We start from the raw sequence: 54772 nt of genomic DNA on the forward strand, positions 1-54772 counted from the left end.
AAAAAAAGGGAAAGGACTTCCCTGTAATCCTGGATGCTTGTTCACAGTGCTCAAGAAGCACTTTGTCATCTTAATTCCCCACACTTCAGGCATTTGGCAGCTTCCTGTTGGCCATGCCGAGTGTTTTGGATGACTTGCTGAAGAGCTGAAGTCCTCCTGTGCATTTTTCTTTCTGGAGATTGGGCACATGGAATGAAGTTCAGCAATCGGCCAGTTGTTTTTTTTTTCTGCACAGCTTTGCCTATTCTAGACGTAGGTTTAGCTGCAAGGAGGTTAAGATTATACACAGACATGAAGAGCAGAGGGACAAAAAAGAAGTGAACAAACAAACAAAAATGTTTGCTGGAAGTGTAACTAAAATCAAAATGGCATAATAAAGAAATTAGGAGAAATTACATAAAAATTAGGAGAAAAGACAAAATCAGTCTACAAAATCAGACTGTCCTAAAGATATGCAAAAAAGACATCTAAATAAGAAGTAGGTCTGTAATGTTGGATACCTTCTCATTTCATAATATGAAAGAGAATATTTAAAACAGACTGGGATGCAATTAGGAAGCATCAATGAGCATCAGTGTGAATGATGTGCCTCTCTTTTTATTTCATTGCCTATTAAATCAAGCTTAGTGTCGTAAGCTGAGAAATGAGAATAGCAGCATAAAAAGGGCAAACTGGGAATGCACGACTCATCAACCAGAAGTAGGCTTTACCACACTGTTGGCAAATATAGCAGGCTTTTGTTAAATTAAGATGAATGCTGGTTTCCTTTCTGTGCTTTTTCTTCACTCTTGTATTCTGTCTGTAGGGCATGGTTTGTTTTTCCTGACAGTTTGAGATTTCTGAGCTACTGCAATGTAGTGCCAACACACACTGTGCACAGTGAGTGAAGAAGAAACAATCTGGCTGTTGTTTCTCTGCTTTACAAATAGCAATTTGCTTCTCATGACTGTATTTTAGATCCTGATACCAGGGGTCTGATTTTAGAAAGTTGAATGTTTTTGTTCCACGTAATGCGTCCATTCTAATTTTGCACCTATTCTGATGCAAAATTTAAACTGGCACTCAGTTTATATAACAAACTAAGTAAGAGTCAAGAATACATCACAATACAAATTCAGTAGTCACATAAGCAAAGCAGAGTTAAAATAAGAGTTGTTTCTGCTTACTACTGACCTTGGTCTTTGGAGAAATCAGGCTTTTAATGTTGAACTGGTTCATAAAAGTGGACAGAAAATCAGCACTTTATTCAACTAAACAAATCAAGATGAAATTTAGATTTTTTTATTAAAATAATAAATTACACTTCACTGTTTTCTGACAATAAAACAAAAATGCAATAAATATTTTATATTCAATACAGATTAAGCAAGAACACTAACAGATTTGTTGCTATTACTTTATATAGACATCTATGGGCTACAGTTAAAATGGAACCAAATTTCCAACAAAAACTTTCAGATCTTTTGCCAAATAGTAATGGTATCTTGTCAAGAAATTCCTAGAACAAATAGCACCATAAATCATATGCCACGTGCAATTAACTATACATTTCATTTAGATTTAATTGGCTATTTACTGCATGATCTTCTCATGTCATAAATTATCATCGCTTTGTGGAAGTCAACGAAGCCTGTTTATACCAGCTGTAGCTTTTCTCCTTACTGCTGAATGATTAATGTTGCTTTTTAATATTCAGTAGAAAAATGTATTCCGCTATTGAGAGGCATCAAGAGGAGAAAAGGCAAATAAACATTAGAACTACTTTGGGACTTTCCAAGAGGTGCTGAAAGTCAACATTTCAGGGAGGGCAGGGAGAAAGGCACAAATCTAATCATAATTGTTTTACAAACTATTCTGATTACTTTCTTTGAATAGCTTTAAATTAACTCCAAGGGAGAAAAAAAAGGGGGAGAAGGGGAAAGAACAAGTACAGAAAACATGTTTGTTAAAAGCAGCCATCAGTCACATATGTGAGGTAAGAAGACTAATTGCCTAGTCTAGAGATTATTGAAGATCAGAGTGTTTTTTCAGTAACAACCATTCTGAAACACTGGATTATATAAAGTAATCCAGGATCATCCAGTTTAATTACTTGTACTTTCGTCTCTTCAAGAATGTGACAACTTAGTTTGTAAATTGTCTATCTAGTGAAGAACCTCAGCTGTTCATATACGTCAACAAGCATAGCTCCATGTAGTTTTACCCACTTCAGTGGCATGCTCTTTCTGTTTTGTGCTAATAGCCTGCTTCACAGTGGGTGTCTTTTGACAAAGACTGAATACTTAATGACCTTTACAAAATAATTAAATGTGGTAATTCTGGATTACCTCTTAATTAAACCAGAGATTTGAAACACTCTTTGTGATTCTATCAACAAGTAATTGAAGATAATCTTGAGATAAAACAATCTTCTTTCCTCTTAATTTCTTTCCTTGATCTCTTATATGCAAGCAGTTATTAATGGTATTTACCTTCATTTGTCTATTTAGACCTAGTTTTATTTGTGATTGTATGTTCATGTTTTCAACTGATTTTACCACCGAAATCCACAGCAAGGACTTAGGTACCCATTCATACCGTTCCTGCCATTTCCCAAGGGTTTTCGTATAAGTAGTAGCTCCATGTCAGATGTGTCAGATTTTTCTTATGTGAGACTTTTAGGTAGGTTTTTGATGACAGTTCTATTTCGATTTCTCAGTTTCAAAGGTTTGCTACATAGATGTAGCAGTCTCAGTATTTATTATGACAATATCCATATAGCTACTGTCAAGTAGCCAAAAGAGACGTAGTGATTTTTGAACAGGGCAGAGCATGTTAAGGAAATTGACACAGAAGTGAAATTTCACTTCTTAGGATTATTTTAATTGCCTATTTAACTAATGGAAAACTATACAGAATGACTTAAAGCCCCCATAGATCACTATTATTCCTATTACAGTCTATATGACCTCATTTGGGGAAATGGCATCTGCCACTGAATTAGCCTTTTTGGACATAGAGATTTTCTTAATAGTTTAGAAAAACAAGACCTACTTATGGCATTTTCTGAAGAAGCTTACACATTTAGTAGCACTTTATTTCTCTTTCATCCCTATTAATCTCAGTGAAGGGTGTTCATAAAGGCCAACATTATCTTAATAAGGCTGATCTTTCCCTCTGTACTGTATTCAAAAGGACAAAGGGTTGTTTAGAAGAGCTAAGCCGGGTCTATCTTTCTCTATTAAACTGTAGAAAAAGCCTTGGGAGCTTTATATCATACTTTGTGAATATCCTTTTCCAAAATTTTCCCATGTAAAAATAACTGTAACAAGTTCAGGCTGTTTCCCATAAACTTCATAACAATTGCAATTGCCTTTTGTTGTTTGGTTCTTTTTTGTACATTTCATGTTGTTCAGAAACATAGTAACAGAAAAACAGCAGTTGATTACTAACAGACATGTCACAGAGCCAAATAAATAAATAGTTTCATAATGACTTGGAGCATACCAAGTTATAACAAATCAAGGTCAAGATCAGTGAAAAAGAATAAATAGATATTAAAGCTCAATCAGCAGCTGTAGGTGGAAAGTGGTTGCATTATAATTTTTTGTTAAAGCACAATATGAAATTGGTGTGTACGTTTTCATGGTGGCAAAGGAAACAAAAAACGTTATTTACATTTATACAGAAATGATAACTCCTACAGATCAAAGGCTCCCATTTTTGAGAGATCCCTGAACTTTATCATTAGAATCTGTATTAATTAATTCATTAATCTCAGAGCAGTATTTGGCTTAACATCTAAAAATCTCCATGAAGTATGTCTGCATTCAGTTACTTTTGTGATTAGGGAATAAAAACAGAGAAATCACTCTGTTTCTAGATGAATTTTAGTATTTGAAATACCTTAGAAAATTGTGGCCTGCTGAGAAAAACCGAAAGGCTTAACAGCGTTGTTAAATAGATTTATTGTGCATTAAAATTGTTATGTCACCACTGAAAATCAACCTGTGATTTTAATAGTATACTAAATTCCTGAAAATATTAAATGCATTATTTCATACCTACTCTTTATGAGCCGTGCATGAATGATACATAAGAAGGTTCCCAAGTTTGAAGAAAAAAGGTTTGGAAACTTTTTTCTAAAACCAGACCCAATTCTGCCATAAGATTTTCACTATTGTATTTTCTATGCACACGCAACACACTTAAAATCACAGTAAAATCACTACAAGATCTGAAGTTTCCAACTCCATAAATTGACAGCTGATGCCAGAAAAAAAAAGCCTTAGGTTGTTATACATTCAGTAGGTATTTTGAGTAACAAACAATCCTACCTTTAAACGTACATTTGGAATGTTCTGGGTCTTCCAGGTGGGGCATGCCACAAATCAGACTGCCATACAGAAACTGCCTGTCAAACAAATAAGCAAAGTCATAAAAATGATATTAATTCAGATAACAATTCTCATTAATTTAACACATCTTTTTTTTAATAAGCTAGAAGTCCAGGCTAAATCACAACATATTCAGAGGAAAAGAGACCTCGTGTATCTTGGACATAAAAGGTATTATCCCTCTCTCTCAACAACTATATTTTCATGTTCTCTATGATCAGAAATAACATTATTTATGATCAGCTATATAAATTTTCAATGAAAACGTCAATAGTATGTGGCCCTTCAAGAAAACATAAAACAAAGGCTTATTAAATTACTGAGGTTTATGTTTGTGCTTCTCTAGGAATTATTTATACATATAACGTCAAGTCTTCTAATAAATACCAAATGAACACAGAAGATTATCTGTAAGTTTCTGGAAAGACGTAACTTAAGCTACTGCATACTAATCAAAAACTCTCACAATCTAAAAATTTATTTTTAACACAGAGGACTGGATACCACTGAGTAAGACCATAAATTCATAAGCTTCACCAAAGAAAACTGTGCAGCAGGATATTTTTGCTATCCAATGTGACCATTGAATACTCCACTCATCCACTCGAGAAGGTGAGATGTTTTTTCCTACTTTTTCCTACATTTACAGAACAGGGAATACTCTATGGACTTGAATTTAGTACTGGATCCACTTTTCCATACTAAGGCTTCTCTAATCACATTTAAGACAAGGAATTCTTCTGAATGATCAAGAGGATTTTGAACACTGCTGTTTCTTCTAGTCCACCTGTAAACTCCTAAGGGAAGAGGCCGCATCTTATTAGTTAACGAAAAGCACTATACACTGAACTAATATTACTAGAGAATAAGTAATGGCACTTCTCCTTGCCTATCACTTTGTATAGGGAAATCCTGTTGTTCACTGTTCATTTCTCGAGTCAGAGGAAGAAAGCCAGTGTAATTGGGAAACTGAAATAGGACTGTCTATAAGGTGGTTAATGTGAGAACCCATTTACATCCAAATTGTTATTCCATTCAATATGTCCCAAGCCAATGGCTGAAGATTTTTATTTTTCCTAAGAGATCTGTTGGTTTATAAGAGCAAAGTCTAACACCACTAAAGTCAGTGGGTCTTACTTCAGACAGACACAGATTGAACATTATGAGGGAGAAAATATTTGTCATGCTGTTTATACCATTCTTTTCCTAGCTCCCAAAGAAAATGTCATTTTTTTTTTCTATATTTGATAATGAATGAAGATGCTGTAAGTCAAATGTATTATCTATATATTGTGAAGATTTAAAAGGAAAAATATCCTATGAGTCACAGGTGGTTCACAGCTCAAAACAGATATCTGGAGATAAAATATGCTCAAAGAATACACTTACTGCAGCTCAGGCACAGCTATATCCAGCCTTGCTGCCATCTCCTCTCAACGTGTATGTAAGTATAGACACACGATTAGAGTTACGCTTGAAATACTCCATATTATAGTCACACCATGAAATTCCTCTCGTCTCAACAGCCACAACAAAGGAAGGAAGCTGCTGAGCAGTACCCTGACTAGTATTTGGAATGAATGCAAAAAATGGCATTTGTTCTATTTTCTAACTTCAAATGGTGACTAAAGTAGTCCATGCCATCTGCTGAACAATTTGCCTCCACACTGTCTCGTCTGCCACTTGTTTAACATGTAATGTTATATGTCACCCTGACAGGAGTGCAGCATTAACAGGTCCTAACAAGGGATGTCTCCCAATGGGATGACAGTTGATGTCGACTCTGCCTCTGAAATACTGCCAGTTTCATTGCTATCATACAGACTCATTTCTCTAGATTATTAATGATAATTTAACACTGGGTTTGTAGCACACGGAGTTTGGCAGTTACTCCCCATCCTTTCCAGAAGGGAGGCCTGTGGCTGTTATGACAATATCACTTTATTCTTTCAGTTCACATCTTTTTTCCTCTCTGTTTTTATCACACATACTCTGTCATCCTCCCTGCCTTTTATATCCCTTATACCCTCACTGTGGGGAGTGAACAGGAATTGCTGTAGCAGGGCAAGGAGTTTTGGAGCACGGAGCAGCTACTCTAAGTTATGCCAGTTGTTAACTCAGATCACTAAATGGGAGCCCACACCCATGTCATACAAGGTTATGGACCCTTCATATACATTTAACAGAAAATTATTATTATTATTATTATTATTATTATTTTTGCTAGTACTGCCACGGTTGCTAATTTAATCTCACTTTTGTTCACTTTTACCAGAGCAGGGTCTTGCATTAAATAGAATCTGGTGGTTCTTTCACCAATAGAATCAGGATCTGATAAAACTTTCCAGATAACAGTAACTACTGATCACTTTGCAGGTCTAGCAGCATGTAAGATATTTCAAGCTTTCCCTTCTTGAGAATCAGTGATCTGTGGTCATGGATCACTTCATGGAAGCAACTTCATTGGAAGAAAAAAGGTTATGCAAAGGTTATTGAAACAAAAGTAGCCCTTGAGCTGGTAAGGCCTGTGAGCTCTAGCACAGCAATATATTCATGAGTCTTTACGGCTTCCAGGCCAGAGCTGGCTTCTGTTCAGGCAGCTCAGCGTGTAAGAAGATCAAACGCATGACTGTCTGCACCCATCTGTACAGACAAAGCCTTTCTGCCTTCTCTGACTCACTCTGCTTGAACTGGTTTTGATGCACCCCATAGGAAACACACTGAAACCATTAGAAGTATTTATGGAGTCTCTCCTAAGGCCCCAGAAGCTAAGTACGCAGTGGTTCCATCTTTTCTCATTACACGTTCTTTGCAGTTATCAGGCCATTAGCTGAATGCTCATTTGAGTACCTAGCACACACAACTAAAAACTGCTGGTTATTGATAGAGATTCTATATTAGGGTTATCAGTGACCATCTTGTATTTCTGAATTTACCTTACAAATCAAACTGATTTCAGATTTTAATTCACTGTGCACATGGCCCATCATAGTTCATGTTTGGTTCAGAAGCAGCAGTCAGAACCGAACACATCACAAACCAGATCCACAATTTAGACATGCTCCTTAATGAAAGAAGTGCAACTACTGCAGTTTCTAAACTGCAAGGAAAGTCGGTGATCTTTGTTCCACCAGAAAAGCTTGTTGCCACGTGCCACATCTGAACAGCAACATAATGTTCCTTTGTTCACTTGATGTGGAATCACCATCATTTTTTGAAATGTTTGCTGACACTAAACATGCATCTTCTTCTTCAAACCATAGGTCAGTAAAAGCATAAGTAAAGCAGAAAACTGTTCTTAACTTTCTTCATTATCTTTTTTGTGGATAAGGATCCAGGTGAAAGCAGACAGTATTTGCAGGTTTTCAGATGTCTATGGCTAACATATGAAATGTTTACATAAATCTCTTGATAAAAATCGTGGCGTACACAGCTTTGCTCTTCTGGCATAACAGAGCACTTCAAAGGAAGGATAAATCCTGTCCAGCTGATGAGTACCATTTTTCCACAGGTTGGGTTTAAGTTCTTTAACAGACTTCCTTATAAACTAAGGTTTGGAGCCTTCACTGCCTTCCACTCCAAATACAAGATGCTTTTTCACATCTTTCTGTACTGAAGACATCCAGTATAAACACAAAACAGGGTATCTTTGCTAATAAAAAATATATATTAGAGCTATAACCATAAAGTAGACTTTAACTATAAATTTAAGCCATTCACATCCATTAGTATACTCTTTTCCCCTGGGAAGAAAATAATAAATAAAAAAAAGAACTACAGGTCAGATTTTCAGCCTGTAGTTTATGAACTACTGGAACATACTCAGATGCTATTGTGAACAAAGCCATATAAAAATTCACAGATAACAGAGTAGAATTGCCAATCCACAAAGCCAGATGTAATAAACATGATATTAAATAGCAAGGGTGCATGCTTCCCTGGGTCTATAATTTTGCACCTCCCAGGCAGCTGCAGAAAATAAGGAGATCTCCATTTGTTAGCATTTTTATGATTGTTTGGGATACATTAAGATGAAAGATACTGCATTACTGGGTGGCCATTTCCCAGTTCGCTGCTTTTGACATTCTCTTCCTTGATGCCAGCTTCAAAATACTGTTTCATTTGTTGAAAGAATATTGTTGTAGCCCTTTACATTGATCTCATGACCTCCCTTGATCTCCCGGAATCCCATACTACAATAGGAAGTGGGTAGCACAGAGTGAGCAAATACCACACAGCACTTGGAACACAGCACCATCAATCAGTGAACTTCACAGGGACTCTCTCTTTCCAAGAAGAAATAAGGCAGAGGGTCTTCTCAGTTGTGGTTTCTAAAATCTCTGTTGGTCTGTAGTGCAGGAAGTAGGATGCTAACCTCACTATCCTTTAAAATTTCTAGCTAGATAATTGCATCTTTCTGACCTACATTCCACTGGCAGTCGTGATTGGTTTTCAGTGACTGCTTTTGAGAGTTGCTCTGAAATGTTAAATACTGCTTTGTTTTGCTTCAAAAGCATTCTTGTCACGGGGAAATTACTGCTCTATGACCCTTCTGTATGCTGCAGGAGTGACGGGACATTAAAATACCCTGATAGCCTCAGGAAAAGGTATTAAGGAATATACTAGTATTCATAAAATAGTGAGTGGTGTTTTAAATCTCTCTTTACATCAGAGCTTCTAATGTGACATTGAAATCTATAAAGACACGCTGCATGAGAGGACTGCCAGAATTACCCAGCTTGTCATACAAAGAGTGAAAGTTTTAGAAATATCAAGTGCACGACAATTTAACAGTGGAATTTTCCTTCACTGCAGGAAGTCAGGTCCAAAATACCTGATGTCATATACTCCCAAACTGAGCACTCAGACTGAAAGCCTCAGAAAAAAATTGCTTGCACAGCTGAGCCTCCTTACATTGGAAAAACAGTTCTGTGAGCTGCAGAATTAATGAGGCCTGATTTCCTATGGATTGTGTCTAATGGTTGGATTCCCTGATGTCTAAAAAGGTGCGAGCTCCTATTTTCCCACATTGTTCTCACTCTCCAGTATGGATTTGTTTTCAATATTTCCCTGAAAGCACCAGGGGAGGGCTGGGATCTGGGGAAAGAACAATAATAGAGCCCTCTTCCTGCACTCAGCTACCTAGTTTCAGACTAATGATAGGGCAGTGAAATGCATGCCACTCTTGGTAGAATTCAGCCAAAAATAGCACAGTTTGATAGGATTGAGACAGACACACAGAGAGATATCATATAAGTCTCAGTACATGTGAGTAAGGTGCGTGCAAGAAAACAGCCACTTAAATATTTAAATATGTTTGATTATGCAAAACTATTTTTTAGACAATAAGAAATTTTCTAAACTGCAATGCATGACACTTGACAGAGCTCTTTCTTTACCCTTCTTGAGGTAACCTGATTTATTCTCTATAATTTTTTTTCTTTTTACTTGTTTGTGTTATAAGTTTGTATATCAGGTATTTTCTTTCTTCTGTCCACTTTGAGTATCTATCAACCTTTAATAGTGTTTGTTTAGAACAAATTTACTTGTTCTGTGGAAATCAAATTCTTTCAAGTTTGCCTACCACTTTAGAAATAAGGTAACGATAATAAAAGATGCACTGCTAAGTGGGGAAGTTCAAAGACAAATTAACCGGAAAGATAAAATCATCTCCCTCAAAATCATGATTCAGTCTCTGCTGAAGTACTTATAGGAGAAAAGCATTTTCTCAAATGTTTGAAATCAATTAACTTTAATGAAATGGAACAGCATAATGATTAGAAATGTTGGTACTTTAAAGTAATACGAATAGCATAAGTTTCAAAAGAAATGTACTTATTGAGCAATTTTAAATTGATTATCTTTTCAAAACATAATATCATTATAAATGTATTGCCTCTCAACCAATTTAATAATTCAAAGTCAAGAGCACTTGCAAAAAATATACTGAGTGAGTTTAAGAATACACTGAACGGAAAGTATGATAAAATTTCTAAGTAACCTCATATATGAAAAAAACACAAACCCTGGGCAATCTTGGACAACCAGAATTAGGATTTTTTATCTAGAATGTTCAACTCTTCTGAAAATAAGGCCACAGTCTGAGTAAGAAAACAGTGAGATGTTGCATGCTTTGTCACAGAGGCAGCAATGGCTCACCTCTCAGCTGTCCTACTATCAAAAATAGTTTGCTTGATGCCTCCAAGTGAGCTCACTAAGGACCAGTGACAGAGCTATCACTGAGACACACCAACTCTGGAAAAAGTTCCATTCTCTGTTGATGAAATACTTAGAGCTTAAATGTCATAATGAGACTCAATGTGAAATGATTATGAGGGACGTCCTGAGTACAAACAATTTCAGAAATGAATAAGCTCAAAGCACTTCTCCTGTAAACTGTATGTTCCTATGCTTGCTTACAGAGAGTTGCAATTGGGTGCTGTAAGCAGACCTGCTCTTACTGTGAAATATACATTTTCCTGTAAGGTCAGTTTGGACATACATACCTTTTATAAAGTTCCAGTTCCAGAATGCATTTACCTAGCATCAGAGATGGTGAGCAATCAAAGTCTATAGTCAGAATGTCCAGCTGCGTCTAAAACCACCTTAAGTCCAACTGTAAGAAAAGTAGAAGCCCTGAATTGCAACCTATGAGCGTAGCAGGATGCAGTGACTAGTAAAATTAGTATCTCCAGCCCACTGTAAGAAGATAATTAAAGCTATTATTTTCCTTTTACATCTCTATTAAGGAATAATGAACAAAGGAAATAAAATATCCCACTAGCAGTTGCGGAATCAAACACAGAGCTGGTGGCTATTCAAAGAAATTGACATCTGTTTGTCATTGCTGTCTGTAGTGAACAACAGATGCTGTTAACTTTGCATCCTGCGTGTGAAGGTCCTATTTGGAAATAAGATCTTAGCCTGCTTACAAATACTTACTCTTCATCATGCTTTCCTTTCAAGCTTCCTGTAAGAAAAAAAATATAATAATCATTAATGCTCTTCAAAACTCTCTTTTGATTAAAAATAAAAAAATAAAAAGCAAACAAAAACAAACAAATAAAAAAAACAATGAAAGACTCAGGGTTCTCTAGGTCTGTATTCTGATTTTACGTATGCTTACACAACTACATTTGCTTTGGTGAAATTTCTTTGGAATTATAGCAATGTGTCTGAGATTATAGCGAGGCACTATGATATTTCCAGTTACAAAAGCTTAATGTGTGGTTATTTAAATTGTAGGCAATTGGTGTAGATGTTATTCTTTGCTGTAGTAGATAGCTAGGTGTCAAAAATCTTGCAGATCTAATTCTTAGTGCAGTGCTGGGCTGAAAAAGAGATATGGCAAAGGGGTTATATTTCTTATGTTCTTTAATATATTCTCATGTGACATTGTCTCTCCTTGATGTTTCTTATTTCTCCTACTAAGCATGAATTACATTAGGCTCTACTAGCACTTTTCCCACCGGTTTCAAATTATCTTTGTATTTCAGTTAATATCTTGCTACCTCTTACTTTTCCCAATCTGCTTTTAATGGATTTCATTAAATTCAAACAAAATAGGAAGCTCGTATTCAGTCCTCTGCTCTATCTAAGAATATTTTTCAGTGAGACCCTCCTAAACACTGTGTTTTCAAAGGGATAGAGATTAGACATTCTGGAATGAGTGCTGTTACATTAACTGCAGCGACATCTGTTAGGTTAAGGACCATGAAAGGCCTGTCAATAGATCCAATCATTCCAGCTTCTCAAATGGAATAATTGTAATTATTTGTGCAGTGCAAGCATGAAACACACCTTCTGGTACAATTTCAGAAGTGGCTTAGAGAAAATGTACTTTCCAATTTGTTTTGTTAAGCCTTTCAAATATAATTCTAAGTCTGTATTGATTGGGCTGTTTTGCCTCTACTTGCTTTAACTTGTACTTGATCAAAAAGTAGATCCTTGCTCTCAATGTTCATAGAGAGCATCTCACACATAGTGAAGGTCCACGAACAAACATTTAGTCACACCAAATGCAAGATGATTTAATTCAGCTTCTTGCATTTTGCTTTGATTACATCAGATCACACCATGTTTGCCATGGCTACTGATGGTAACTGAACCTCAGACAATATCCAGCAATCATCAGAGTATTATGAAGGCACAGTTTGGACTTGGAAATTAACTGTGAAGTTTGTGTTATGTTGTTGCTTTTTAAAAGGAGAAACTCAAAAAATGCAGACATGATTTTTCGTGTGAGGTATTCCTGAAAGGTAAGACCTTCTGCGAACATTAGGCACCAGAATGTCTATTCTAATTCTAGCAAACAAACTTGTAATCAAAAGTGCTGCATTTGACACTTCGGGGTGGGTAGCTTTCAGATTTTAGGTCTATGTGTCTAATCTTCTAGACCACCACAGGAACATTAAGTTCTGATGCCTTACTTACCCTGCACCACTGCAGCCAGAGCACAGAGCAGACAACTGGGAAGGACAAATGATGTGACTGCAAGAGATGGGTGCACACACAGCCGCTGAGAAAGCAGTAATTAACACTTCCAACATTTTATATTAAAACAAAACACAACAAAAACAACAACAACAACTAACAAACCCTACCTAACGAGCAGCTTGAATTGTGAATCTAAAAGTACCTGAGATTTGAGCTTCATTTATTCCCCAGCTGAATCTCTCAACTGAACTGACAAGCTGTTTGATTTTCCTCAGCCTGTAAACGAGGGATCTGCCAGTCAAAAGGTTACTACAGGGGCAAAAGGGCTTGGAAAACAACCCTGAGTCCAGAGAAGGGCAATGAGGTTGTTAGAAAAATCAAGCAAACATGAGAGAAGTTTTAGCTGTGGCATAGATTAGGAAAGAAAAAGAACGTCAATTAGATTTCTTTTGGGATTTCTTTCAATAAATAATTATAGGTGATTTATTCATATGTTTATTTATTTTTGCTTAAGAGTTAACATGTAAGCCACAAAAGGATGAACATTTCAGAGGAAAATGTTGTTCATCAAGTCTGTGACAGAGAAAATTAATTACTAACAGATGAGCTGTTGTAAGTGGGCTTAAAAAAAGAAAAGAATAACAAAGAAGAAGCTAAATGTCCATTATACCCTCATTCTCAAGAGAGCACAATTCTTTCATGAACATTAACTAGTATCTGTCAAAAACCCATATAATTTCAAGTAGCTTGGGTTTTATTTGGGATGCAGGTCATATTTTTATTCTTTTTTTGTGTATTTAAAAGTCATGATACGCTCAGAAGTTTCAAAAGTTATCTTTTCAGAAAATAGTTTCTGATATTTTGTTTTATATATATTTTGCTAAAGCAAAAAAAAATTAGGTCGAGATTCCTTCCCTCCCTTCTCACCCACCCTGATTACTTGGCTTTGTCCTATTAATCATGATTATGTTCCTCCTACAGTAATTACAGTTTTAAATCAATTTTCTAACAACATTGCTCAGTGGACTGTGAAATGCAGTTGAAGTCAGTCATCAGAGAGGTCACACTGAAAATTGCCAGAAATAGTGCTTTTTTTGTAGATTGGGAGGAGAGATTACACACAAGAAAGACAGAGACATCACCTCCTCATCAGGCTTTAACATTCATTCAGTACACAGCAAATAATTACCACTGTGCATTTGAAAACTGAAAGATTGTTTAGATCTCAGCTGGATGCTGCCATAATAACAACGGCCCTCCAGGCATTTGGTGCGGATGTATTTTCCTGAAAACATGCATACACACAGAAATATCCTTTTGCAAATCATCCCTGTTATCCCTGTTATGGCAATGTCACCTTGCACTGTAAAACAACAGCTCACTGTGTTAGCAACCAGCACTCACTCTGCTCCAGCACTGATGCTCCAAAGCAGCCTCTCTGTCTTCATGCTTTTGATAACACAGCTTTACATTGCCTGAATGAGGCAGTAGACTCTAACAGAAAAATCGTTTCCTCTAGGGGTTTCTGAGCACAGCATTTCTAAGAACAACTGATGCTTTGCTAAGAAATCAGAAAAATGATCCAAGAAAACAGCGTATAAAGAAGTCCTCATCCCAAAAAGCAACAGTGCAGTTGTATTCACTCAGGTCAGTGACAAAACTTTTCACCTTCAAGTGGGACAGCAGTTCAAGCAGAAAGGCCCTTTAGAAGCCTCCTGTTTGAAATAGTACAATTATGTATGCTTTCCAGGTTTATTACATAGAATGCTATGTCTTGTTCTGTTTGGGTTTTTTAGTAATCAAAACTTCTCTCTTTAAGAGAGTCTGATTTATTGTCTCCTGATTTTCAAAGTACCACCAAGACAGAAGCAGCCACAAAGGAAGTGACTGCCAGAAAAGTATCAACGTATTAAAGCATTTAAATAAAAGACATAGCTATCTGGATTTTTTTCTAGCATTTCACTGTTTCAAACACAGAATTAATATATATGATATGGAAGAACTTGGAGCCAATTATTCTGGCCACTGAACTTTGCAGTGAGGGAGACTGTGCTACAAAAAAAATATCCTTCAGTTCTTCTAATTGGGAATCCAACTTAGCGAATCTAGTAGGCTCATAGGGCTTTGTTATACGCACAGTTATATCCCTCTTGTCTGCTCTACATGTTCATAATAATCACTTATGCTTAATTTAACAGACGGCTGGAACCTGCACAACTCCCCTTAAGAGGTACAGGGAATGGTTATACCATTCCCACCCTTGAATTAAAAGTAGAAATCCAACACCAAGTAATGCTGCCTATCCACTATATGTCCATCTATCATTTCTACAGCTTTCCGATTCTCTCTAATCTGAAATGCATGAGGCAATTCTACATTTTAAGTATTACTGCCTTTTCTTGTCAGTTAAGAGGCAAAAAGGGAGGCGCACGCTAAAAATCTTTTAATCCTGTAAGTAATTTATTGAAAAGTTAGATTGGTATATCCTGTTTATTCTTACTAATACTTCCCTGAATGAGGCAGAAAAACTAATTACTTTTATTTGCACAGTTTCATTAAAGAACAGAGTACTTCACAGCCAAGTCGAAGAAACAAATCACTGTTCCTGGGACAGTGCTGTCTGCAATGAATACAGCAGGGCAAGGAAGGACAATAGTCAATGGCAGAAGTGAGGTTATGGGAAGATGAAGGTTAGGGAAGTTTGGGAGATGATCTCTTTATATTGTCACTTTCTGGAGATGCTGAGTGGGAAACTGCCAAGATGGATGTGACCGTTTGGGATTTGCCAAAACAAGACATACAGTCCCAACCAACATTTCTGAGAGCAGAATTATCACTCAGTATTTTTGCAATAAAGGAATAAAATAAATGGTTACAGAGCAGCTTCCCACATTTTCTGTCCAGCTTTTTTTCCCTCTTGAAGTAGTAAAACTCATTCCTATGAGCAGTGTTAAAAACTTAATATTTTTAATCTCGGATATTGTATTAAAAGGCTGTTCTTCCCCTCATTTTGCCATTGAATACATTTTTTTTTCTGCAGTTTATGCTAATTTTCAGCTTTCTTTTTTTTGGTTGATTGTTTTTCAGGAATGAGGGTGGAATAGAAACAGGATAATACTTCAGGTTCACATTTGATCTACTGCATACCCTTACAAGATAGTAATATATGAATCAAAGAGGCCCTCTAAATTCACACTTTTTTTTTTTTTAATTTTCAGACAGTGCTAAAAAAAATTAACTAAATAAAAGCCTTCTCTTTCCCTGTCCTTATTCCTAAATTTTCCTCAGAATAAAATAATTATTATGAAAAAAATAAGTTAACTAAACAACAAAAATATAGAATATTAATATTAAACTATTATTACACTGGTCAGTATAAAAACCCTTTGCTAATCAGTCTTGAAATCTGAACACTAACAATTCTATTTGCAGAGGACACAATTCCTTCTTTTTCAAAATTACCAACTTCATCGGGTTAAAGAAAATCCACTTTTATAAGGCTACGTCTAATTGACATTGATGTATCACTACTGAGAGTTGAGCAGCACATGTCTGATTTCACGTGGCTTGACCTCTTTTTCTTCTTCCCATGCCAAATGGAGCAAGGTTTTCACAGCAAGAACAAACCTTAGAGAAAATGGCCTGTTCAGATCGGTTGGGTAAATATGGCAGGGAAGATTACTAGAACAGCTCACAGTGGGACATATATGTATGTGTACATATGTGCATAAAGTGAAAAGCGTGTGTGGTGAGCACGAGAAGTGGAGTTAGCACTGCACTCCTCCACAGAGTTCCATTGTCACCTACGCAGTCTGCACTCAAACTGCATGCAACCAACTGATGAAAAATATCACTGAAAATCACATAAGAGTGTGAAAAGTTTACTATCTTGTGGAGCTGCATTTCGAGCCACGCAGGGGCACATGCAGCCCATAGGTGCGACATGCCTTGTCTAAACCTAAATGATCCATAGTTTACAGCATTTCCTAAAAAGTAAAATAAGTTTTAAATCCTTTTAACATCTTTGACTATGAGGTACAAAACTGATGTAGAAGTTCAGTTCTCAACCAAAACTGTCTCTAGTTTCAGGGAAAGCAGTTCTTCTTCTGGTCTCTATATCATCCATATGACTAATAAAGAGAGGAGAGAAAATTATTCTGCGCAAAAATGTCCTAAAGACTTTTGCAACCAATGAAAACAATAACCAGGAGACTTATCCCATAAAGCAAACAAACAAACAAACAAAACCATCAGATAAACAGATATTCAGTTATATAGCTAAAAAATGAATCGATACACAAACTTCACAGAGAAACTGCACTTTGGAGGAAGAAATATCAATTAAAAGACTTCCTTATGACAGTGACTGGCTTTGCTCTTTCAGTGAATTTTAAGACACGAGTGCCACATGCAGAGTTCTCTGTTGCTATTAATAGTTCATTTATTTGAAAAAAATCTTAAAGACTTTCATTATGAAGCAACAAAGGGGAACAACAACAACAAAAAAAAGGCTATGAAACAGTGGTTGAAAAGAAAGAAGAGATTCAATTGTAATAAATAGAAAAATAAGACATTTTTCTAGCATCCTACATGTTTATGGTGTTATATAAAAATATCCACTGCCACAAGAAGAACAATACTGGATTCCAGAATCTGCGGGTGTGTAAAAGTGATTCTTTGTTGTAATGATTGGCTTTGTATATTGGACAGAAACCAGAAGGGGGAATTTATTTAATTTAAGGAACAATATGCTGTATTATATACTCATGTACTGTAGAGAAAGTTATGTTTGTGGTTGCAACAAACATGTCAAAATAATACATAAATCTGCTCTACGTAAAAGTAATTTCCCATTGTAATAAAGAAAAATATATATACAAGGGTATACAAGAACATCTGTTTCCAAGAAAATTAGAGACAAGATAAAATAGATTTCTCCAGAAAAGGATAAAAAATGCTTTGCTTAGAGGAAAAATCTAGAGAAGAAATAAAAACCTCTGAAATACTCTCTGCTCTCAGCGATTTCTTACACAGCAAGCCAATGCATTATTTGTTGAAAATCAGCTGGCTTAAATCATTCCTGAAATCAAACCTGAACACAAGATCAGCCATCAAAGCCAAGTTCAATTTCTGCTTATCACAAAACTGTCGCACCTGTGGCTTAAATGACTCACAACCCTGCGGGAGCGTGTTTCATACAGTCAGATTCAGGTTCCATAGGAAATCTTAAGTTTTCTTCAATGCGAATGCTGAAATGCACACAAACTGACACAGATTTATAAGCAAACAAAATCCATCTTCAAAACTTACACAGAAATACCTGCAAACTCAATAAGTCAATGTAATGGCTCTGTTACCGAATCTATATTCAAATAAATGAGTAGTTAGCAAGCATGAGATATTTAACCTGCTTTATTTTATACCTTTCTAAAAGGTCCTCTCTGATGTTTCTGCCCTTCTGAAATGCTTCCTCATTTGTAATCTTCAAAGCTGTCTGAATCTACCTACAGCACAATACTATCCAAGAGCCAGCACACCATGACAGAGGAAATACAATGACAAAAGAAAGAACAGAAGGTGAAGGGAGAAACATCAACTTGAATTTTGAACACACATGCATACTTAACAGTTTTCTAATCGAGTGAAATAACTTCTGTATTGCTTTTTTTCTCCCCTTTTAGTTTATCTTGGTATATCTTGATCTTGGGGTTCCTTGGTTGTTGTTGGAATAGTCTGTCTGTCCTCCAAAATTCTTACTTATTTCCACAGAAATTAATATAATTTCTGCATAACCTTCCTGACACTTCCTTTCCTACTCCCTAGATAAAAAGGAATACATTCTGTTCCTTAAAAAACTCATTCTTCCAGTGCTGCACTGGTGAACCTCAGAGAGATGGAGATTAAGCACACACCATCCACAAGAAGCAAGGCAGGGAGCCTGCATAACATCTGAATTTTCAAAGAACTAGAAATACAAGTTTCAAAAAGAGAAATGATTTATGGGATTCTCTTTAGATTTTCCACAATTTCTTTCTAAATCACTTCAGATTTTCTCACTGAAATCCTTGCCTTGCAAACATTATGGATGCTGCAAAATAACAGTAATTCAGCCATCAGTAACCATTCTCACACCTGAACTGGAGACAGATTTTCCCACGTTACCTCCATTCACCTCTGGTTGTCAAAGCTGTTGTGGGAAAGCGAACGCCACACAGCTATGGTAGAGTGTCCCAAGCCAGATCCATATGAGCTGGTGTATTTACATGGAATTATTTACTGACTTAACGTTATTCTAGTTCAAACCCCAGAAGTAATACAGCCATCTGTGCCAGCTGTAGAGACCAAGTCCAGATGGGCCTGTACAACACATCAGGTTTAAAAAGCCACCTCATTTTTCCAGTTTAATTATCCCTGTGTGGAACTGCTGTGTGCCTCCATCAGAAATGGAGATGCTATTATGTATCTGCTACCTGAAAGGTGTAATGTTTGGAAGAATAGAAACATTGGAAGCAAAACAGAAGGCAGACAGAACAAGATCTCAATGAGGATTTAGGGAAAAGATTGCAAAACAGGAGCTTAAGCACTGTTTCCATGAGAAAGCAGTGATACAGATCAGATTCTTTGCATGCATCAAACTTTGTATGTGTCATCTTCCATTAAAACCTACTTAGTAAGGAATGATTATGACTGAAAGCAAGGTTTAACTTTTGATAAAAATCAGGAATGATAATTAAGTTTGGAAGTCAGTGACTCAAAGCTTCTCTTGTGCTCTACTTGTGTCCACAGATGTTTTTTAACTGTACAGCAAATCCATCAATGCACAGCACCTGAACACAGCAGGACTAGGTAGGCAGCAGAAAACTGCTGTTAAGTTCACTGAACTAAAAGGGCTCTGTCCATGAAAGATGAAGGAAAAAATCCACGAAAGATCAAAGAAGCATTTATCTTCATGACATCTCCTGTGTAGGAATAAGGTGGATTTTAAAATTGATCATGTAACACCATAGCATCAGAGAAAGGTGACCTCAAACACTAAAAAGGCAGTGTATGTAAAGCCAAGACTTATTCCCAGCTTGTGTAGACAATTACACATTTTAGAAACAATTTCTTTGAGGTCATATTCATATATCAATATAAAAATAAATTATAACTTATTTGTAAGCTCTTATTCCCATGCAGTTTAGAAAAAATAAAATAAAATAAAAATTAATAGTTACCATAACACTTTTGGTGAGAATTAGTGATTAGAGATATCAAAATGCTTTCAGAGAACCTTTTTGAAAATATCAAATGAATATTAAAGGTAAAAGAGTATAGAAAAAGCCAGCTACAAGACATTTGTACTTAAGCTATCCAGTTCTTTCATATCTAGAACAGCCAGTGTAACTCACTAAATAAGAATAATAATTAAAAAATAGAGTTGTTACAGTAACAGATAAAGGAAAGCACACTGTGTTAGTTATCAATGCTTTATTATTGAAAAAAAAATTGAAATTCTCTTATCTGGCACATAAACAATTATTTCTACAAAAAGGAAAGCCTACAAATCTGATAATTTATACAAATAACAGTTTTTCAAAAAATAAAATTTTAATTTAGTAAACTTGTTTTGTGCTCTTTAATTTTTTAGCACTGTCTGCAATAATCCACCATAAATCCCTGAGCAGAGAGACATATTTTAAACATGTTTTAAATTCATCCCAAAAGAAGAAAGTTATCAAGCCCAGACCTATATTAAAAAACATATTCAGGGACATTCTTGTTAAATTTACGCTAGTCCTTTTTTCTCTTTTTTTTTCTTTTTTTTTTTCTTAAGGAAACAAATAAGAGTTATCAATGCAAGCATGACACTGCATCATACGAGTGCTCCCCCCTTCCCTATTTTGTGCAATGAAAAAAAGTTAATAAACAGGAATGAGTACAAGTTGAAGGAAACATATAACATAGTGAATGGTTAAGACCAAGAAGCCATCAGAGTTTGATGGATGTTGAGTACAGTTTTATACTGAGTTCTATACATTTTCCAGAAAGTCAGTAAAGCAGGAAAATAAGTTCAAGCTACTATTGTGTTCTACCACTGGTTTCAACGATAAAGTACAAATTCAACTTTTGACCCTTCCATTTTGCTTTTCCAGCCATAACATTATTTGAGAAAAACTTGATACATTCGACAAAACTAAACAACCTTGCCCCTCTGGCCCTTATGGTAGGCCACTTGTGAGCATAGCAATATGATACTTTAGTGAGCAAGTGAAAAGAAAAGAAAACACATACTACTGCATTTTTACTATAGTGACTGAAACAGCTATTCCTCAATCTGTTTCAGTACATATTTAAAATCCAAATATAATGGGAGAATGATTGAGATGGTAGAGAAAAGTGTCCTCTTTCCCAATAAGGTAAATACACTAACCACACAAAAAATGCCAGGAAAGCCAAATTAAAAACAAAACAAAAAACAAACAAAAAAAACCCACAAAAACTAAAAGACTATTGTGTTAATAGCAGGTAACATTGCTGTAGTCGAGTAATAAATAAATAAATACAGCAAAGTATTCTTCTCTATTGTTTTGTTGGAATGGTGCTTAACAGTTAGGAAGAAAAAACCGAACAAAGAACAACAAAATTTCCTCAGTAATAATGAGGTTTTAACAGAAGATCCTGAAAAAGCTTCAGTTCAAGGTGCTCTACCACTTTAACATTACGTCTACCATTATGAAATGAACATTGAAGCAGATATCAACAGGTCATTAAATGAAATAGTACATTTCCATAAAAGCAATAATACTTATTCCAAAGAAAGAGAGAAGTTAACAAACGGCCTGGAAAAAAAGGACTGAATCTTCAATACACTGCAATTTTAAGTTATTCGTACATTTATAAACTGAAGAATAAAACAGTAATTAGGTCAAATCGTTCTGAATCAGGAATAAGCAGAACCTCATCAGACGCATACTTAGATATTTGACAGCTCTGCTGCTAGTACATGTCAGAATACAAACAGAATTCTAATATTTGGTTAGAATCTGAATAGGTAATATGTTTTTAAAACATTGTCACTACGAAAAGTAACTGGCAACCAGTTACACATTTATCTTTATCTATGATGTTTTGGATATAATCTAATCCATTCCCTTGAGCTATTTTCTAGCCCCACCAATGTGTAACATTCCCTTCTCACTGAGTTGCTCATGAAGCCTGTGTAGAATATGCACAAACTAATATTTTCAAATCTCACTTGGATGAGTTATTGCAAAAATACTGGATGCAGAATCCAGTCAGTCTTTTTTTTCTTAAGATGACATTCTGACCACATTCACTTGATACCAGGGCAAACATCAGTCTCACTTGTACTGCGACATCACGTCTTTTTCTTTTTTTTAGATTCTGCATACATGTGTGATGTAGGATTTGGCAATTTCTTGCTCATTCTGTCAAGCCCACAGCCATTTCACCATGTATTTTGCAACAAAACTTAAAATAAGTTGAAATAATATGCATATTTGCAGTAAAAAAAAATTTGAATGCTACCATCTAAACACAAACAATAGGTTTTAGAAAAATAAAAATTGGCCTTATAAGCTGTGAATTGGTAAACAAGTGGTCTTTAAAGTGAGATACAGCAGCATTAAGACAAACTGCAAACACGCCAGATTTAGTATACATTTTAATGAGTTACAGTATTTTAATGAGTTATTATTACCCACTTTTACTCCCATATGATTTAGTGTATACTGCACAAATTTCCATTAGTGTTTCTAGGACAGTATACGTTTCACAGAAGTGAGCAATACGGAGTTTGCAATGATTTTTCAAATATGCCAGGACACCCTCTTTCAAGTTCTGTGATTCTAAATCTTTTTGTAGGCTAACATTGAAGTCCTTCATGAATATTTCCATCTCCCTTTCTGTTTTTTTGTTTGTTTGTTTTGTTTTTCTTTTTTTTAATCTAATAGTAACAACAAAAAAGGCAAAAAGCAGAATAGCTTCTCCTAGCAGCAATCAAGACTTCCGATCCTTGCAGCCAAGTCTGATGAGTTCGCTGTTCAGACAACCATATGAAAATTCTAGTTATAAACCAATTTAAGAAAAAAGCTTAGAGTTTTCCACATCATGTCTTGGATGTCTTTAAACCTTGTTTCTCCATGATGTTCCACAATTTGCGAAGATTGGACTGAGTGATGACATCATCAGGTTTAAGTTGAAGAGCAAGGAGGTAGTTTTCTTCAGCCTCTTTCAGTTTACCATTCAGATGGAGAATGGCTCCGAGATTCATTAAGGCAGCTGGATACTGGTACAAAAAAGAAAATAGGAAGAAGAAATATTAAGAATATTTTCAGTTTTTCTTTTCAGACAATCTTCTTCCACTGAAACAAACCATTACCTTATGTTTGCAGACTTTTCATGGAAGTAGTTTAGCAATTTAAGCAAATAGAGATAACAAGAAAAGGTTTCTGAACAGCTGTTGCATACTTTGTGCTTAAAACAGAGCAAGTTCTGGTGTCTACAGACATAGACTTCTCCCTTTAATGAGAAAACACAGACCTCATCAAGCTTTTCATGTGGTAATGTCGGCATAGCACAGTTTCCAAGAGAAAATTAAAATAGTCCAAGAATGGATTAAATACAGGAATTTAATTTTGATTCAACCCATTGCCAATAAAGAATTTATAATTAGTGGGAATAGTTAACACATTGGAACTCATTCCTTTTTTCTCTGTCTTAATTATAACTAGTAGAAAAGACAATCTGTTCTCAGATTATAAGGATGTTCAGGAGTTCTAAAATATCCATTTAGATTAAGGCTGTGGCATTTATTTCTTAATGAATGACTGAACAAAATTTATATTGGTGGAAACATTATTTTAATAACAAACGTGAAAAGCTTACAACAAATCCATGAAACTACACTGTTACAAATTCCATCTTCAGCTAAAAGAAAATATTTCTTGTTTTCATTTTTTAATCCCAAGATTACTCCACTATGAAATAAAAAGCCCTTCATGATAATTAAATATGTTTAGATATCACTCACCAGGACTCAAGATTTGATGGCACATGGAAACTCAGCTAGAGAGTATTATGGGTGGGGATGCAAAATGCTCTAAAAGTCCTTCAGAGACAATGACTTCAGGAAAATATGGTAGGCAGAAGGTCAGTAAAATACGCACTAGGGATGATCTCCCAGACCAGGAAGTCAACTGGATGAAGATGACTTACCTACATTCCAAACCTATTCACTACCAAATTAAACTCATTAATCTTATCCTTGTGATTCAGGCTTCATAAATAAATAAATCTTATGTCCAAAACTTAAATTTTGCAGTGGAAATCCTGCTCAGAAAATACTTGATTTTTATATCCAACAAATATGTCATATTTTCTCACCTTTCTTCCTACTTCTTTTTTTCTATTAAGATACACATCATAAAAACTGACAAGGACAACAATGCATCAAGTTTTCAGAACAACTGGCTTCCAGAGTTCCAAAATTGAGCAAAACAAAATAAGTTTAACTCTCCCTGTATAAACATCTGAAGATATTATTTTTAGATTTAATTTTTCTTGGTTAACTCTGATAGATTAATTCCCCTCACTCCAACTCAGATGTTTGTTTCCACTTTAAACAAACAAACAAACAAAACAACAAACAAACAAAAAACCCCACATACACACACACACAAAATCCAACAACAACAACAAAAGAAACCAAAACAACCCCCTCAAATCCCCAGCTGAATTTTACAAAGTACTTATTACTCTCCAGATCTTTTTCTTCAGTCACATGCCATACAGAGAAGGAAAACTAAGACCTTGAAATGTTAGCCTTTGCTAGAGAAAACATATATTAGAAGCCACATTATCAGTTTCCCCTTCACAGTGTCAGCATTATATACTATTTTACAAAGAAGTAACATACTTCTTAATTATAGAAGTTCTAAGTGCTGACTGAAGTGAAGAATCATATGCAAATACCTTCACTGCAAATGGATGGCTGTCTAAATATCCATTTATTTTATTTATTCATTTAATTTTAGACTGGAGATAATGTTTGAGATAATTTTCTGTATTTATTGTAAGTAGGATGGTCCATACTCTCTAACTGTGCTACTTGTTTTTCTGATTAGAGCTTGTGAATCAAATAGCTTCTTTCAAGACCTCCATTACTGACATAGAACTGTCTTTATTCTCAAAGTATAATTTGGTGCAGATGTAGATGATAGACAAAGCTTACAACAGATAAGAATTAACAGAACATATACCTAGAATAACTCATATTAAATAAGACATACTTTTAAAGTGTCCATTTCTAATTCTGTAACATTCACAAAGTTACTCAGAAGTAAAACAGTTTTCTCATATGGTTTCCAGAATTTGTCTCAATTTCCTTTACACAACACTGAAGACATGGTATGTGTATGGTACTAATCAAGTATTCTAAATATAGTCATATATATGATTGTACACCTACATAAGAAAATTCTCTTGCCACGTACTTATCATCTTACCAGGGCAAGCAACAAAAATATCTAGAAGAATGAACTACATGCCTTTTAATTGAATACAAAGTTTTTTAGCTTCTATGTATCACCTCTGAATTCCCAGAGGCCCAGCAAATTTCAGGCCATTAATATTCTGTGAAAATGTATCCATGCAAGTAGATAGTGATAAAAGCTCACATGATCTCCTTCATGCTTCAGGTGAGGATGTGCACAGGATAGCTGAAAGACTGTTCTCTGATCTTTTAGAGCATCTGTCAATCCAATATCTACAGTTTATTGTCAGAGTCACAAGAATCACGTTCTTTTACAAGAACATGAAAGATCAGTGTCATCACTCCCTGACAGCTATATATGATGGTCTGAGGAAAGAGAAAAAGATACATTTGCTATAGTTTTTCTTCACATATATTTTTTTTTTATTAGACACAGCTGATAAAACTTTCCAGTATGTTAACAAAGACAGTCGGCAGCTACCAGTGCAATAACAAGAGACTTGTAGCACTGTATAGCAAATGACACCACCTACTACTTCAGAGACTTGAAAGGAGAAACAGTCCTTCCTTCATTTCCTTTTGGAGACAGATGCTTTACATCAAAAAGCTGACTGGCATTTCTATCGTGGTTATAAATGCTGACTTTTATGTTCTATTGGGAATGATTTCCTTTATTAGCATTTTTATTGTGGTATGCTGCTTTGCTTAGTGGGTTTTTGGGGGGGGTAGAGTCAGGGGCTGAAGGGAAAGAAATAATAGAGCAATTAATGAATAACAAAATAACAAAAGGCATGCACTTAGTTGCCTGAGGTGGTTTTGGTTCACATTGATGACAATTCTTTCAAACTTTCTCCACACCACCAAAATAAAAGGAGAGCCTAGGGGCATGAAATTTTTTTTAACATGAATTAAACTGTTCTATAAAATGCACTGTGGAATCCCTAACTAAATCAAAATAATTCTATGTAGTACTTCAGGATTATCTTAATGTAACCAAGTACAGTAATGGAACCACCAACATAATGAATATTAGCAACACAGTAGGTATAGTGATATCTTGTTCATCTCAGGCTCCATGTATAAAAAATATTAGAAGAAAAGTCCCAAATGGAAGAAGATAATTTTATTGTTACATAAACCTAAGGAGTTATATAGAGAGAAACAAAGAAATACAAACAACCTATTTAAAAGGCAAATAGCTATATCCAAAAACAGCCCAAAAGTAACCAATGAAATTGGAATATCTTTTCCCCAAAGTTGATCTTACAGATGATATTAATTGCTTGACACTACGAGGTCAGAGTGACAGACTCTGAGATGGAAATACATTTGGTTGCTGCTGGAGTACTTCTAATGAAAGTCATGCCAGTTTATACTCCACTAGAATTGCAACTGCAAGCTAGTTCACACTTAGCAATTTTCAAAGGTCATTGAAAAGATGTTGCCAACATTTCTCTCGCTCTTAATGAATTACTGCAGTGCATAATCATGTAGATGTTTCAAAACAAACCCAGGACTGTTTAATGAATTCTGTAATCAGCATGGCAAACTTATCAAAAACACAAAGGTTAACTGTTTTGTTTTAACAGTGCAATTAAGGATCCTTGTTCTTTTAAGTACTTAGAAAAAGACAGTAAATGTCACATTTGAGTAGTTCATCACATCGCTTCGGTGTAAAAAATGATGAAATAAAATATTTCTCTTTAATAATTGAAGAGACATGGGCGATACAAAAAGTAATGAAGTAGTATGCTTCATAAAGGATGAAAGCAAAGCATGGTGGACTGCCTCATCAATAATCATAATGCTTTATTTATCTTCCTACTGTCATAGCAAGAATTTTTACTTGAATTTTTATTATTGGTGTTAATGCTGTAGCACAGTATAGTATTTTCTGAAGCGAATCTGAATGCAATCAAAATGTCATCACCTCCTTTTTTATTGCTAAAGATAACTGTGAACTATAGAATAATTTCAGGGCATGGCACTTACTTTTGACAGACCTCAAAACATCTGACTGAAACCATGACCTAGGGGTTGTCCGCGATGTAAGCATACAACCTTAAAGTATGTGAGGGAAAGAAGGACAAGAAAGAGATATCCACAGAGATGGTGGCTGCCAAGTGGATTTTAATCTCCAGTGTTGTTCTGCTAATACTAGTTTAGCAAAGAGACTGATACACGGAAGCAGACCTTTTCACAGGTAATCAATGTGTTGCCAGATAAGCCAAGTAACAATTACTGCTTCCAGATACTCATGTTTTTTACCTGGTTCTCTATGCTGTAAGGCTGCTGAATCTCTTAAGAAGTGGAGTTTGCATATACTGCAACTGGTATTTTCTTCCAATCAGCACATGAATCCTCACTAAAGCAACTATCACCAGACAATCGTTTAAGATGGCAACAGTAAATTGTCTAGGAACTGATAACTTAGTGGAATAGGCATTCTGGAAAAGATGATAGGATGTATGTCAAAACATTATGGATCAGAGAGAATAAAAAAGCATAAAATTCACAGCTGAGAGGGATTTCCTGTGTCATCAGCCAGACTGCAAAGTATTCAGTTCTTCTGCAAAATAAAACATCAGCATCTTTGCAAACTCCTTAAAATGGAAGAATGCTTTGCAACTCCTTTATGGTAGTTAAGTACGTATTTAATCGCAAGTCTGCCTGTGAATGACTACTGCAAGTAAGTTTTTGTGTTGACAACTGCCTTCAGCTTAAACAGTGAAGATAGGAAATGGAGAGGAAAAACATTCTCCTCGCAACTACTATTTTGAGCAAATGTTCTGAAGAGCACAGTTTCCACGGTGTCATTAGTCAGGTAAGTACCTAAACACCTCTGCTGTAAAGGGAACCCATGTCCCAATCTAATTATGTGAGGCTGATAACATTGCTATATAAATCTAAGCAACAACAAACCTGGGCTTTAGAGAAGAGTGGATCCTTGGATTTAGTTAGAATGTTTGAGAGTACTACAGTGTTAATTCCGATAGAAAATAGCTTCAGTTACTTATGCTCCATTAAAGAAATAGTCTTTATTTAGTGTTCTAGTCATATTTAAATCACCAGCCTTACAAACTGTTAATCTGCAGAGCAAAAGATGAACATCTCTTCTCTCTCTCTCTATATATATATATCAAAACAGACAAAAAATGAAAGTAGGAAAGTAGGTAAGAAAAATACCACTTCTGTGGAATGCTGCTTATGTACTAGTCTCAGGTTAGGATAAAGGCAGAAGTAAAGACAAACATCTGGTCATATTACCAACTATTACCACCTACATAAATGTTAGGTCACGTGGCTTTGGTTGTTGTTTTTGTTTGTTTGTTTGTTTGTTTGTTGGCTGGTTGTTGGTTTGTTGTGTAATTATTTACTTACTTTTACATTTAGACATTTTTATCATGACATTCAAAGCAGATGGCACTTTCACCTCTCTCGTGCAAAGAGAGCATGTTTTTATGGATCTAACCTTGTGTGCTTTTGAATACTGGAAACTTTCCTGTCTAAAATCAAAAGCTACAAGATACTTACAGCTGAAACCAGAAACTGAAAAAATGAAGGAAGGGACACCTTCCCCCCATACCCTAACCCAGGATCAGTATCATTATGGGTTGAGAAATGAGAATGAGCACTGGACTTGGCATGAGAAGCAGTCTGTTTTGTTTCTCAAATTATCACATCAATATGGAGTGTTTTAGAATCAGTGTTGTCCAGCAAATGGGGAATTTATTATTATTTTTTTTTTCCACGTTAACATTTAGAGAAAGAGTTTTTAAAACACAGTTATCCAAAACCAAACAACCATATATTGATATGCTGTATCTTGCTGCTGAAAAGCTACCTACTACTGTCCTTTATGTAAATTCAGAGGATTTATGTATCGGTAAGTTAACAAAAGCATATGTTACAGACAGTAAAGGCTGCAGATAATCACAGCAGCTTTAAAAGTCCTACAAAAATGTACTTAGATTTGTAATTTCTGTATATCTAGATTTTTTCATCAATGGCCATGCATCAGTTGTTTTGATTTATTTGATTAAAAAAAAACACAAAACTCATTGTAATCATTCTTGGTTTATATAGAAACCTTGATGGAAATTTTTAGATAACATACTTGTATTACCATAATAAAAGCTAAATAGGAACATATGTGATAAGCATTTAGTATTATGACTGTATTAAAAAAATAAACAAACATTTTCCAGGCCTCAAAGTGTTTTTAATTAAACTTTGTAGCTCTCTAGCTCAGAAGTTTTCATCAGTATAGGGTATGATAATCTTACTCAATTTTCCCAGCAATTCAGGATTTTATTAAAAAGAACCTTCAAATGACTTAATTTTTGTTTATCAAAATTCAAATGCTCTCTGATGCCTGCAATTTGATAACTTTAATGCATAGCTATGATTATAGCACAAAACATTCGACAACTCCCTTACCTTATTTAACGAGAACCCTATGTGCTAATAAGAAATTCTGCATTTTCAGCGAGAAACTTGCTGAACAGAAATGTCATCTGTACTACCATACTGACAAACAAAGAGCTCAAAAACTTTCAGTAACAGAAATATATCATATTTAAACAATAAAAAAGGTGTTCTTGAATAAAATTGAATGTTAGTTTTCATGTACTTTCCCTCTAAGCCTTGAAAACAAGAAAAAAAGATGGCTTTACGTTCCTGCCTGAAGACAGATAATTGAATCACAGAATCATTAAGTTTAGAAAACATCTCCAAGATCATTCAGACCAGCTGTCCATCTACAACCAGTACTTCCCACTAAACCATGTCCCTTATTAAAACATCTTAACGTTTCTTCAACACTTTGAAGGACAGTGACTCATCCACCTCCCAAGGCAGTATGTTCCAGAGCCTGATCAGTCCTTTGGAGAAGAATTTTTTCCTAATATCCAACCCAAATCTCTCCTGGAGCAATTTGAGTCCATTCCTTCTAGTCCTATTGCTAGTCATGCAAGAGAAGAGACTGACCTCTACTCACCACAAGCTTCTTTCAGTTAATTGTAGAGAGCTATAAAGGCTCCCCTGAGCCTCCTCCAGACTGAACAATTTCAGTTTCCTTAGTGGCTTCACATGAGACTTATTCTCCAGACTCCTCATCAGCTTTGTTGCCCTTCTCTGAAATGCTCCCAAGCCTTGATTACTTTCTTATGGTGACGGGCCCAAAGCAGAACACAGTACTCGAGGTGTGCCTCGAGTTACTCATCACTGCGAGTGAAGTGAGACGATCACCTCCCTGCTCCTGCTGGCTACACTATTTCTTACACAAGCCAGGATGCCATTGGCCAACTGGGCATACGGCTGGCTCCTGTTCAGCTGAGCATCAACTAACCCCCAGGTTCATTTCTTCCACGCAGTCTTCCAGCCACTCTGTCCCAAGCCTGTAGCATTGTCTGGTGCTGTTGTAGCCAAAGTGCAGGACCCAGCACTTGGTCTTGTTGAACATTATCCCATTGCATTCAGCTCAGTTATCCAGCCTGTCCAGCTCTGTACCTTCAGGATAGAGTGACACTTCCTCCCAGCTTGGTGTCATCTGCAAACTTACTGAGGGTGCACTCAAAACTCTCATCCAGGTCATCAATGAAGATATTAAACAAGACAGTCCCCAGTACCGATCCCTGGGGAACATCACTCATGAATGGACACCAACTGGGTTTAATTCCTTCCATGACCACTCTCAGGGCCCAGCCCTTCAGCCATTTCTTTACCCAGCAAAGAATTTACCTGTCCAAGCCACAGACTACCGGCTTTTCCAGGAGAATACTGTGGGATACAGTGTAAAGGCTTTGCTGAAGTCTAGGTAGACTACGTCAACAGCCTTTCCATCACCCACCAAGCAGGTCATCATTAGATCATAGAAGGAGATCAGGTTTGTCAAGCAGGACCTGCCTTTTGTGAACCCAAGCTGGCTGGGCCTCATTCACTAGTTGTCCTGTAAATGTCATGTGATCTCACTCAAGATGATCTGTTAAGCAACCTTCCCTGGAATTGAGGTAAATTCCCCTTAACTTAATTAAGGTCTAGTTTGGTTCTAATTAAAGTAATCTCAATCTCACAAGATTTTCAGTATTTTGACTCAAAGTCAAATGTTAAGTGTCAAACAAGGCTTTGCATCTTTAGCTGACAAATGCAGTCTGGTGAATTAAACACTAAAGAACTTGATTAACATTGATATTGCTGTATGTTTTCCAAAACTATTTAGGTATTTGCAGTCGTAAGGTAAAGCATTCAGATTTTCACAGTTTACACAGTGTAAACCATTATCCAACTTGATAAACTTGCTCTAAGCATGAAAAATGAGAAGTCTTACATCATGCACATTCACTATTAAGAAGTCCACAGGAAAAAAAAAAAAAAAAGAAGTATGATATTAGAGCATTAAGAAGCAGGAAAAAAAGGAACAGAAAAACAACATAGGTCAGGCATTGCAACACATTTTAGGATGAAGTTAAACCTTCATTCTACTCCTTCACAGTTAGTTTCTTTTAACTAACTTTCCCTAGACAACAGAGTAAAACATTTTTCCTCAACTGGTAGTAATTTAATTGCTGGAAAAGTACAATTGAAGTCTATTGAAGTAAGTGAGACAATTTCCATAACAACAATTTATCAGTAGTGTTCGAAAGGTATTTTCAAATTGGTCAAATAATGTAACGTCAGCAAATAGAAATGTTACCAAGGCAATTTTACGAATGAACTCCCAAACTTTCAAAATAAACAACAAAACTCTTCAACGATGTCTTCATTAGACAGTTGACAGAACTGCAAAGGCTGAAAAAATCTTATTCATGAAGAACAAGACTGCAAATCATTTTTTTTTCCCTTTGTCCTTCATCTGGCTCCTATCAGTTTCATATCAGTTTCATGCCTATTGCACAGAGCAAACAGGTTTGGCCCACCCTCTGTCTTGACTTCAGTTTTACCCACAGGAATATGAGAGCTGTTGAAAAAAGAGATACACACTATTGGCTTCTTTCAAAATCCTGAATTACAGTACTCCATACATAGTACGTTCATATGAATTCAAGCCTTACTTTTTGGCAGCCAGTAATCTGCAGGTGTTCCCTATATAGTGTTTAGCAACTGAATCCACAGTACATATTAAAATTATTAATTTACAGGGTAAGTGCAAGGATTTAATTTTGATTCTTACAGCTTAAAGATTTTAATGCTGTAGTTCCTAAAATACAGTCTTTTCATTGCTAATAGTGAGGCCACTGGACACTAATCACTTGCTATGCTTTTACAAGATCTTGACTTGTAAAAAATAAAGCTACTTACTGCTAAAGCAGCCTTATTTACTACAACTGATCGATGACATGTACATTTACAGTGCTTTCTAAGTAATTAATATCAATTACAGCAAGTGTTCAGTGTTAGACTTACATACGCTACTCTGGAAGTCTGCACTTAATAATGTATATGCCAATAACTGCTGTTTAGTGAACAACAGGTTTCTGCATTTTACCAACTGTATTTTTAAGAAATGGACACAATAATTAATATTTGCCTTAAAAACAAAAAAAAGTTTAATTATTATTTCTTAAGGCATGGGAGGACAACTTACACTTGTTAAGGAAAATCATAGTTCAGTTCCAGCCTCTGAAATTTAGTGTCAAAAATTATTCATTGAAACTACATGCTTGCTTGCCCCAGAGAGCTCTCTGCTGACTGAAGTGGACAATAAAGTAAAGACATCAGAAAGTATCTACTTCTTCTGTTATGGTAAAAATATCAAATTTGGGAATTAATTAACAAGAAAATCAATGTAACTTTAGAATATAAGTTTTCAAACAGAATTAATGAAGAAACACTGATCTTTCATATACCATAAAAATAAGTTTGATAATTTTAAGTATGTAAATGGAATCAGAATGAAAAGAAATACAGTACAGAACCGCTGAGTTACAGAAATCGTCCACCAATTAACTACCATGAATACATCAGTCATTCATCCAGAGTATGTAAGAGGCAGACAGCAAAATTTCATCTGGAATTTAAATTTTTATTGTATATTTTCTTTTTTTCCTGTTGTTATTACATTGGACAAGATTTCCAGTCTGCAATTTTTTTCATTGAGTTTAAAGCAGCTTGGGCAACTGGCACAGTTACAAGCCATAATGTCAGATTAAAGCTATGTACTGTTAGAGGAAGACAATTATTACTGGAACACCTTAGAAATCAAGTAAGACTTCCTCAGCTTCATAACATAGCAGTTTGTTATGTGAAAGACACACTTCAAAATGAAAGGTACACCTGAATGTGTATTTGCTCTCCAGTAAAATTAACTATGGTGAACAGAAGCATATAAATACAGCATTGATCAATATACACTGGTACAGAATGTCGCAAAAAAAAAAAGGCTGTTCTTTGGAGGAAATGAAAAGCTACCCATTCTCTCCCCACTGCTTCTTCTCATTAGCATGCTTCTGACCTCTACACTCTAACTTTCCCAGGCAGAAATAAATTAAGGCTGGTACTGAATTTACTTCTAAAAACAAATTACAAGAAAATGACTTCAGCCACCCACAATCCCCTGTCCACTGCCTTCTTCCTGACAGTCTGTAAACACACAAAACTGGGAAATCTCAGACCTAAAACAGTTGCATTGAAGAGCATTTTTTTCTCCAGACAATCTCTTGTGTATACAATAGGAGGAATGGGGGAACAAAAACAGTTGCATCAATACCATCTCATGAAACAGAAACATGAATTCTCCAAAACTTACATCAAATAAAACATTCCAACAACTCACTCCTAAAGTAAAATAAATTAGAACTACAGACAAGGACAATTATGAATTTACTGATTGTAAAACATCCTACTGAGAAAGTAGTACTGCTGATTTTATTGAATGAGCTTAAAAAAAACTTCCTTGTTCTAATTGCATAATAAATTGTTTCCAGAATCAGCACATCTAGAATACTCTATTAGGAAAAACCTTGCTGGATTCTCTTTTAATTGAGTTCAAGCAGATGGTTTAATTTCTGAAATGCAAATCTACTGCTGCAAATTCTATATTTCATAGCATTTTCCTTTTGATTGACACTGACAGCTACATTTACACCGCAAAGCCAATCTTGCTTTCTCCAGGAATTCATTCAGTGGCACAGTACCCCCTGCTATATTACTATGAGCCAGTGAATCATAGTGAAGTGTACAGGTCTATCCATAATGTATTAACTTAGAAAATTTGAGCAAAGAGACTATATCTTCACAAACTACTGCCTCCCACCACCTCAAAGTACAATGGTTCCTTTTTTTAATATCATGGGTGCCCAACTTTTGGCTTGCCTGAGCTGCACTAAGTGAAGAGGAATTTTCCTGGGCCAAATAGAGATTTTTTATGAAATTTTCTGTACTTCTTCTTTGAAAATAGTTGTTCACAAACGTACATACTGCCCGGAAGCAATGACATGAATAAGGCATGACTGTGAAGCAAAGAATAGGTCCTATAAAAGTCTAGACACATGATCATTTTTTTCTTTGAGTTGAATACCTGATCAGAACTCTATACATTCAACTGAGAATTTGCAGGCAATGTATTTATGTTGACTGAAAATGGGAGTCACATATATCCTAAAGTATCTAGGTAGGTGCCTGGAAACTAAAAAGAGTCTATACCTTAACATTTCAATGATATTTGGAAAACGATACTGAACTAATAATGAACAAGCATTTTTTTTGTGTGAAAACATCATCTACTTTTTTTCAGGTTTAGTGACATTAAGATTTTGACTACATCAGGCAACAAAACCTAAAGTGGAAAACAAATGCAGAAAGAAAAATATTCTGGGTTTGGGTGATCTTTTGTTTATTTATTTTCATACAGAAAAGACTTCCAGCAAGTCTAATCAGCAAAAGACTCTGCCCCTAGACAAAGTGAAAACTTTATATAACTTGTATTCTAAGTGGACAGTGCCTGAATCACAGTTTGTCTCTCAAATGTTAAGCATGGAATTAGTGAATTAACAGTTCTTGGTAAGAAGAACATTGGTTCATTGGTTATTTAATGAAGATCTAAAGATTAATGAAATTAGAAAAGAGGAGTCAATATATAGTTGCTTATTTCTAATGCTTCTTTCTCCTGTTAAAGAAAAATATGTACATGAATTTTACAGTTCATGAAAATAACTTATTCAGAAAATATAATAATAATTAGACTGTGGAGGGACTAATATTTATAGGAAATCTGTAAACATTTTCATAGTCAAAACTGAAAAGAAAAGCACTCCAAATTACCATGGGAATGAGATTCTGATTTACTTTGTGGGATGTTTCTGAGTATGTAAGCTAACTGTTTGAAAATCTATGCATTAAGATGAATTCATAGCTATAGCTAAGTTATGTAAACACATAACTTTACTTGAAGAAACCAGGAACAACAGAGCCCCATTTACCTTTCACATGGGAGAAACAGAGAAGTAATAAGTCTACATTGCTACACAAGGTAAGCAGAAAAAACAAATGCATTTTCCTTTCAGTCATTTAGAGGCTTATGCAGACAAAATACTTATGTATTGATTATATAGACATAGAACAAGTTATTCTTGATGAGAAATAAGAAGCAAGTTAAAGGCATTTTCATTCTAATTCCCAGTCTCATACATTACATGGAATGCACGAATTGATCTCAGATATTTGCAAATTTAACTGCTTGCATAATCATAAAACTACAAAAGAGCTTCCTATAACCAAATACTCATGATACTGAAGAAGACAACTATAATAACATTATTTTCACTTTCCTTCCACGTATATTAAAATGAGATGGATCATAATATTCAGAACCAGTCTGAAGTACTGCATAATCACCGAAAAGCACATTCAATCTTTGTTTTCACAGAGCTGCTAGCATGCATGAGAAAACACATATAGACTGCTCTGGGATAAGGCTATAAAATACACTTTTGTATTTCCCAAAGGAAATTCAGTGTTTTCCACAGATGAGTAAGTTGGTTTTCAAATTATACAACTCATCCTGATATTGCGCTCAAGTATTACAGGTAAATATCCCCACTCCAGTAGCCTGTGTTCTTTCTTTGTCCCCCGACAGACATCAGAGGGATGGGAAATGCTGTGTGTGTTTTTTTAATGCATATCTATTCTTTTTTTTCTTTTTAAATGTGGGAAAGTAAAGTAGAAATACTTAAAGATTTAGAAAAACAACCTATAGGCAGGGCTTGTCCTGAAGCTGAAAACTGTGCACAAGGAAAAAAATAAAAGTGTCTTTAAAACACTTAAGAGGTCAATAAGCAAATGTAATTGTCATTACAGACAGAACTATTTAGTTCATAAGAAATACAATTTTCTCCCAGTAGGTAGACATAGGCAACACAAATCCCTTCCACTTAGCCACAGACAGGAATGAGCTGAGCATAAGGACTTGGAATGGCTGAAGCACAACTCCCATCACAAGAAAAAAATGTGGGCCCCGAGTCTAAACTAAATTTTAAAAGTTTTCTAGCTTAGGAGACATAGAGAGAGGGCAAGTACTGATGAGCTCCTCATATGGAGGAGCATGACTACTGCTGTGAAAGCACTGAAGACTATTTCTACCTGAAATGAAGGACAGATTATATGTAGTAATTCTTAATTCTCTGGAATTCACCCCTTCTAGACCATCTTTAGGCTTGGTCAGCCTTCTGCTAGGAAGGTCAATATATTTCATAACTATTTTGATATCAAACCTCAGGGCCAGTCTTCTACTGTCTGTCAAAAGAGACATTCCAACCAGTTGGCAACAACCAGAAAGTGGTGTCCTTTTTTCTCAGGGTGTTTCACTGTCTCTTTTCCCTGTGGAGCTAATCCATGGCTAAGCTACTTACCCCTATATCTGTCTTAAATCAAAATACTAGCAGCATGCCATCTGGAAGTACAATTCACATCTGTCATACCCATCTTCTCATTAGGAAGCCATGGTATACTTTTTTGTCCCCGAAAGTTTTGTATGCCCTATAGCAATAGATACAGTCTTCAGAAAGCAACAGAGCAGGAAGAGGGAAGTTTTCTTATTCCTCATACCTTCAACAGAAAACAAAGACAGTTTCAGCAGGTCAAGATTGCTGCTGGACTGGAAGGAATCCACAGCCACTTAGGTCATTGAGGCAGAATGTTTTTTATGCTTGAGAGGAAGGTTTACACAATGCGAGGCTCAGCGATAACTAGCGCCACTAGGGGAGATGCTGGAAGCAGCTCAGAGGGCAGGCAGACAACCAGCAGAAGCTACACCTGCTCCGTATGGCTCACTTTTGTATTTTCTGTAAAAGCAACACAAGTCAGTGCCTGACACTACCTAAAAATAGGACTGTGTGGTTATTCCATGGAATAAACATACAAACATATGACTGTCATAACTTTGAATAAGCAAGTAAAATTACAAAAGAACATTTTAGAATGAGGATTCTTAACTGGAAATTTCATAAACCTTGGGAGTCACCAGCACTGCATTCAGCTCTGGGTTCTTCAACATAAGAAAAACAGAGACCTGTTAGAGCAGGTCCAGAGGAAGATCACAAGAAAGATCAGTGGGCTGGAGCACCTCTCCTGTAAAGAAAGGATGAGGGTGCTGGGACTGTTTAGTCTGGAGAGGAGAAGATGCCAGAGAGACCTTATAACATCCTTCAAGTACGTAAAGGGGGACTACAGGAAAGATGGGAAAGGATTCTTCATCAGGGATGTTTTGTTAGGACAGGAGGTAATGGTTTTAAAATAAAAGATGGTAGATTTAGATGAGATTTTAAGAAGACATTCTTTACTACAACAATGGTGAGACACTGTTGGGATTCAAGAAAGAATATTCAGAGCAGAAGCTGCAGAGCAAGATAAACAGCATGAGAAAGCAATGATGAGAACAAAGGACACTAACTGAAGAGAAAAACAAAGTCAGTTAAGCTGTGTGATGGCTGCATGATAATGACCCTGACTGGAGGAAGAGTGAGTGGCTTTGAATGACTCATGACTCTGACACTCTGACAATCTGGAGCTCATGACAGCTTTAAGCCCCATGACACTGCATGCAAGGTTAAGGAGTGTTTGTGGAATGTTTTGTTGACATGTAAAGGCAGGTGGGAAAGTTACAAGAGAAAAATCATGAACGTAAACAAGGGATGTTTGAACCCGCAATAAACGGTTTGGATTGTTCACATCTGAGTCTGTGCCTCAGACACTGCAAGACACTGGAATAGATTGTCCAGAAAAGCTGTGGATGCCCCATCTCTGCAATTTTTCAAGTCCAGGTTAGATGGAGCTTCAAGTAATCTGATCTTGTGGGAGGCATCCCTGTCCACAGCTGAGGGGTCGGAACTAGGTGATCTTTAAGTCTCTTCCAACCTAAGTCATTCTGCATTTCTGTGCTTTAAAGGTAATAATACGTGGTATAGAAATGAAATATGCATAGTTTCTGTAGATGACTGAGTCAGCTTTGTCTGTACCATGCTCCTGAGTCCTTTGGGCAAGACACCCCAGCTGGGTATGGATAACACCGGTTAGATCTTCTCAAAAGAGCTGCAGGAACAATAAATACATCACTGGTGGGGGATTTACAGTATCTATGAAGAAGTATGAGCAGAAGACTGGATCTTGCAAAGCGTGGAACTGTGCTAGTTTTTCCTCAATTGAGGATCAGCTGCAAAATCACTTGTAAACAATCTATCTTCCATCAGCAGCAGAATTAACATAGCAGGAGCTCTTACAAGCTTTATGAAAATTCTCCTGTGAAAACAGGATATACCTTTAACAATGCTGGCAAAATGTATTAAGGTCATCTCTTTCACATTTACCCAAGCTAAAAGAGCGAATAACTAAACATTTAGGAGGAAGTCACATAGGGAAATTCGACACTGAAACATCTAAGAAAACAATCATGATAAAGCAGAATTTGGTTACATATGTTTCAACATAAAATCCAACATCTACTTTATTTTTAAAAACGTATATGCTGTAGGAAACATTCATTTTTTGAGACCTTACCACGAATATAAAGCATATATACCATAACAAGGAACCAAAAGCATTTTATCTAGAAGAAAGCTATCAAAATATACTCAATTATCTGAAAATCACTAGTGTTCTTCTTTTAGCTGTTGGACAGCTTAGTGTAAGCCTGGAGACTTTGACACAAAATCTGTATTCTAGTGCTAGGGCAAAACCGAAAGAAGCACTTGTAGAAACTGCTTTTTAATATGATATTGTGTTAACTGATTACATAAACCCTTCAAGTCAAGAAATAGTTTAGTCCTCCACACCATGATTAAACCATCTAGTGGAAATTCTATTTATTTTGCTTATAAGTACATTTCTCCTTTCCCCTTCATTCTATGTGTGTGTCTTTATATATGTTGTTACAGTAAGACATTTAATCAAACCCTTTTGAAGTGGTAGAGTGGAAACAGCTGTTTCTGACAATGTGTCGATGATATGGGGCTTAAAGCTGTCATGAGCTCCAGATTGCAAGCAGCACTAATATGTGGTTGGGATGGCAGTGACTTGCAGGTCATGGCAACTCCTTGAGGAATGCTTCTAAGCCAATCAGCTCAAGGTGGTGGCTCAAAGTCTTAAAGCTCTAGTGAGTTCTCTTTCATTTAATGCTTTTGAGGTTACACTTCAAAGTGCTCTTTTTTCTAAAGAGCCACTGGCCATATGTGGGGGGTTCTAGAGCAGATTTTTTAAGATTGGTTGCTTCAAGTTTGGACTTAAAAAATTAGAAATGCAGTTCCATTACACAAAGGATATCTTAAAAGTTCAATAAAACCTGAAGCTTACATCAATAACTCACATTCTTGTAAAGAATGATAGTCTAAAAACAGTTTCTGGATGACTGATTTTTCCACAACAAAGTGAGCTTAAGGCTCACATTTCAGAGTGCCTAACAACTCATTAAAACAATTTTCTGATATATGAACATTACAAGACATAGGGCACCTAGAAACCATCTATGAGTACAGACTTTCCTCAACAGTATTCCCACTCAGAATACTTATTGCAGAAATGTCTGTCTGTCCAAGAAGCCCGCACTTTCATTTTTTCATGCAATTGTATTTGTTAAAATTAGACTAATGTGATTAACATCCATCCAAGACAATACTGCTAGAATGAACACATATGTGCTTTATTAAGAAGGCCCTAAAATGATTTTGTTTTGACAGCGGTAAACACGCACTGTGGGTATACATTTTTCAGAAAATATTTTAAAAGGTCCAGGGACTAGGGAAAATAATTTCTCTAGGTTACCTATAGAGTTGAAGGAAGAAAAGTGAGTCCTGTAAGAAATTATTCATAGCAAATACAAGTAGACTTCTCTGAACTGCTTCCTAGATACCTCTCCTCTTTGGCTCTCCAGGGGAAAGTCAGCTCTGTGAAGTCTGCTTGGAAATAAATAATCTTGAAAATGCTTGCCTTTTCACTGAATTAAAAAAAAAAAAAATTACCCATCTCCACAGAAGTATTATATTCCCTGGAAAGTATTGCTCTTCTAAAATTTGACTAGATACAAAGAGGATAAGTACTTTCAAAGAGGATAAATACTTATCTAATGTAAATACAAGCTAATCATGAAAAATTTTGAGAACACTTGGATCTAAATCCAGAATAATTGCAGTCAGATTTGCTTTTTTCTTTTTTAGTCCAAGCTTAATTTCAGCTATTGCTTCTATACTGAAGTGCTATAATTCTTTTACATTCTGCAGAATGAAGTAACCAAAAGCAAAGATGTTCAAATGAATACATATATAATAACTCATCTGTGCTCTTTTCAGTAGTTCCTTTATTACCTATAACCTTTTCTCAAATACATTACTCATTGTAATACAGCTTTTCAGTATCTTTAAATCTTAACAGAATTAATTCAATGGTGAATGAATCACCACCAACACAACAAAAATATAATCCATATTTTCTTTCTTAAAACAATGGTTTGCATGTTCCAGAGAATTTTCATTTCTCCTGTAACTAAAGACTGCTGTTTGGTTTTTTTTGTTGTTGTTTTTAGGTTGTTTTTAGCTTCCTTAGTCACAATTTCTACAAAAATGGATTGACTGAATGAAAAAGTGATCAAGACACATAGGCATATTAGTTGTCCACTGTTGCACCCCAGTCTTGAGACACTGAAATAGAGAAAAGGTTGCTTAGGAGACAAATGCAAGAATGGAGATTCTGACCAAGGAAAAAAGAAGAAAAAAAAAGAAAAAAAAAATTCAATGAAATGGCCAACCAATTAGTTCTGAAAGTCATAACTCAGGAAATTACTTACAATAAAACAAGGACCAGAATGAGGTCAGTATCACATGGTAGTCTCTGTACTTTGCCATACCACAGCTTCATTTCCTGTATGTGTGCAGTTTAGTCCCCAAAGCTATTGTGGGTGTTTTGAAGTTGAAGCATCTGGGATGCGCTAGGCCATCACTGTGACAACTAACAGGGACACAGCCGCAGAGTTAGAATGCTGACACTAAATTTGTTTCGTGAAGGCTCAGATGAGAATCTGAATTCCCTTACTAGCAGTAAAATACTGAAGAGTTTGTAGCTACTCTTACTGCTGCTAAGGCTAATATTTCATAGTAGAGATATTAGTGGTATTAAAGAATATGCAATATTTGCAAAGAAATAGATACACAGATATAAGAAATTGTAAATCTGAGTATTGTTTCAGGCTGCACTAGTTGTCTATCTTTCAGGAGCCAGGTGCTGATCTAATTCTAAATAACTAATAATTTAGGTATCTTGGTACAGAGAATAATAAAGAAGTTGTATCAGAGAAATGGATCATCAACTTAAGATTCAACTTAGGATTTGGTGAAAGGTTATTTTTAAACCTGAAAATTCTGTAGTTTTAAGACTTTCTTTTTTTTTTTTTTTTAACTGAAATTGCTAACATATTTTCAAATTAACCGCTATAGACTTCTATGACAAGAATGTGTTCTATATTTCTTTTATTACACATACAAAGCATGAGGTTTTAAAAATAAATTCTACCTCTTATATCCACGAGTGATGTTTTTTCCCTATGCATGAAGGTAATTGAAAAGGAATATAACAATGAAGTGTTAAAATGAAAATATTTTATTCCCTTAGTTCCTAATATAGTAAAAAAAGTAATGAGCTTTTATTTTTGTTTTCTAAAAAAGAGCACCTACACATTCTTACACATTTCCACTTCAATAATAAACATTTTTTTTGCTTTTGTACTTCAACCTTAGAGGAACTACCTCTGCAGTAAAAACATTGCTTGTTGAACAACATTTTGCTAGAAGTTCAAGAAAGAGGAAAAGTCTTAAATTATTATTTAAAATCCCTTAAATAATCACAAAATAGACTTTCATTTTCTTTTTATTAGAGAAAATAGATGAAATTAGGAGACCTTCCCAAACTTAACACATTTATAAGTAGACAAAGAAATCTAAATCTGTATTTTAAAATGTTAGCCAAGTATGACCTGTTGTTAGAATACTGCATCAAGATAAAATGAAAGTGTGGTGATTGTTCTAACAAATGAACAGCTTTAGCTGACTACCCTATAATTAACCACTAAAAAAATATGTATGAGGCCAAGAGATCAAACACCAGCAAGAAGTCTCTCCTCAGCACAAACAGTTCTGCACTGTAGAACATTCATCAGTTTAAGTAATGGATATCATTAAGAAGGTACTTACATTAGGTCTTAATCCTGCTGCCAATTCATAATACTTCTCAGCTTCTTCATTAAGACTGGCTTGTCTATCAGGACAGAAAAAACAACATAATTACACCTGTTTTTCCATATACAAAAGCACGCCTAAAAAAAATACTGTAACCATTTCCCACTACTTAAGGATATTACCGTAACAAATGCATGAAATTGAAATACAGAAATCTTTTAGATTGCACTTCAGAATATCCATTACAAACATTTTTGTGCCTTATTTTCTTCTTAGCTTTGAAAAGGTATTAGTGCACACTGAAGAGAACTGCAGAAAGCCAAATACTCATCTGAGGCAGAAACACACATGTACCAGTCTTCATCAGATGAATATTTAGCACATTTTTGTAATTAGCCATACTTTAACAGCAAATTATTAAGCAATATGTTATACAATAGTGCAGTTTATTTCTGTGTGAACTGTTATCCAATTAAAAGAAAGAAAAAAGAGAATAAAATGATTTCTTAAAAATTGGTTTCCACGATTCAGGGAAATAATTTACACAAGAGTTCTCATTTTGGCAACTACTCATACTAAGAGGGTTTTTTTAACTTAGAACACATAACCCATGGGACTGAGTTTCATCGTTCCTGAAGTACTATTAGCTCACCTCTGTTCTTCCTTTCACACAGACAACATCTACATTCTCCTATAACTTAAACTATTACATCTTCATTCCCTAACTTTGCAGTTTAATGCAATCACATGAAAAATAGAGTATGTTGTCAAATAAGCCTCTTTTTTTTTTTTTTCTTTCTGCTATTGTTCTATCACAATAATGAAGCCATCATGGCATCATGGGTGGGAAAAACACACACACACACATACACACGTAATTTTTGCATGACAAGTTACCTGTCCTAGGACAGGAGTTCTTCAGGGCATTTGTTGGTGTTACATGATTACAGATGCATTTCTATGATACAAGTGAAAAACCAGAAAACTAATATAACACAGACTGGGGCAGGTTTTTCTTCTTTTTTTCCCCTTTTTCTTCACATTTCAAGAACACTTCAAAGAGTATCAGTCATAGAGCACTCATACCTGGAGATTTTACAGTGTTTGTTACATATGGGGTTTTACATGTTTCAGTGATTACATTGTGTTCTGATTTACATTCCCATCCACCCAAATTTTAAACATAGCCACATTACACATGACAGGCAATTACTTTCAATCAACACATCTTGACAGACAGCGATTGGTCCTGGGAGGAGAAAGGGAGGATGGATAAACTCTTTGAAGTTTCTTAATAATTCACATGCAAGCTGAAAACATTTTCTGACTGTGTGCTGAGTAGAACCCAGTTGATACCTGTGAACTGTTTTGAATTACTTTACACGTGCATCATCAACGTAGTGGTTGGTTGTCATGGTTAGAAAAAGCTGAATATCTGAAAATATTTATTCAACATGCTTCTGAATCACTCCTGCTGGGCACAGGAAGCACTTGAAACTACTGGAAAAAAAAATCCTCATACTTTCAAATTTCAGTACTTGCTATAAGGCACATAAATTGAAATTTATTACACAGCACTTTCTCCTGTTTCTAATTAGTATGGTGCTTTCACTACATTCCCATTCCTCATTCTAAAGGCAATCATCCTAGTTCACAGGAAAGGATCTTACAGAAGCTGACCTTCAACTGAAACTAAGCATTGTCAATACATGACTTGATCACCGAAGCTCCAGGCAACATAATACATTTCCAATACATGCTTCACTACATTCCATTAAAATGTATTTAGTTTTGCTGAAAGGCTTCAAATAGAGGCTATAAGTAGTATTCTATATATAAGTAAGTATATATAAGTATATATTATATATAAGTAGTATTCTAATACTACTGAAGTAAAACACATGACCAGTTACTCCATTAAGGATCACCTCCACAACAGCTATATGACCCTTGAATGAAGCTGTTTGAAGAACAAATTTGTCAAGAAAACGAATTTTACAGACGACTACTATGCAAATTTATGGGGAAAAAAAAAAGAAAAAGAAGAAAAAAAGTCTATCCCTTGTTCAAAATATTCAAAATTTGGTAATAACTGGAGTACAAAATAAATCGAAATTTAGGGAATGCTGTTATCATCCTTCATCCAAAGCAGCTGTAACCCAAATTATAAAGAATTTATCTGCAATTCTAAATAAGCACCTACGTGTTTTTGAATCTTGTGGTGCTAGTAATGGTGGAAACAGGATTCTAACAGGAAGGAAAGATGATAATCTTCCTAACTAAAAAACGTAGCATTGAGTAGAACATTTAGACAATTAAAAATAAATAGGATTTATTAAAAAATTTCTGAGTTGCTGTTATCTTCCCAGCCATTCACGATACCTTGCATCACACACATCAACATCAATTTCTGCTTCTTAATCCATAATACATTTCTAAAGCATATCCCTTCTTCTCTCTTAGGGTAGTTCTCTTCCATGCCTTCTGAACTTCTATAATGTATTTTCTACCTCAAAGACATGCAGTCCACTCAGAATTCTTACCGAACAGATTGTATAGCTGAGGTACTTCAATAGCAGCTACTTGCCTACATGAAACTGTTATATTTACTCATTTCAGCTTTTCTTTTATGATTCTCCTTGGCATTCATTGGTACCATAGTTTCTAGCTTTCTCACTCCATGCCACTCTGAGTATTTGTTTCTCTTCTTACTAATTTGTATTTTGGTACTGCTTTCTACTTGGAATCACCTCAGCTCTCCTTCATTCTAAGTATTCTTAAAACCAAGTTATTCTGAAGTCCTGCAGACTCATAATGGAATTGTAGTTGCCTTGTCCCAAAGTAGTTGCTTTGACCCAATGGACAATCTCTTTGCCTATTTTCTATTATGTAAGTAATATATCGAATAAATTGCTAAGTATAGCAGTAAAACAAGATGGGCAGCAAAAATGAGTGAAATCATAATGCTTGTGGTTTTAAGAAAATACTTAGCAGCACTCAATTTGACTTTGCCATGCTGAATCTTGCTATATCATCCACACCAGCTGAGACTCCAAGAGCATATTGAGAGGACATTACAGTCTTCCACAAAGAAGGCTGCATATTTAAATGAAAAATTAGACCAACTAGACATCTCAAATGGGCACAACAGGATTCTACATAAGCTAAATTATCAGGGCTTTTTTTCTTGGTGGTGGTGGTTTTTTTTTAGAGTTTTGGTTTAGAGATTGCTTTGTTGTTACTATTTTCAGGTTTTTAATTCTGCTTAAATATTTAAAATAGAGAATGCTGTTCAGAATCCCTCAGCAAAATACTCGTTGAAACCTACAAGTATACAGACCCAACAAGATCAAAAAGCACTTATTTCAAAATCCTGGTATAGAAACCTCTTTCTGAAACACAGGCCACTCGGCTGAAGCTGACTCTACCTCTGTTTTAATATCATTTTCTTTTCCTTTTGTTTACTGTCTTCAGTAATAAAACTACAAACAGCCAAGCAACGCATCTTCATTAGAGAAATAACCTAAATAAGTTTTGTGCTAATATATTTTCTAAGCATAGATATAATCTAAATGAAATTAAGTATCCTCACACCTGTCAAGCACACAATAGATAATATCCTAAAAACAAGTATGGAGAATACCTATTACATTAATGTGAGATTAATGATAATGTGCAGGCAGAAGCTCAATGTTACTGAATATCCAGGTTTGCCATCTTTAAAAGGAAAAAAAAAATTCCTTTTAAAGGAAAAGGTCTAACATTTTATTAATTTCAGAAAGAGAACATAATTAAATATAAGATTATATATTGAATCACGTATACTGATAATATTAATTCCTCTTATATAGCTTCAAGTCAGCAGAACCTTGAGGATATTTAGATTTCAAACCATCATAGTGTTCCTGTTGATATTAGCAAAAAATGTATTTTCTAGTTACATCCAGATCAGATTCAATACAAAGCAGTTGCTTTGTATTCTAAAAACTTTAAAGATCAGATGAAAGACAAGTCTGCAGAATGTTCTTCAAAAAATAAACCAATTGTTCTTCTGTGTAAGCAAAAAGAATGATCTGCTTGTGAATAACAGAAATTTTAAAGGTAATAAATTACAAGCACTCAGGAAATTAGAAATAGATAGTATTAAGTCCTGCAACAGTTTCATTCAAATTCTTTTTATCAGCAATATTGAATTATTGACAACAGTTGCTGGGCTTTAAAAAAAACAACAAACTCTATATAAGCAAAGGTTGTAAGAAGTTTTTCCTCAAAACTGGAAGAGAAAATCGAGTTAGATTTAAACACACTAACCTGAGCATATGGGCAGCATTGAAAACAACATCAAATTCTGTATTATCAAGTTCAGCTGCCTTCTTTGCCATCTCAGCAGCTTCAATCAGACGGGATTCCTCTAGTAGGAACTGACCTGCAATGGAGAACATGAGGTTGATGTCATAAAAACCAACTGATCTATGATGCTTCAGATAATACAGTTGTGAAATACACATTTTTCAAAAATTGGATGTTCCACACTCAGTGTTTGTCATTTGCCGATTTGCTCTGTGTTACAACTTGCAAGATCTGTCTCGTTTTCTACATAATCCTTATCTGTTCTGTAAAAAACTTAGGAAGTATCTAAAAACATATTAATAAATTTTACAATGGCACTATCTTATTCATTAGATCAAGTAAAAAGAACAAATAATGTAATATGAACCAAATTTTAACTAAAGTACAGTACTTTAATAGAAGAAAACCACATATCATCTAATAAAATTCCATAAAAATGAGTTTTCCTTTGAAGAAGAAAATGCTTTGGAAGATACTCCAGCCACCTTAATTCTGTTCCTTTTAATGATTTTTTCACACTTACTTTATGAAACGTGTTATTTTTGGATAAAGGACCAAAATCATAGGGTTTCAGCTGTCTAGACTTTGTGTCTAAATAACATATTTGGAAAACGTATCTTAAAGTATGGTGATTACACATTCCAGCATCCCATCCTTATTTAATCTTATTTTTGTAAAGTAAGATCAGTCAACCAAAGGTCTACTAGGCCATCACTTGCCACAAGTCTCTTCAGGGGCAGCAGCCCACGAACAAATGGTTTATTCTCACAGTGAGGGATTTTGTTTCTTGCTTGTGTTCTTTCCTCACACAGTCCCTGTTCTTTTGATAGTCGTTTTAAGCATATGCAGAAAATCCACATAACTAGAGCTAGCAAGGTCTGTCGAGGCCACAGTGAATCCAGTGATGCTTGATACAATGAACACATATGCAGAAGGAATTACCACAATACCAAAAGTGATGAAAGACAGCTTTCATAGCTTTTTGTTTTTCTCTATGGATGCATTTCAACTTGGCAAGAGATTCTTTATTCAGGCAGCTACCTGTCTTAGTTATTCAGATGTACAAAAAGTCTTGGGAAAACAATAAAATAAATGTCTTACTGCATTTGTAGCATAAGCCTTGCTTGCTTTAGTTACATCCACACTCAAATAAGTGCCATCCTTTCACGCATAATGATGCTTTGTGTTGTTTCCAGAAACAAATAATTTCCAAAGAGATTTTCTTACATGGATCAACAGCAGTGACAAAGATTAAGAGGAGGAAGTGGAGAAACACACACATACAAAAACAACATACAAAAGCAGTTTGGATCATGAAAAAGTAATCGAACTTCAGAATTAGAAACCATCACTTAAGCCATTAATTAGAGCCTCTTAAAAAGGAGAAAATATCAATATTTCCTCTCTTTCCTCACAACAAGAAGAGAAACAAATGCCAAAAGTTTTATCCTATTTTCTCTTCTTTTTTCTGTACCACATTAGGGTTTGCTTTATATATAGTTAAACAAACACTGATATGAATTTGAAAATTCCCATGCAAGTAAGTCTACTAATTACCATAGGCAGTTCTTAATCTAGGTTGGCTTTCTAAGTTCCTTAAAGAGAAATCTTTAAAACAAGCTTGAACAACTGACATTGCAATTCTCTTTCAACAAATGATTTGGAAGAGTAATGCTAATCTTGGGTCTATGCCAAAGCAAACTAGCCCTAAACTGTTAATATTAAGTTTGTTTGTTTGTTTGTTTAATGGAAAGCATGGAATTAGAAGAACAAGATTATAGTAACTGGATGGGCTTTTTATACATCCAGCAAGAAGATGAGAAATAGAATCTTTTAGACTTCAAGACATAGTCAGCCTTAGAAGATAATTCTGAAAAAAAGTCGTCATCCTTAGGAAAAATATTTTGCAGCTTAAAACCCACAAATAATGTCAAGTGTTCATTAGGGCAATTAATTCCACATGGGTAGAAAAAATCCTCATTGTTCTCGACAAAAATTACTCAAAGATATTCAGAGACCCATCTTTAGAACCATGCTTCTTGTTGTCTGTATGAAACATTTCAACACTGGACCTCAACCAAGATGTTATCTCATATATATTTATAACTACCCTACACGTAGTAGAATGTAGCTGATATGTTCAATTAAATGTGATATAATCAATGATTTTCTTGACTCAAGATTTACTTCATTAAGATGGTAAAATTATTTCACTTCATCCATATAATTTCTAAATTACATTTTTTTAAACTGTTCCAAACTAATACTAATGGTTTGTTGGCAGTTTTAAGGGAAACACACTTGGTTAATTTTTAGCTCTTTAAGAGGTCTATAAGATCAATATATCACTGAAAATATTATGAAATTCCTACATACTTTGGGATTTCTACAAGAAGGCTGATTTAGAGAAGGACATTATTTACATTTAGCAAGTGCATTGCTAGTTAAAACCTTATTTATCTTAATAGCCTTTTCTAGGACTTTGGATGCATGCATTCCATTAATCTACATGGACATACGAAAAATGTCAGCAACAGCTATAAACGAATGTTTTCAATTGTTAAAAGTAAAATTTGCCCTATTTGCTATTAGACCTCTTAAGCATGCCTCTATAATAAGATTACATTACACAGCATATTAAAAGATTACCTTTACTACAGGTTTACCAAAGTGAACTGAACAAATTGCAATTTATCCATGACCCCAGCTAAGTAAAGCAAAACTTTCAGTTCTCCAAAAAGCTTTGGGACCACACATTCCCATAAACAAGTCTCTTTCCATATCGCAGGATTAATAACATTGCTAATAACTCATGTTAATTTGTAAGAAGCGGATGATACATGGCATCCAGTAAAAGCAACTATAGCACCTCTTACATCCAAACTCTTAACGAATCCCTACAGCAAAGAAGAGAAGACCACCTGGAAGAACAAATCCCTATCATTTCCTGAGTAGAGGTGACTTAATCAGAGGTTGCTGATTAAACATTTTCTTCTGTCACCTTTTCAATCTAATGAAAAATCAATACCTGAGTGCATAGCAGATATGTGATAGGCTGCTACCCGTTACTGCCAAGCACTCCCTCACTCAATCCCACCTCTCAGCAGTATGAGGTGAAAAAAAATATAGGAAGAAAAAAGGAAGAAAGCTTAAGGTTCAACATAAGGACAGTTTAATATGTGAAAAAAGGGGGGAGGGAGGGAATTGCAAAGTAAAGGAAACTGCTCACCACTTCTCACTTGCAGACTAATGTCCAGCCACTCATTGAACAAAGGATACCTTAGAAGCCAAAAAACCTTTCTCTTCAACTATCCCAGTTCTTATTACAGAGCATCATACCGTATATTACAGAATATCACTTTGGCCAGTTTGGTCATTCATCCAAGCTGTTACTCCTCCCAGTCAGAGTGGGAGGAGCCAAAACACCAGTGTGTTTATCAATGCTGCTTTAGTCACAGATTCAAAACACAGCATCATCCAGTTATAACTTATGAAAAAAGGTTAACTTCGTCCCAGCCATAGTATCAGGTGGAAACTTACAGCTGACAACTGAGATTTGACAGGTTCTCCTGAAATGCAAACCAAATTAATTCACACATCTAAATTTAATTTACAGTATATAAGTAGGGGTAACTCATTTTGAAAACATTAGCTTCTTATAAAATGATATACAAAGATCATTCAAGAATAAACTAGATTGGCAGGTTAGTGTTGTACTTTCTTCATTAAAAAAAGCAGAGTTCTGAACTTTTCCTGTCAAAGATATAAAGATGTGTTTTCTTAAGAGAAGAGCACTAGCAGGGCAAAATATTGGCTAGATGGAGAAAGTGAATCAGTAAGTCTCATCCACAAGCCTCTAGATTGAGGAACAACTTGTGTGGGTCCAAACTTATGTGCAGGATTTTCTCCTTTGAGAGGTAGCTTGCAAATTGCATGATTTATGAGATGCTGCCCAATATCACGTACAGAGCGTTCTTACTGCAGGTGTCATGAATCTGACTCTTGCCAACAACATAAATTACGGCAGCCTGACTGTTTTTTGGAATTAGAACCAGGTTTTTAGAAAACAGTTTTCTAGAAGATCTTGATTCAAGATTTTCTTTCTTCAAGGAATTAATACTTCTCATTAACTAGAATAAGTGAAATCCATAGTCCAGGTGTGATCTTCAACAATACTGTTCTCTGTTTGGAGCAACATTACTATTTTCAATATAATTTTTAATCTTTCTTACTAGATAGTACAGAGATGAGTGTAAATGCATAGCCAAGATTTCCCAAAGACCTCCGGGAGAAGATGATTCAATGCTTTGGTATCTTCTTAGACATTATTTTTTTCTAAGCTCTAAAATATCCAAGCATCAGAAACAGCATAAATTCTGAAGGATCCTACATCTTCAGCATTGTTCAAACTTTTTCTTTCAAATGATCAACAGTGGTTTGAGTCCACATTTGTCTGGAAAAAAAATGAGGCAATATACATGTATCTGAAAAATAACATAAAAAGGTACTTCAATCAATTTCAATTTTCTTTTTATGGACAGTTTCCATTTCCTAGTAGTTGGAAAAAAAAACAACAACAACAAAAACCACCCTGATTTTCATCTTCTGCCAAAATTTTTAACAAATATTCATCCAAAGAGATGAAAGCAGACAGCTCTATTCTGTTTAACAGTCTCTCTCAAATGATTATGAACATTTGTAAAGCATTTTCTTAAGACATGTGCCAAGAACTGTTTAGAAGCCATACATCTAAATGACTAGTTCTGTTACTTTGTTGTAATATAAAAGATATTAATTGGTTGGGATATGCCTATGCATAAATATCTTTCACGTTAAGAGCACAAGGACATTAATGCCTTTCTCAAGAATGTGTTTTATCATCTTCTACCCTACAGGCATTATGAGCTTTTGTTTCACTAGATAAAACTGAACGTTGCACCAATCTTTCTTTGGTTCAAATTTTCTATTTTTTTATTCTCTGGCAAACAGTCAAAGGCACTTTGTACCAAAACAAGGAGAATTTCTAAAACAGTGCATCTTGCTAACAGTGCTTTTAAAACAAATCACTCTGAACGATCTCTGAATACTATTGGTTCTGTTCTTATTCAAACTTCAATAATTTATGTTCTTGTCCCAATATCTTTACTAATGCAAGAAAAGCTAAGTAAACTGCTTTCCTAGTAAGAAGGAAAAGATCTCCTAGTCCCACCACCATAATAGGGAATTGTTAACATTTGCTTTTCTTTAAATAGATATACCTTTGTCATCAAGTCTTTTGTATTTTATCCTCCCCAAAAGATTTTTCTCCATGGTAGCAACCTAACTATTTTAACCTGAGAGGTGGATATATCAACACCATAAACTCACATATCAAATCTATTTATAATGAATGTCACTAGCAATACCTTCAGCACATTCAACACTGAGGATTTGAAGCCCAATATTTGTTAGTGTTTTTACAGCACTTTGAGTTCCAACATAAACCAAAACAGGTATCATGTGCTGGGTGAGCTAATGCATTTTGTCAATCCAAAGCATACATAAAGGCTACAAGATCATGTCTTGAGAACTGAATTATATTCTGACTGGCACAGTGGCAGGACCACGGCTGAAGTTGTCATTAACTCTGTGGCAATCAGGAGCAAAGGAGCAGATGCAGGTATTTCTCTAAATGGAAAAGTTTCAATAGCTGTGGAAGGAATGAGAGAAAAGATCTCCTCTCTGGGTTGATATCCAAAACTTTGCAGGTGATGAATCAATGTTGCAAGATGCCAAGTCAACAGACATGACCTAATGTAACTGTTTCCTTCAAGAGTTTCAAAACAGATTCATTGGCTGTGAATGAGCAGTTTCCAGTGCAAGAAAAATGCTCGCTAAAGATCCTGCTTCCCTGTTAAGACAATTTCTCACTGAATTTGTAGGATGTGATAGAATAAACAAAGGGAACTTACATCAGAGTCACAAAGATGAAGGCAGCTTTCCAGTTTATTTTACTGTTTCTTATATCCTATTCTATCCTTATATAAAGCTGCTCTCTCTGCCTTTCTCGCTGAAAGGGATGTTGGGGAGCCTATCCTCTCAATTGTTTCCTTCTGAGAAAACTATTACATGCAAATAAGATGTATAAAAAGACGGTGTAAGCCAGTGTGCGCTGCAACATCGGTATCTGCACTGTCTTGAAACAGTCCTTTTTCTATGCCTTTTCCTTTGTCTGAAAAAGTTATCTGTTGCAGTTGTGCAAAATAGACCATTGGATGTCATCCAGAGCACAACCAGAGGTAACAGAGAAAAAAATAAATCGTGAGCTTTTGAGACTCGGTGTTTGAGCTTGTAACCATATCTGGATCGCTAGAAGCTCTCACTGAAACATAAAATTGATTATAGTACAGAGGATCTGATGCTTTTTCACATTCTAATCTAGATTCTAGACACTATACAATTCCCCAGACACCTGATGATATTTGGAAAAGAGATACGTGGAGGGGAAAGATCTATCCAGTTGCACTTCTGTAGCAGCTCCATGTTCTCTCTTCAAAAATCTTCATAATGAGATTGCAATCATAGGTCAAAACATATGATCATTAACAAAAATGTCTCTGGGGATGTGTGCAACCACAAGCTTTTCAGTTTCTGCAGAAACTCCAAATTTTGGCAGCATGAAAGAAGCATAAAGCCATATTTCTAGCACTGTTTCCGATCTAAAATTTCTATACGATATCTCTTGAGCAGCCTAGTGTATTGTGCTGAGGAAGCAGAGTCAACCATGTATTCAGGATGTCAAAATGATTACATTTAAGGATACCTCAAGGGAAGAGCCAGAAACATGTAAATTCCACAGCATTTAGGGTCAGTGACCTAACCTGCTTGGAAATACGCCACTACATTCCACTTCAGTGATGGGTTCTAAAGGGAGTTTGTAATAAATAGTTATTAGAATGGTTTGTAATAATCTTCTTTTAATGTTGTATGATAGCAACAGCCTAAGAGGAGCAAAAAGAACTTGAAAGTTTATACACATGCTCATTAAAGTTATTCACAGCTGCCAAGAAAAATGCAAGCAAGACTTCAAATTCTTCCAAATAGTTCAATTTCTACTACATCCCTCTTGTTGGGTTTCCTTTTGGAAGAAATAATGTCTATGCTAATAGCAGCTGAACATTTTCTTGAAGTTATTGGAGAGAGTTCTGGGAGCAGAAAGGTTGGAAGATTTGAGTAAGTTACAGCTCTCTGCCTGTTTTAGATCTGCAATTCCTATCTTCTTTAAATAACATTCACTAATGTTGTAGGAGCAGGTACAAGACATAATTCAAGCATCTTAGTTTGATGGCCCTGTATGCTCAAAATGGAGATATTTTTTCTTTAGAAAGTACACGGTCTACAAAAATATATTGTTTGAGTATCATAAACTTGTTTTATAGCTTCCCAGCAAAAGTATGATATATTTAATATTCCCACACAGTTTA

The 54772-nt window shown here is 35.4% G+C and overlaps 1 protein-coding gene across 1 annotated transcript; it reads right to left on the reverse strand.

The window, feature by feature from the left end:
• Positions 1 to 20592: 20592 nt before the first annotated feature.
• Positions 20593 to 47482, reverse strand: LOC104912700 (protein O-mannosyl-transferase TMTC2-like). Its single transcript, XM_031555497.1, has 3 exons — positions 47271 to 47482; positions 42975 to 43038; positions 20593 to 23103 (listed from the first exon to the last, which is right to left on the reverse strand). Exons 1-3 carry the CDS (start codon positions 47465 to 47467, stop codon positions 22924 to 22926), a joined length of 441 nt encoding a protein of 146 aa, XP_031411357.1. The 5' UTR covers positions 47468 to 47482; the 3' UTR covers positions 20593 to 22923.
• Between the last annotated feature and the right edge of the window lie 7290 nt (positions 47483 to 54772).

The sequence above is a fragment of the Meleagris gallopavo genome, chromosome 1, assembly GCF_000146605.3.
Source record: "Meleagris gallopavo isolate NT-WF06-2002-E0010 breed Aviagen turkey brand Nicholas breeding stock chromosome 1, Turkey_5.1, whole genome shotgun sequence".
In the NCBI taxonomy this organism is placed as follows: domain Eukaryota; kingdom Metazoa; phylum Chordata; class Aves; order Galliformes; family Phasianidae; genus Meleagris; species Meleagris gallopavo.

Bases quoted from the DNA above. Each gene is read 5' to 3' on its own strand.
- LOC104912700 (XM_031555497.1), bottom strand. From the start codon at position 47,467: ATGTGTATTTCACAACTGTATTATCTGAAGCATCATAGATCAGTTGGT. The intron at 43,039-47,270 runs GTTAGTGTGTTT...CTGTCCTGATAG, and splicing joins AATGCTGCCCATATGCTCAG to ACAAGCCAGTCTTAATGAAG. The intron at 23,104-42,974 runs GTAAGTACCTTC...TTTTTGTACCAG, and splicing joins CAGCAGGATTAAGACCTAAT to TATCCAGCTGCCTTAATGAA.